A 72,089-nucleotide genomic window follows, 5' to 3' on the forward strand; every position below is an offset into this window, starting at 1 on the left:
CAATCTTTATATAGGTAAATATGTTGGTTCTTTGGCTAAAAATGCAGTGAAAGTCAGACAAAAGTAAAGAAATAATAAAGTTCAGTGGACTTACACCCAGGATGAATTTGCTCCGTATTTTGTATCATTGTTTCTTTTCAAAGATGCCAGTAAAGTTGACTTTATTTCAGATTTGGCTTCTATATTTGCTGTGGTTCAGTTTTCTTTGTAGAAAATACTGTAAGTGTGTGTGGGTTGCTGCCTCCCGATATAAAGCATCAAACCGGTATCCTGTCTTTCTTTTATTTTCCGAAGCATTTTTTAGCCTTTCTCCAACCATCAGTGGGATTAAACCTGGATGAGTTTGGGACATAGTGTTCCCTATGTTTTAGTGCAGCATTCAGTACAGATGGAAAATGTTAACTTCTTCAGTGTTTGCATAGAATCTTAGGGGCTGGGGACCCAACTTTCAGGGGTCTCCCAAAATGTACCCAAAATATTTACAAGTGCCTCCATATACATAAACCTAACTCCTTGTTTGCTTGGGTGGGAATTCTGTATAGTAGTGCCTAGGAGCCCAATCATGGACAAGATCCCTATTATCCTATGTGCTGTACAAGCCCAGAACAAAAAGATAGTCCCTGGGGAGAGAAAGAGCTTAGTGGTTTGAGCATTGGCCTGTTAAACCCAGGGTTGTGAGTTCAGTCCTTGAGGGGGCTACTTAGGGATCTGGGGCAAAATCAGTACTTAGTCCTGCTAGTGAAGGCAGGGGACTGGACTCAATGACACTTTAGGGTCCCTTCTAGCTCTATGAGATAGGTATCTCAAAATTAAAAAAGAACCCAAAGAGCCAGGTGACTGCTCACCTATTTGCATTTAAAACCCAGGTTTGAGGGGGTGGGGTTTCTATTTAGCCTTAAGGTTAAACTCAGTCATCATTAGGACATAAAGACAACGAGGAGTCCAGTGACACCTTAAAGACTAACAGATTTATTTGGGCATAAGCTCAAATAAATCTGTTAGTCTTTAAGGTGCCACCGGACTCTTTGTTGTTTTTGTGGCCATAGACTAACACAGGTACCTCCTGATACTTGACGTCATAGGACATAATGCACAGCCATGCTGGAAAAGTGTTCGGAAATAATTTAGTTAAATATGCGCTTTCTGGAGTACATTTTTTATTAATATTCACTCAGCTTGAGCAGATTCTGCAAATCATTGGTTCTTTTTGTGTTTTGCTTCCCAGTTAATTAATTGAACAACACCTTTTACAAGCAATAGGTAACGTTGTTGCCATTCTTTCCCACCTAAAAAGCACCATAGACTGACATTTAGAAGGTTTTATTCTAAAAGTCTTTCTTTCACAACTTGGGAAGATCCCGGTGTGTATCCAATCCATACTGAAGCTCAGTTCAACTGGAGTTCTTTTACTGTCTCAGATGCTTTCCAAAAACCATTTAGTCACTGCCCAAATTAACAGTAATGTACTCCATTCATTTATTTGTTAGAAACAAGCCTCTAGCGCTGTTGTCAACATACATTTATTCTACATTGACCATTTTGAACTAGAACATTTTTGATTATGATGTCATTCTGCAGATAAAAATACAGGCTACCTTTCACAACAGATGAAGAAAACACAATAATATATATAAACCCAGTTCTTTGATTAGCTTTTCTTCCTGTTGAAAAAAATGTGTTTTAAAATAGTTGTATGCCTTCCCATGGGTCATAACTGCTTCTGCTATGGTTACTGTAGGAATTGTTATTCTTCCTCTGCCTTTTTAGTATACCTCTATAATAATAACATACACATATACATTCATCTAGTTCTGGTTAGGAACAAAGCTGATTATCTGCAGCTAGGTAGGAGTGGAATGATGGGGAGAAATAGATTTTTCTCTCCACCCCAGGCAATAGGCTCATAGTCATTTAAATAATAAATTATTTATTATTTAAATGACTATGAGCCTATTGCCTGGGGTGGAGAGAAAAATCTATTTCTCCCCATCATTCCACTCCTACCTAGCTGCAGATATATATATATATATATATATATATATATATATATATATATATATATAATTTTTAATTGTTTCCCATGTCTTGGGACCTATTTCTTACAGAAGAAAGAACCTTTCACACCAGACGCACACAGAAGTATTAATTCCAAAGCAAAAGAACGTGGACCAGATTCTTCCTTTTTTCCATGTGTGTAAATGCAAAGCAAGACAACTGATGTCAGTGGTCACACTGGTATAAAGCCAGATGGGGTCAGAATCGGACTCCAGTTCTCTCAGATTATAAAATAACTCATCAGGGTGCAAATTACCCTAAAAAGAATTTGTCTCTGCCAGACAGGTAGCTGGTTGGGAAACCATCTTTCTATTTTAACAGCTCAGCAAAGAATATTTCAGACAATGACAAACCACCTATTTCTATAGACTGTGACAGGGTCAGGCCGGATGACTACAGAAGAGTGATAGAAAGTAGACATATTAGCCCCAGATTAAGCAGGTCCTTTTTCCCTGAGTAAGATAATGGGCTGTTCCAGAACAATCAAGAAGCTACTAGAATCAATTAAGACAGGCAAGCTCATCAGGGCACTTTGTTTAAAAAGGACCTCACTTCAGTTAGTGAGGGGCATGCGAGGAGCTGGGAGCAAGAGGCACACAAAGAGCTGAGAGTGGGAAGACGTACTGCTGGAGGACTGAGGAGTACAAGCATTACCAGGCAGCAGGAGGAAAGTTGTGCTGTGAGGATACAGAAAGTGTTTGGAGGAGGCCTTGGGGAAGTAGCCCAGGGAGTTGTAGCTGTCACGCAGCTGTTACAGGAGACACTATAGACAGCTGCGATCCACAGGGCCCTGGGCTGGAACCTGGAGCAGTGAGCAGGCCCAGAGTTTCTCCCAGCTTCCTATTTGATACAAAAGGAGTTGACCTTGACTGTGCGTCCCACCAGAGGGGAAATCTCTTGCCTGTCCCCTGACCCACTAGGTGGGACACAGAGGCTGCGGGGATTGTAATCCCTTTCCCCACGCTGGCCAGCGATGAGCTTAGCTGAGTGAATGGCAGGTTTGGGCCACTAGCAAAAGTGGCTGAAACTGAGACTACCATGAATCTGTGAGGTGAGCAAATCTGCCAATAAGTGCACAACTCACCAAGGCAGAGGAGGAGCTTTGTCACAAGACTTTAAAAAAACCCAACAACCTAGTTTTAAAGACAGTTTCTGTCTTGCTGTCAGTGGTCTAACCCAAACAGTGTTCACGAGGTCATTAGCAGTTCTGCAAGCAACTGAGCGTCTGCTGCAGTAACTTCCAGTTCGTCCTTGATTAAAGCTACCAGGCATTTGGGGACCCAGTCTGCTGTCCTTACGCTCTTCCTGATTGTCATGAGAATTTTGCTTCAGTAAGTACTGCAGGGTCAGTACCTTGGTATGAGATGAATGGTTATTGGGTGTGTTTGGTTCTAAGGGCACATTTTTGTGTATGTATTAGTAGTAAGAATTATTTACATAATGGCACCTTACAGAGATGTTTAAAAAGGCACTGCCTCCAGATTACGGAGACAAGCTCTTTGGAGGAGGGGCTGTCTCTTTGTTATGTACACTTCTACCTCCATATAATGCTGTCCTTGGGAGCCAAAATATCTTACTGCATTATAGGTGAAACCGTGTTATATTGAACTTGCTTTGATCCACCGGAGTGCACAGTCCCGCCCTCCTGGAGCACTGCTTCACTACGTTGTATACAAATTCATGTTATATTGGGTGGCATTATATTGAGGTAGCGGTGTATTTGCGTAATGGGGCTCTGATCTATGAATGGGGCTCCGAGGTGCCTCCAAACACAAATAGTAAGAAATAATAATGGACACGTTTGCAGAATCGCTTATAAAAATGAGTATGTTCATAGTATTGTACATACTGTGAATTGTTTTGAACCATCAAGACATATGCATATCCAGAGCTGAGTGACCACATATTCCTGAATCTGGTCCAGAATAGCCACTGTGCCATACCGGAGTGCCAGAGTAACCAGAGTCTCTTAAGCAAGCACCATCTTGCTGTGGCATTCACAGGGCCTTGGTCATAGCCATTCATTAGATGTGAAGGTCCATCAATCTTTTAAGTGTCTTTTATGAAGTGCATCATACACTTGCGGGTGCTATAAAAATGTAATACAATACTTCAAATGATTAATAAAATCGGCATGACTGGTATTTAATTTAAAAGAGTTTTTCAAAAACAGTTGGATAAAGTGCCCAGAAGGCCACCAAGGTAAATGATTAAGCAATGGGCACATTTCTTCTCTGCTGCTTGCTTAGAATTTCCCTTCGGAGGGGCAAGGAAAAAGGCTACAGTGATGATTATCATGGAAAGGCTTCTGAATAAACACAGACAGTTGTTGCCTGTTATTTATCTAGTGCTTTTGGGCTCCAGGATGCTCTCCGAACAAGGGGCTAGTTAGTGTCTTGGCGCTATGGAAGAGTGTGGGGAAGGAGATACGGTGGAGTGATAGATCGGGGGTCTGGGGTCGCTCTTTCCAAGAGGGATTTGCTGGGCTTTCCCTCTACACACAGGGAGCCGTGTGGGGGGCGCTATTTGGGGTGGGCTCGTTCTGGTTTGGCACAGTCTAGTTTGGCTGCTGGGATTGGGGTGCCGACTGAAACTGGAGTGGGTGGGTGGGAAGGGCTAGAAGGTGCTGGTTTGCCCCTCCATTTCTCTAGGGCTCCCAGTGAGGAATGAGGATCCGGGGACCAGGGTCTGGATGTCTGGTTTCAGCTCCCTGAAACCCCATGGGAGGAGGGAGAACCGGGGGGGGCAGCCCCTGCCAGCCGGGCTGGAGCGCTTCCCCCAGCGGTGGGGACTGGGGGCTCTGCCCCCGCACTCAGGGCTGGAGCCAGTGCGTAGCCGCCAGTGGGGCACCCTCCCACGGGTCCAGCGGGGCTGCTCCGGCCCGGCCAGAACGGACGGAAGGGGAGGAGACCAAGGCAGCCCAGAGTGAGGGGCTCGGCCGGCCGCCCGGCCAGACTAGGCTGGCGGGGGCCGAGGCAGCAGCTCCACTCGGCTCCTCCGGCTGGGTCCCGGCGATCAGCCGCGCCATGTGCTGGGCTCTGGCCGTCGCCTTGCTGGGGACCCTGCTACTGCTGCTGCTGCTGGCGCTGCGCTCCCGGCGGACGCGGTGAGTGACCAGCCTGCACCTGTGCCCAGAGACAGGGCAGCCGGGGAGCCTCGCCGGGGCAGCCTGCGGGTGCGGGGGGAGGGTGCCCCAGCCAGCGCCCGGCTCCGGTGATCGGGGTTCTCAGGCTCCGAGACTACGGTGAGGGGCGCAGTGTGGACCTAGGTAAACAGAGATCCTGCCTTGCCGGCTCTGATCCTGCCCATCGCTGAGCATCCGCAGCTGCAGGTGGTCCCGGCCCCACCGTCAGCCCGGGAGTGGGGTGGCCGCAGGCTGACGGATGTCTGGGGGGAGCCCCTTCCTTCCTCCATCTGTCTGCTGGTCAATGAGAGCTGCGCTCGCCCTGCCCTTCTTTAGCTGGCCCAGCAGTGGAATGGTTAACAAGAGGGAACTGTGTTCTCAGGTCTCTTCTCCAAACCCCATTGAACCATCATAGGCTAGGCCAGAACCCCAGTCATTGATGAGTTGCAGGATACAGCGTGTGTGGGGGGGGGGTTCTTTCTTTAATGCTGTATACCAAATGCTGCAACTTCCTCGCTCCATAAGTTCAGGCCCTGGCGCTGCAGTCCCTACTTATGTAAATCTCTAGCCCGGAACCAGTGGGTTCTGCTTAGGGGTCATTGTGAAAAGAGGAGCAGAAAGGAGGGAGAATGAATCCTGTGAAAAAATATGGATGAAGGGAAATGTGAATACAGAGAAACTGTGAACATAGGAGAAGGGGAGAAAGGAAAATAGAGACTGATGACTTAAAGGCAGTCCATATAGCATGTATATGGCATGCGCTTGGGCCAGCCTCCCTTTCAGAGAATGTTATTTTGTTCTTAATAGGTTGCACAGGATTCCCTGTAGATAGGAAAAACACAGCTTAAAAGCGCGCCTAAATTATTCTCGGGGGAGGAGTAAGACCCAAAGGTTTAAATGTCACGGAAAAAAACATTTGCAAACTCCAACTCCTTGGACAGAGCTATGAATTAACTCAAGTTTGCAAAATCTTGAGCTCTGTGATATTCACCCACTGCCAGTTATTGAACCAGGGACCACCAATTGACAATTTGAATCCGCTGATTAGGATGGATATGGTCGAAATCAGCGCAGATTCGCTGTTTAGTGGGGTTTGTGTAAAATCCTCTCACTCTGCAAGATCCCAGAGTGTGGTTTGAATTGCTAAAGACCCCAATCTCAAGTTTGTTTGGCTACACACAGGCCGTTCTTTACACCCCCTTGCCTTGTAACGAATACAGGGCATTTTGAAAATGATTCCTGGTAGTTATTTCACTGTCGTTGGGCCAGACTGTGCTCTTGGTTATACTGGTGGTGTGAATCTGGAGTAATTCCATTGACTTTACTTTTTCACACCAGTGATAATGAAATCGGAATGTGATCCCGACCCTTCAAAATGAAGGCTGTTAACAGTGTTCAAATCCCAGCTCCTCGAGTGGGTGACCCAACAACAAGTGGTAAGGGTACAGTACTGGATTTGCCTTGCTCAGGGAATGCATGGGTGAGTCATGCCATCACTGTTCCCTTTGAGCTGGCAGGGGAATGAAAAGGACGTGATTCCTATTTTCTTCCCAAAAGCTCACACCTCTTGACAACTGTCTGAAATGGGCCATCTTGATTATCACTGCAAAAGTGTTTTTTCTCCTGTGGATTATAACTCAATTAATTAGCCTCTTAGAGTTGGTATGGCTACTCCCACCTTTTCATGTTCTGTATGTGTGTATATATCTCCTTACTATATGTTCCATTTTATGCATCCAAAGAAGTGAGCTGTAGCCCACGAAAGCTTATGCTGAAATAAATTTGTTAGTCTCCAAGGTGCCACAAGTACTCCTGTTCTTTTTGCGGATACAGACTAACACGGCTGTTACTCTGAAACCTGCCAGTTTTCATTTACTCAGAGCAATGACACCTCAAGTGAGTTTGTGACAATGGAGCAATCTGAATGCCCAGATATTTTAACAGTACTGCAGTCCTCATTTTGGAATTGTGGATTGTTTTTCCACTATTGTAGGGATCTTTCAAGGTTGACGGTGCTCAGTTTACTGCATTCCATTGTGCCTTGGTATTGCATAGGATTGAGAATGTACCCTCTACGTGTTGCTGTAGAATTATGATTTATTATTTTTACAACACCCAAAAATGTGCACAGAGCATGTTTGCAGTGCTGTTGTAGCCGTGCTGTAGACCGGAAGAGGAGCTCTGTGTAGCTTGAATGCTTCCACCTTCCACCAACAGAAGTTGGTCCTGTACAAAATATTACCTTGCCCATCTTGTCTCTCTTAGAACGGAGTATGGCAGATTCCTGGTCTAAAGCACTTACAATCCAAAAACAAAAACTGCAGAAGTAAGGGGAAAGGATGTAACATTTGCCCTGGTATAGCTCTGTCTTGTCCTTAACATGCTTACCCTTTGCTGTAGACATACCCAAAGAAAAACCTGCGGCTCGCCCGTGCCAGCTGATTCAGGCTGGGGTCTTAGAACCCAGGCCAAGAAGTCTACACTGCAATAGCCCTGCAGCCCAAGCCCTGTGAGCCCACCGTGGGTTTTTCTTTGCTGTGTAGACATACCCTTTTTCATATATATGGTATTGACATACCTAACCTTAATATGGTGAGCTACAGATGCAATAACATGACAGCTTTTAATCTTAAAATGTCAGTCTTCTGCAGTTTGCAAGACCCATAGGATTATTTTAATGCACTTAGGTATGTCCATTTAATTTCTTCTTTTATATTAGCTGTATTAGAAAGAGAATAAACCCCCAATTTAATATCTTTTTGCCACTAACGCTTATGTACACTATTATACTGTTTAGCCAGCATAAATTTGAGACACTTTCACTGAATGAAAAAACAACAACAACCCACAAACACTTCTTTTGAATTGCTAATTAGTCTTTGCTCCTTTATGACTCAGGATAGTAATTACAAATCCTTTTTTGGGTTACGCCTGTGGAACCCTGGAGACTTTAAAAAATTCAGACTGGGGTAACCTGAATGCAGTTTGACTATATAATTTTGTTCATGTGATATTATAAAGCATGGTTGATCTATGAAACAAAGCAAGGTGCAGATGGTAATGTCGTTTCACACTGACACACCCATAACGTGCTGGAATGCTGGAGTTCAAGTGCCAATGGTTATTAAGCAACTGTAGGGCAATCCTTCCACAGGCTTTAAGAGCTTTTACCGATCTTTTTTCCAGGCTACCAAGTGAACCTCCACTTGACAGAGGTTTTGTTCCTTGGCTGGGACATGCTGTGGAATTTGGAAAAGATGCTGCCAGCTTCCTGTCTAAAATGAAGCAAAAACATGGCGATATTTTCACAGTAGGTGCCAGTTGTGAATTGCCTGTGCTGCTTGGGTTTAACCCCTACAGGGTGCACAGTTCAGCTGTTCAACCAAAAGTAGCCCAGAAAGCTTTGTAGAAACAGCTTTGATTGTATGTCACAGACAAGCATAGATATCAACAAATCTTTCCTCTTCTCTCCTGGCCACTCTGCCTCTTCCTTCCCCCACCTACAGTAAGCCAGCCTGGAGCTGCTTTTAAACTAAACAGTGCATGAGTGGCTTTATTTTAGAAGGCTTTAACATCACCTTTCAGATGTGCCACAGAGCAGCTTCGTTTTTCATAGCAACGTATTTTTTCCCGTACCTGGATTAGACAACAGATTGATGTCTTCAGTCCATTCTGCCTCCTGTAGGGGCCAAAACTTGATGCTTCAGAGGAAGGCGGATGCACTCAATGTTGTCCAGTGTTGTGGGGTGAGGGGAAATGACTCTAGCACTGTTAAAGTCAGTGGGAGTTTTGCCTGAGTGAGGAGTGCAAGTTGGGTCCCTTAACTTGTATAATTACAGGTGATGTTCAGAGTCATAACATTTTAGGTCCTAAGAATCCTGAGCCCAGATGTGTAACAGTGACCAGGTATGTTACTATCTTGATCAGTGACTTTGTGTGTTTTCGTGGGAGCATGGGAGTTTTTCAGACCATCAAATATGCTGTCAAAATAACATTTTGGAATGATTTTCAGACTATTGCACCTCAGCTGGTGTAAATCAGTGTGCCTCCATTGAGGTCAAAGGCCCTGCACTACTTTGCACCAGCTGAAGATATGTGCTCAGCTGGGGATAACAAAGGAAAAGGACTGTGTCTGAGTTAAAGGACTTATTACTACAGAGTTTGGCTTAGCATTTGTCCCACTGTTTGGTAATATTTCACATTTTTAACGTATTTTTGTGTTCATTAAGCTAATAGACCCATTAATTTTGTATTGTGGGTTGTTTTCCTTCTTTAGATCCAGGTTGCTGGGAAATTTATCACCATCTTGTTGGACCCTCACTCGTATGATTCGATGCTTTGGGAGTCAAGTTGTCAACTAGATTTCAGCAAATATGCACATCTTTTAATGGATCGAATGTTTGATGTCAAACTGCCTGACTATGACCCCAATAAGGAAAAGGTCATGCTGAGATCGTGAGTATGATACTAAAGAAAATTTGTGCCAGTGTCTCCAGTTTGTTTTGGGATATTATTTTCCAGTGAGAGCCAGGCAGTTCCTGGTATCCAGGACAGGGATATTAACTACAGCATAAGTACAAAGCAAAATGGAAGGGGATGAGACCTGAGGTTATCTAGATTTTCCCAGCGAGTCACTCAGTAAGGATGGAATGACAATGGGCTAACTATCCTAGGTGCCTGGCTTCTAAATACTAGAGATGGGTACACTAGGAAGATGGATAGATCATAATCTATCTTTGTTAACTTTAAAAAGAAATAGCCAATAATAGCCCTGGTGGGTTTAAAATGTAACATGGTGTGGCAGCAAAAAAAGGCTAACGTGGCTTGGGGTTGTACATACAGAGAGGGGGGTGATAATCCCTCTATGTATGGCTCTAGAGAGGCCATGCCTGGTGTACTGTGTTCAGGGCAGGGGACCTCAGGACTGACTAAAAGGTAGAGCCAATTGTTTGACTACACTTGTGGTCCATTCTTAACAGTGTTCAAGAGACCAAATTACCAAATGTAGCCAAATTTGCTGTCTAAAGGCACAGAGGTACAATGCAAAAAGGAGATATAAATTCCCCTCCTTCTGGGGAGCAAATTCTTTCAGTGTGTTCATCTTGCACAAAAGGTGTGCTTCACAGATACATCTTCAAACTTGATTGTGTTTATATTGTGGTTGTTTCCAAGCTGAAAGCCTCCTATATGTCAATTTAAAGTTTAAGTTTAACCCACTAGTTTGTGCCAGCTTTGTCCTGGGTACTTGAACATAAGAATGGCCATACTGGGTCAGACCAATGGTCCATCTAGCCAAGTATCCTGTCTTTTGATAGTAGCCAGTGCCAGCTGCTTCAGAGGGAATGAACAGAACAGGAAATCATTAAGTGATCCATCCCCTCTCGCCCATTCCCAGCTTCTGGCAAACAGAGGCTAGGGACACCATTCATGCCCATCCTGGCTAATAGCCATGGAGGGACCTATCCTCCATGAACTTATCTAGTTCTTTTTTGAACCCTGTTATAGTCTTGGCCTTCACAACATCCTCTGGCAAGGAATTCCACAGGTTGACTGTGTGTTATATGAAAAAATACTTCCTTTTGTTTGTTTTAAACATACTGCCTATTAATTTCATTTGGTGACCCCTAGTTCTTGAGTTATGAGAAATAACACATCCTTATTTACTTTCACCACACCGGTCATGATTTTATAGACCTCTATCATATCCTCCCTTAGTCATCTCTTTTCCAAGCTGAAAATTCCCAGTCTTATTAATCTCTCTTCATACAGCAGCTGTTCTATACCCCAAATCATTTTTGTTGCCCTTTTCAGAACCTTTTCCAATTCTAATATACCTGGCTATACTTTCCCATATCTCATTTTGAATACTACATTCCAAGCGTTGATGAGCCATGCAAGGACTCCCTAGCTGTACTTGGTACAAAGTATTCATGCATCTTTGCTGTGAAAAGTTTTCTATTTTCTAATGCCAAAGCTAATGTCAGCCTTGCAAAGTGCTGCGGGATGCTTGACATGGGTGAACAGAATTGTGGGTAGAGCGTAGTACATTCAGTTACCGTAATTTCCCAACAGCCATATATATATGTGTATATAAAACATATATTATATTAATACCACGCACATAATGCCTATTAATGTGGTATGTACTACACTCAAGAAGAGCAACAAAGGTTATAAGGGGCCTGGCTAGAGGGATTAGTTTATAAGGAAGAATTAACACCATGGGGGGGGAATATAGATAACCTGGCTAAGAGTCATCCAGGTTACGTCTGGGAACAAACCTTGCTTGTATATCAGTCTTGCTTTTCAGCCAGGCAGTAAATGTCATGTTGACCCTTGGTGCTGACTCTGGCTGGCACAGGGCACAGCGATGCACGACATGTGTGTGGAAGGAGAAGACATAGGGAGTTCCAGCATGTCTCTTGCACAAGCAACAGCACAGGGTCTCTTTCTCTTCATAGCACTAAGGAGAGCTCTCGGTGCAATGGCCAGCAGATGTGCGTGCGCTGATGGGGACCAGTGGGAATGCGTCAGTCAGCTGGAAGCTCTAGCCAGCAGCAGATGGGCTGCACTTTAATGCTGCGCAGAGTAGCAGCAAAGCGGGCTCCACAATGCAGTGCCCCCAACCCTCCCCATAGTGTCCTGCCTTGGATATCAAGATTCACATGGTAGAGCCAACATCAGGAAAAGTTTCTTGTCTCTCCTGCCAGTTAGGGCAGGATTTAGACCTTACGAATTAGCAATGCCTGTCTCACACTGTCTGGACATCACAACGCTTGTACACCAGAAAATGCTGTCCCAGCCCTGAAAGCAGTAAAAATTGTGCTGAAGCAATTGCAGTTATTTGGCAGGAGACAACAATAAGCAGCAGAGCCCTAGGGCTGTCATTATTTTACTCTCTCTGGGATCAATATTTACATCTAATATTTTAGGATAGTAGAGAGATGTAATGACTTCTTGCTGGGTGATAGCAGCGAGACATGTTTAAACCCTTTAAATAAAAGCAGGGGAAGCAACCTGACTAGAGATAAATATGCCAACCACATAGTTTACAGTGGTAAACAAAGCCCACGGGAGAGTGTACATCTGATGGAGCATCGGCAGCGTGACTGAAAGCATTGAACCATCATGTTTATACTCTAGTGTCATAAAAATGGGACAGTCTGTGGTCTGAACTTCTGGGAACATCTCTGCTTCACCAATAGATACATCCCACCGAGACATGAATGGCTAAAAATCGCTTTTAGGCGCACTCCCCTCTTCAGATTATTTGTTTGCCAGTGGAAGTTTTAAGGCCTGGAAGATGTTGATGTGAATCATTCAGATGTGTGACTCTTAGTCAGACATCACCTTCCAATCTATAGGTTTAAAAATTGCTGGACTTTCAATTGCTAGGAGGGAGTGGCTTGACCTTATTGTGCTGATGCTATTTATAAGGAAATGAGGTTTGCATAAAACCAGGCTGGTTTCAGATGATTTATTCTGCAATATTGCATTTGCACATTGGCTGAGGGCACTGATCTTTTATGGTATACTCTTTCTTTATTGTGCTCTCGTGGGAATGTTAACATTATGTTACACTATGTTAGTGCTCTGGTGATCACCCCGAGATTGGAAGGTTGGCAGGTTCATTTGTCAATGCGCGTCAGGTAAATTGGTCTGAGCAGTGTAGTGTTCTGAATCAGCCAGTGTAAATGAGCACAGCTTCTTCCCCTGAAAGGATTGCTGCCTCAGTGCTGTGCAAGCCCCCCTGAGAGTCCTACATGGGAAACCCCAGGCTGACAGTAAGCTAAGGAGAATGGCCCATAATCAGTCCCTTGGAAATCATTTGAGTAGCAGGAAAAGAGCAGTGGCTCCAATGTGGTTAGTGAAGTCACAGAATGGCTGCTCATTTTAAGAACCACGCTCCGTGTACTAGCAAGTTCCAGTGGAAGTACAGCATAAGAAAGCCAGTAACCTCCATGCAAAAACGTCGTACTGTTGCAATCAAACCTCTCATCTGACCAGTGGCTACCAGTAGAGGCAAATCCCTGCTAGATGTCATAGCAAACTGGCCTTTCTTTTGTTAAGTCTATAACAGCCGCTTTTCCACACAGGAGTACAAAACACTTAAGGCACTTAAAATAAATCTGCGTAGATGGCATCTCCACGTTCACCACTTATTCCCTCTCGGTGGCTTCTATCCCAGAACATGGGTCCAAAGCAAAAATCCAAGTCCAACCTTTAGCGTCACCCCCCGATGTTGGGGCGTGTCCAGTGTATCTTAGAACTGTGCAGCTGGTTTCACTCTCCATAATGGGTAGCAACAGAATCCAGATTAGGCCACTTTATGGTGCCTTAGTGCAGCATGGAGAACTCTGCCCATTACTTTCCCCTTTGCACAGAACACAGGGACTTGGGCTGTGCAAGTGACTAGGTTCAGATACCCAGGGATCTGTGTAATATAAATAGGTGAGGCCTGTCCCTAGCTAAACACTGATTATAGAACAGTAAGACTTATGCATGAAGGTGTTTCACAAAGTAACTTCTGCTTCTGCAGGGCTCTGCAAAACAAGAACCTTCTATCCCTCACCAAGGCAATGTTCTTCAACCTTCAGACCCTTCTGCTTTCCGACCCAAGCAATTTGAGCCGGCAGTGGACAGACAAAGGCTTGTTTAATCTCTCCTATGGTATAATGCTCAGGTAAGTGCTGCACTATAAAACTTCGGCCCTTGGGACTGGAAGGGTAATGATATCACAGTCAGCTCTACCCCATTTTTTAACAATTGTGACTCATTTAAAAAAGAATGGATGTTTGCACCAAGCTTTAAAGATGCAGGGCCTGCTGTGGCTCTCACACTGGTGTCAATAAGAAGCAATGGCACTGGAGCCAGTGAGGATACACTGGTGTGAAATTGGTGTACAGCAAGAACAGAATCAGGCCTGGAACGTGCTATGAAAGTGCAGGTATTGTTATTTTATCACTATGAACACTCATTTTTTTTGAGAATATCTAATATTTTAAAACTTTAGTCACTGCTGCCTCGTTTTGCGCTTTCTTCTTTCCACAAGCCTGTTTTAGGGGCAAATGGAGAGATGTTTTTTGTTCATGAAGGGATGAGGAAGAAGCAGAGTGACAAGTAGTTAAAACTCTGGCCTAGAAGTCAAGAAAACTTAAGTTTGTTTTTCCAGTTCTGCCTCTGACTTGCAGCATGACCTGGGACAGGTCACTGCGGGCCCAGAATTAGGAGCCTAAATATGTGGCTTGATTTTCAGAGCTGCTGAGCACTCACAGCTCTACCTGCCTTTGGGTAGTCAAGTTTGGAAATCTTGGTCTTACCTGTGTTTCTCTTTGCCCATGTGTTGATTGGGGGTAAGGACTCTTACCTGCCCGACAGAAGTGTTGTTCATTGACATATAGAAAACAAATGGCAGGGCTTGCATGGAAAGTTCTACAGAAGTGCAAAACCAGGGTCTGCTTCTGCCAGCCTTACTCCTAATAGCATCTTAGTCCAGGAGTTAGTGTCATTAACATTAAAACCGAGAGGAGTTAGTGTCATTAACATTAAAACTGAGAGGGCTCCAAACGGAGAAATGAAACTGCGAAGTTTTCTTTTTACCGAAACTCCAAGAAAAGAGACATTATAGAAAAGGAATATTTGGCTCATGAAATTTTTTTTAAAGCAGTTTAATTAGGGTTGATTTTGCAAACCTAGCATTAAATTAACCCCCTGGGTGCCACAGGATATGCAAAATCCATCCAGTGGTCTATGGAACTGACCTGCAGTATGGACATTCGTTGTACCAGACATCCTACACTGCCAGAAAGCATAGCTAAGGCGTTGGTGCTGCATTAAACATTTCAGTGGCACTTACAAGTTTACAGCCCGGCAACGTTCGGATTGTAAACTGTGGAGGGAAATATTTATTTGTTTAAAAATAATTATATCCAATAGAATACACACCCACACACACACACAATGCCACCTGATAGAATTTCTGTTTGCTTTTTAAAAAACCTAGGAGATTACACACAAAATAACTACATGAAGAGAATTTTAAGGTTGCAAAGTCAAGCATTCAAAAGTTAGGAACTAGCAGAATGAAGGTTTCCTGTGCAATGCTAATTTGGCCCCTTTGTGTGTATGAATAATTATTATACTGCCATTGGTTACATGATCGCACACTATTTTTTCCATGGGATCCCTGCCTCATTCAGTAAATAAGTTGGACCTGGTGTGAGGATGAATTAGGGTTGTGTATTGAGCAGGCTGTTATCTAGGACCCCTGCCTCACTTGTTGCAGAAGTTGGAAGGTGTATAATTAATGAGATGGGATTTCAGGAAGAGAAAGGACAGTCTCATGGTTAAGATGGTGGAATGCTGCTCTGAAGAACTGGATTCTGTCCCTGCCTCTGCCAAAGATTTCCTGTGCAATCCTAGGCAAGTCACTTCAACTCAGATGTTCATAGGTGGTCACTAGTGATATGTTCTTCTCTTTCTGAGGCTCCATCTTGATACCTGGGGTTTTACTTGCAGAAGAGCTGAGCACACACAATTGATCTGTGCTTTGAACATATAAAGTGCTATGTGATGCTAAGTACTCTGAAAAATCATCACAGACTGGGAACCCAAAATTACTAGAAACTTTTGACCTTAATCTCTGTGCCTCAGCTCCCAGTCTATAAAATGGGGGATAAGAGCGTCTTCCCCATTCTCCTCACTGGGCAATGGTGAAGATAAGTTAATTAACGTTTGTGAAGGACTCCAATACTAGCATAGCAAAGCCTAGGAGGAGATTAAGAATTCTACCTCCACAGCAGGGGTTGAATAGTATGCAGCAAATAAGGCCTGGGGCTACACACTGAACAATGAGGAAAAAACAAAATGTTGAATAGCTGATCTTTAAGTGAGGGCCACCCCTCTTGTGCACTGAATGAGGCAGGGAGTCTGTGGAAAAAATAAATGTGATCGTGTAATTAAACGCAGTATAATAAGGCATACGCACAAGGGTGTGTATGTGCAAATTAAGGTTGCAGAGGCAACCCTATATCTGATGTTTCCTAACTTTTGAGTGTGTGACTTTACAACCTTTTGTGTGGATGTAATATATAAAAACCAGGGGACTTCACTGTGAGCTGGATTAGACTCTAGTAAGAATATGCAAACAGGCATAATCACATACATCAAATCCTATATAACGTTGGACTTTCTAAGGGCAAATCTTTCCATGGAAAGCAAAGGGAAACGGATACAAGTTAAAATATCAAAACTCTATTTTTGCCATTATCCTATGTCTTAAGAAGTAACTGTTGTTTAATATGTCATCTAAAAAGGTTTCACTATACATTGCACAGAGCCTTTTAATTATATGTTATATTAAGATTAAAATACGAAAAATATTGGGTGAAATCCTGGCCCCTGTTCAGCTCAACGAGAGTTTTGCCCTTGACTTCAGTGGAGCCAGGGTTTCACCCATTATATTTTAAATACAAATGTATTTGACCTCTTTGTTCCTAACAGAGCTGGATACCTGACCCTGTATGGAAATGAAGAAGAAAACTACAACGATCCTTCTTGCCAAGATAAAGACCGGGCCCATTCTGCTGAGGTCTACAATGCATTTTATAAATTGGACCAGCTGTTGATGAGAGCGGCCCGCTCCATGCTAACTGCAGGTGAGTGCCTGTGGGCCAGACAGAACCATCCACTAGGGTGACCAGACAGCAAATGTGAAAAATCAGGACAGGTGATGAGGGGTAATAGGAGCCTATATAGAAAAAGACCCAAAAATCAGGACTGTCCCTATAAAATCGGGACATCTGGTTCCCCTACCATCCACATAGACATAGGGCCACATATTCAGGCATGTTAGGCATGCAATTATACACCCAATTTGTAGATACAGTTCATGTAATTGCACATGTAAATCAAATCATATAATATGCCATTTGCGTGCATCTCAGACACTTTGGCCAGTTCCAAGCGCAGCTGGCCATTTGTACTATGCCTGTACTCCCTGATCTGCACAGGCTTCCAGGTCATTTCCAGGTGCAATTTAAAATGCTGGCTTTAACCAATAAAGTCCTGAATGGTTAAGACCCCCAGCACCCCAGGAACCTGCCCCTCTTTCCCAGGGGATTCGAAGGCGCCTGAGGTATTCTGAGGCCTTCCCTGCATTACAAGAATGGGACCAGGCCATTGTGTTTCCTTTGTGTGACACTTGGAGAAGTCTGCATTGTCCCTGCATAGTCTGGTGTGGAAAGCGGTGATGGCGCAGGACAGCAAAAGAGCCTCCAGATCCACATAACACTCCATGACGTGGCAGGAGTAGCAGCCAGATGGGGCTGTACTGCAGCTCTGCCCCTGCAATAGGGCTTAGGTTAAACTTCCCCAGCTCACGTGGAACCTAGTTACCTTGGCTTTCTGCTGAGAAAGAGAACGCCAGCCTCACTGGAATATCAGCACGTCCACATGCAGTAGTCTGGAGAATAAGGGTTTGTCTAGCAATGTGTTAGCTGTGTGTGCTCAATCCCAAGCTTCTAAGTAGCTACTGTGTTTTTAAATAATGACTATCTACAGCCGGGGCTAAATGGGGTTCAACAGCATGCTAATCAACACATTTTCTAACACAACTCAGTTCCCAGTGTAGACAAGGCATGGGAGGAGCATTTCTGGCAGGGAGCTGTTGAACACCTCACCATGGAGAGATCTAACTGTTCCTCATTCCCAGCCTTCTTATGGATTTGCTTTTGACCTCCCCTTCCAAGGTCCAGCATACGTAATTAGAGTCTCACTGTTGGGGATTACTGAGAGCACACAGGAAAGGACCATTGTTCTGGAAACCACCTGGAAATTAAGCCATTTAGGTTGGAAATGATTTCTGAGCAAGGGCCTGCTTTTACATAGGAGCTATTCTAGAAGAGCAAGTATGGGCAGTAGATGGCACCATTGTGAATGTTTTAAGTTCCTTCTATCTGTGTCACTTACACTTTAGACCAGGAGTCACTAGAACTGGTCAGCTGCAGTGTCTCTTAATGTTTGTATTAATAATGAAATTTCTGCCTTTGTTTATGTGCAGCAGAAAAGAAGGAAGCTGCCAGCCTCAAGGGACATCTCTGGAAGCTACTGTCTGTAAAAAGACTGAATTCCAAAGCCAACAAAAGCCTTTGGCTAGAGAGCTACAAGCAGCACCTAGAGGAACTGGGAGTGGATGAGGATATGCAACCCAGAGCCATGCTGATGCAGCTTTGGGCCACACAGGTAAAACCATCTCAGCTCTTTCAGGGAGATAACAAGATGGAGAGAAAGCTAGAAATTGCCTTAGGACTAACAGTAATGATACTGATTCCACTAGAGAGGTTGTGATGCTCCTGGAAAATACCAATGAAATTCTAACCACATGGGGAAAACATCAAAGAAAAAAAAACACCCACATTGATGTAAAGTAATATTGCGGCAAAGACAGGGCCAAGCTGGAAACTTCCTCGTGGTTGTTCTGAACTGCAAGACAACAGTGGGGACAGAATATTGAGCTTCCTTCTCCAAAAGCACAGGTCTACACCACTTGAGAGAAAGGAGAATCATAGGATTGTTAGCAGTGAAGGATCTGTGACACATAGTGGAGCCCCTCTGATTCCCTCCAGTTGAGGGCAGTGGTGAACATATGCACCAGGTCAAGTCTGTTCATTACAAAATTTAGTAGGGCATAAACACATGTCCCACTCCTGCAGTGCAAGGACTTGGCTCTGTCTTTAATGTACCCAGCGTGGCAAATTTCACGCGCAGATTGTATGGTTCTTCAGCAGAGTGTTTCAGGATAGTGAGTGATCATGAATCCAGCACTGTATCAACTGCAAAGCTGACATGCCATCTTTCATTCACTGTGTGTGTGTGTGTGTGTGTGTGTGTGTGTGTGTGATCATTCATTGTTCTGAATCCCTTTTACCGAGGGCCATATGAGCTGCAATACCCAGCTCCAATACAGTGAATGATAGTTGCCATGAAACTTTAACCGTGATTTTTACAGATTTATGCCTGAGGCGTTTGGATATTATCACTTGTGTGCACTGAGACAAGTCATGCGAATTAAGCCTAAATCGGTTCTGTGCATGTAAATTCTATGGGGCAAATCCTCAACTGCTATAAATTGTCATAATGCCATTGATATCTGTGGAGTTGTGATCATTTATACCAGCTAAGAAACTGCTTCTATCTGTGTGTAAGTGCTAGCGTGCAAAGACTGTGTGTGTTAACTCATTACACATACAAGTAGGAGTTCACAATTTGCCCCTCTAGGTGCACATATCCTCACACACCTGCTGGACAGGTACATAACATAAATCACCACTAGGGGGTGGTGTATGCCTGATTTTAAGACGTGTTAGTGTCCTTGGCCAAGGTGCCGCTTTCCCAGGAGAAGTAATGCATACTGTCTGGTGCAGATAGCAGATGACAGTCTATCCCCAGGCATTTCCAGTTTACATTTGATCACATCTGACTTTCTGAGCAAGGACCTTTCTAAGCAGCTGTAGTGTCAGACCTTTCTTAAAAAAATACTTTCTCCTGTGTGTGATCTATCAGTTGAGGGAACATTTTCACATCCCAAATCCTGAGATTTTACTGGAGACGCTCAAACAGGCAACACTTCAGATCACTGTGCCGCTAGTGAAAACCACTGCATAACATCTATAGAATCCTAACCAGGATAGGGAGAAGATATCCATATGTAGGGGGTCTTGTTTCTTCATGACTAAGGCTATGATTTTGTTAGTCATGGACAGGTCATGGGCAATGACCAAAAATTATGGAAGCCATGACCTGTCCCTGACTTTTACTAAAAGCATCCCTGACAAAATGGGGAATGAGGAGGGTCCAGCATCCTGCCCCACTGCATGCAGTGGCAGGGAGCTGCGGCCCCTCACCCCTTCCCACTGGCTGGGGAGTTGGGGGGGTATTCTCCCCACCTCCCTTGGTGGCTGGAGAGCTGAGGGCATCCCCCATCAGCAGCGGCAGGGGCTGGGTAGCTTTGGGGATCCTCTGCCATCTGCAGGGGGCTGGGGAGTTTCGGGGAATCCCCTGCCACCCTGCAAGGCCAGAAGCTGAGGGGGGAGTCTGGGAACTGGAAGGGAGTCCTCTGCTGCCACGGCTGTGACTGCTGTGCCTCCATGACTACTCGTAGCCTTATTCATGACACAAGGGAGCGTTATAGAGCAAACTTTCTATTGGTAAGAGAGACAAACTTTCGAGTTTACACTGACCTGAAGAAGAGTTCTGTGTAAACTCGGTACTTTGTCTCTCTTACCAACAGAAGTTAGTCCAGTAAAAATATTACCTAACCCACCTTGTGTCTCTAATATCCTGGGACCAACACGGCTACAATAACACTGCGAACTAGGAAGAGAAGTGTTACTTCTCCAATCTCTTTGAAGTATTTGAGCTCCTGTTATCTGCCTCAGTAATGTACGTAATTGCTCGTAAGGCATTTGCTTTAAAACAGTTACTGAAATAAATTCAGCATTGACTTGACTTTTCAGTGCTTTGTTCTTTTTTTGGTTTGATCTCAGCAAACAACTCTTTCTCCAATGACATTGCACTGTGCAGTGCGCCAAAACTCTCTTTAATCACAAGGAGAATTTACTCAGCTCACGTAGTTTTCTGGAATATAATCTCTAGGAAGAGAAAAGATCCTTTATTCTTTCTAATGCATGACTACGTCTGTTCCCTTGCAACACGAATAATTAAATGGTCATATGCATTTATAAATGCCTCTATTTTAATTAAAAAGTAAACTGCCTTACTTGAAAATTAGGCAGGATAAAATATCATTGCACTTACCAAAACAGAATGAATTATTAAATTGTATACTCTTCTCTTTAAATTACTTAGATTTAATGTACTGTATATGCACTTTATATTGACAGCGATGCTACTGTGCTTTTCACTTAATCATCACAATTGTTTTAAAAACAAGAATGAATATATACAGCGCTGGCCCATCAAGTTCTTCTCTTTGCTGGTTTGATATGGGGGTATATTTCCTCTTGCACTCTGGAACAGCTATGGCACTCTAGCTGAGCTCTCACTTCATAGTGGCTTTTATGATGATGATGATGATGATGATTTGTATTGTGGTAACACTTACGGACCCTGGTCAAGGACCAGAACTCCAGTTTACTAGATGTTGTATAAACACAGAACAAAAAGATGGCCCCTGTCCTGAGGATCTTACAATCAACACATTAGGAGGCCAAAAGACAGTATCACCAAGCCCAAGTATTTAACACTTATGAATCAAAGTTAGAGAGACAAAGTGGGTGAGGTAATATATTTTATTGGACAAACTTCTGTTGGTGAGAGAGACAAGTTTTTAAGCTTTCGCAGAGCTCTTCTTCAGGTCCTGGGATAGATTTATACACAATATAACTTAGTGAGAGATGCTGACTGCAGATGAAATGGAACCAAACCCACTAAAATAGGCTTATGTGGGACTTAATTGCTGCATAAGCTTTGTGCAGGCTCTCTGAAATCACTCTGTGTATATGATATTCCACTCACCACAATATAAGAGGTGGGACATAATCCCTCACTGAATGCAAAGAAGAGTGAGTGAACTTATCTCCTGGGCATATAAATACTTTTCTATACAGTAGCTGAAACACTGATAGGTAAATCCTTGCCTATTATTGTCTTTGTAAACTTCTCCTGTTGCCTTCAGAGAATCTTATTGAAATGAGTACAGTTTTCCTACAGTGGGTTACATTTTATGCCTTCACTGTCTGCTACTGCCATATACTAAGCTGCCTCGCTGACTGTAGGATACTTGACCCAGCAAATTCTGCTGTCCACATTTTTAATGGCAGAATTGGGAGATCTTTCACATTTCTGAGGCAGCCATTTCGTTCTGGGATGCTCTCATTTAATAGTATACAAGAGCTTGAAGGATACTTATCATCCTTTAAAATCAGTCCTTCAAGAATTGTTTTATGTTAAGTTTCAAGTGTTGCCACTACATTCCTTTCACTTATTGACTAAAAAGATTTTGCTTGTAATGAAAATTGAATTGACATTGACTTATGTTTTCCTTTTGTGATGTAATGGAAATTCTGTTTGTTTCAGTTCATCTGCTCACAATTGGGATAACTCTGATTCCTTCTGGGTGTTTTTATTTTTAGGGTAATGCAGGTCCTGCAGTTTTTTGGCTTCTCCTGTTTCTTCTAAAACATCCTGCAGCCATGGCAGCAGTTCAAAGTGAATTAGAAAAAGTAATTCGAGACAGAGGACAAACAATGAAACAGATGCAAGGCATTAGCCAAGAGATGCTGGACAGCACTCCTGTTTTTGGTTAGTACATCTCTTTTGGGGACATCCGTGTACCATTTGACTCAAATTCTCTTTGGTAGTTTAGGAAATTTTCAAGGCATTTAGGCCAAAATTGCAGGCGCAAAATGTGTGTGCAATCATGGCCCTAATTTTCACATGCAGTTAATGTGCTTGCTCATGCAAATCAGAGAAAATCTGCATACAGCTGTGTCTAGCTGTTGTAGAAGAAATCCCCAGTAAATGAATGTCAAAATGTAGGCATGCAACTGGCATTCTCACTTTGCTCTCACAATTGTGCCCCTTAAAGATTTAAAAACCTGGCCTACAGCCTGCTAGGTACTATTCAAGGTTTTACAAGTGTTAAATTAACTAGACTCATGTTAACTGCAAAGTAAAACGGTTTAATTATATACCATTCTTCAGTGACAAAGCTAAACATAATATTTAAGCCATAGAAGCTGGTTTTTAAACAGTGTTTGGGAAATGTAAATCTTATTTTCTCCATACTTTGGGGAACACCTCTTCACCTTGGTTATGTTTTCTATTATCTAGCATGTGCATTGCTCACCTCTTTTCTGTTTTTCTATTCAACAAAATGTATCTACATGATACATTCTGATCTTTAACCTGCTCTCTGCATTGTGAGAGTAAGTAATGCTGTTGTGAGCAGTCAACCCAGTTTTAATAGCCAGACTGAACAGATTTAGTGATAACTTCTTTCAAAAACTGTTATTAGAGAGGTGGAAGTCACTGTGTTAGTGTATGAAGCATAATCTTTTACATTGGGTTAATGACTTGAAATAATGGCTGCAATGAAAAGAAATCTGAATCTATTTTAACATTCAATTGTGGTTTTGATGAAAGCAGAACAATCTTAGTAGAGATGAGAAGGAAACGATTTTCTTGAATTTTCAAGATTTTGAAACATTTTCCTGTCCTGAATTGGGGCAAAAAGTTGAAATTTTGAAAATTTCCACAGACACAAAATCCAACTAGTTTTTTAACTGGATCAATTGAAATGTTGCATTTTTAAGATTTTAAAACACTTCATTTTGATTTTGACCTTCTTTATTTTTTTCTACATATTTTTACTATAAATTAACTTAAATTTCTAAACAAAAAATCCTTTTGTACTGAAGAAACAAGCGTTTTTATTAAACAAGAATGAAACAAGGCAGTTTCACAATTTCAAAACTTTTTTTTTCAAAACCTTTCAAAACAGGAAATTTGTTCAATTTCAACAAAATCAGGATTTTCCAATAAATAAATTATTTTGTGAAAAATTTCTGACAGTTCTAATTCTTAGTATTAATAACAAAGACACAAGGTGGGTGAGGTAATATCTTTTATTGGACCAATTTCTGTTGGTGAGAGGGACAAGCTTTCGAGTCACACAGAGCTCTTCTTCAGGTCTGAGAAAGGAACTCCCAGCATCACAGCAAAATGCAAGGTGGAACAGATTGTTTAGCATAACTAGTGCTAAAGGACCATTCAAGGTAGAGTGTCCCGTTAACACCTCTGCAGTCATAGGACAAAAAGAGGGAGGTTCGTGGATTACAGATTGTTGAAATAAGCCATAAATCCAATGTCTCTGTTCTGTCCATGATTTTTTGGTGTCTAGCAGAGTAATGTTAACAGGCGGCTCTACCTTGAATTTGTATAGGCTGAGCAACCTACATAGTCAAACATGGATTTTAAATGAGAGAGGGATTTCTCCTTAGTTTTGACCATATATATGTTAACTGCACAGGCCACTCTGTAATCAGAAAGCTGCACACATTATTCAGTAACAAAGCAGTTAGCTCCTGAGTGACTGAGATGCAGGAAATAGTTGGATTCACATTTTTTGCAGGAGAATTGCAGAGAAAGTCCTTGAAGACATGGGTAGTGTTTCTGTGGGCTCTCCTTTATGTCTAGTTCAGTTTCCCAGGGAAGGCAGGAGATATAAACCCTGTAAGTCTAAAGTATATCTGCCATTTGGTAGTATATGATGTGGTAGAACTTCATTACGCAATTTATTTTTTGCAGGTATGCAATTCCATTCATTATGCATAAATGTAAAGCAAGCAGCCTGCAGTTAGCTCAGTCTCGTTTAGTGCATGCAGTAATTCTCTCTTTGCTTTTCCTCTTGTGCAGACAGTGTACTGAATGAAACACTGCGTTTGACAGCAGCCCCTTTTATCAGCAGAGAAGTACTTGCAGACATGCAACTGAAACTGGCAGATGGCAGGAAGTTCAGCCTGAGAAAAGAAGACAGACTCTGTCTTTTTCCATATTTAAGCCCACAGATGGACTCCGAAATCTATGAGGAGCCAGAGGTAACTTGTGTCATTTTGAATCTTAATTCTTGTGACAATGTTCTGTACTGCTCCCTCTCAGTGTCCCAGCTTTAGTGTTTTATCTAAAACGATTGAGTTGAGCATATAATACAGTAGGCTGCATTACTGAACCTGAACTTGGCATCTTTAACATGCCAGTTTGAGTAGATGCCTTTTTAGGTTAATTAAATTGTAAAAATAAGGACTAGATTTTCAAAGAGTTTAAGTGGACATTTGTGTGCCTAATTTGCATCAGGGCTGGCTCCAGGGCTTTTGCCACCCCAAGCAGCAAAAAAAGTAAAGCTGCGATCGTGATCTGCAGCTCTGCCGCTGCCGCTTCAGCGGCAATTTGGCGGCAGGTCCTTCGCTCCGAGAGGGAGAGAGGGACCCGCCGCCAAAGACTCGGATGTGCTGCCCCTCACTGTTGGCCACCCCAAGCACCTGCTTGCTGGGCTGGTGCCTGGAGCTGGCTGTGATTTGCATGCACACCTATTGTGATATGCTGGCTTAGTGAACTTGCTCAAGCTTCCCTCTAGTGGCAAGACCAAGCAAAGAGCTTGCAACCTTTTGACAGCTAGCAAGGTTGCTCTTTTAGCTGAAGTAGTGGGGTCTTGTGCATTTGGTGTCTCAGGTTTGATCCTCACGTTGGCTGTGGCCAACTAGTACACAGGCAAATAAGGCAACAGCATGTGAGAGGGACCAATTCTGGTCATTTGTGCATGCAGTTATCTGAGCTGTGCATGCAATTCTGAACCTGAATTCTGGAAATGTAGTCTGAAATGGCTAGTATTTATATATCCTGGACTTTATTTTGCCCTGATTGAAATTAAATTTCAGAAAAGTTCCATCTACTTAGTGTTGCTGCAATCCAGTATTTGAGAGCTGGATCTCAGTGCAGTTCCTATGGTTGTTTGTGTACTGGTTGCATACTTGTCTAGTGGTAAGTTGTCCTCTCCCCTTTCTGAAAAGCTAGACTGCTTATCCTCCTCATCTAGGGCTGCCCAGAGGGGGCGGGGCAAGTGGGGCAATTTGCCTCAGGCCCCGGACCCCGCAGGGGCTCCCATGAGAATATAGTATTCTATAATATTGCAACTTGTTTTTATGGAAGGGGCTCCCAAAATTGCTTTGCCTCAGGGCCCCTGAGTCCTCTGGGAAGCCCTGTCCTCATCTATAGCTTGTGCAGTCAAATGCTGGTGAAGTACTTGAATTCCTTTAACACTGAATGTACAGTACTGTACATTGCAATTACTGTGAGCAGAAAGGGCTGAGTTATTGTAGCTCTGTTATATGTAACCAGATCTAGAGAAGAGTTTTAATATAATCCCATTACATAGGACTGCACAGAGGGATCTCTTTCCCTGTCATCTGTGGGATGCAAAGGGGTCCTCACAGTGGTTAGCACTGCATGGGAGAGGGAAAGGGCTCTTCTACCATTCAATCTCAGTAATTACTACAGGCTATATGGACCATTTCCCATTCCCATCCTCCTGTCCCTTTAGCCCTAACCCCCTCACCTTCCCTGCCGACTGTGTAGAGATTGGATACATCACAAAGGAATATTAGCACAGTTCAGACATTCCCGTTTTGGGCGATGCCCCAGATGGGCTTCTGGCTTCTTTAGAAACTGCTGGCACTGTAACTACTGCTGGCTATTTTCTCTCCGATTTGGGTGAATCCCATTTAGTGCTTTCCAGCGCAGACAAATGACTTCCCCCTCCCATAACAACCACCTGCTGCTTTAGTGCCAGGTTGCAAAGGATCCGATGGCTGCTGTTCCAATTGTAGTGCTTCACGCGCTGTCACTTTGATCTTGAAAATCTATCACTCGGTTACTCTGGGTTGACTGTCAGAGTAGTTGAGTATCAGAATCACTATTCCAATAGTAATACTAGAATACCTCTTATCGGGGCCGGCTCTACCTTTTTTACCACCCCAAGCGGTGAAGCAAAGAAAAAACCCCCCAAAAACGGCCACAGCGGTGCCGCCGAAGAAGAAAAAATGAAAAAGTTGCTTCCAAACTGCCGCCAAGGAAGGAAAAAAGAAAAAGCTACTGCCAAAGCGCCGCTGAAGAAGAGTGGGGGAGTTGAAGTGCTGCCCCAAGAACTGATGGAGTGCCGCCCCTTCAGATTTGCCACCCCATGCACCTGCTTTCTTAGCTGGTGTCTAGACCCAGCCCTGCCTGTTATTATTTATGTATTGTTTTGGCAGTCATCACCAGGTGGTGCTGTAACCCATAGTCTTCCAAAGTGTGTGTTTGGGCTTGTGAGCAATTGGGAAGACAGGTTGTGGTATTGTTAGCTTAGGGTTATATGAGGTTTTCTGTAAAGTCAGCCTGGGGAGAGGACACTTTGCGAGCAGCAGGAGTGATTGCTCTCAGGCTGGGGCTCTGAGTAGAGTTAAGCACTGAAGCAGAGTCGCTCCTGTAAACCAGGACTTAAGAGTCCTGAAGGAAGGGATTGGATTGCCCTGCATGCTGTTTGGGTGATCTCATTTCAGGACTGGCGTGTCTGTGTAAATAAAGCACATTACACTTCGAACATGCCAGACTCTGTGTGACTAGACTCCTTTACTGGGAAGCTGCCTAGAAGGTCCTGGACGTCCGCTGCAACTCAGCAGAGCAGGGACACTGGTGTCAGAAGAAGGGGTAGCACTATGTATAGCATGCCTAGCGGGTCCGGCCCTTTTGAGAGCTGAAACCAAGAATTCAGCAGGAATTAACGGCAAGACTCTGGTTGATTGGGTGAAGAGTCCCATTAACTTACAACTGTAAATCGGAGACTTGGACATATGATGCGGTTTCTACAGCACAAAGTGTAGTTAGACGCCAAACTGGAATGAGGTTTCTTTCAGCAGGGATAGTAGCCAGCATCTGAATGAGGGCAGCACAACTGTGATGTTTCTTTAAGGTGTCTTGTTGTGCTTTATAGGTATTGTAAGAACAGTGTGAATATTCAATGCTCAGGTGAGATTTGACCTGACACCCCTAGAGATTCGGATACTACGGAGATGAAGACCATAAAAGTACACAGCTAGATATAGAGACCAAAGTCTTCTCTCCTTTGGCCAAACAGAACAGGTACAGCATTGGGCCACAGCAGTGCTGACTTCTCTTACCACGCTGTAAGAGTGCCTCAGGCATGACCTGATGGGAGTGACGAGAGGGCATGAAAGAGTTCATTCCACATGGGCGGTTCAGGCAGTACATTCTCTGCTATTCCTGCCAATGGGTACCAACTACCATAGTGGTCCTGTTTGCTGCTGGAACCAAGCTGGAATGGCCCATTCAAGAATGACCACCAGAAGCTAACAACATTTGGTTGCTACCAACTGGATCTGGATCCTGGCACTCCGAGGGTTCCGAGGATTTCTGCAATTGGCTTTTGTTTTGATAAATGCTGTTTAGGTTTAAGAGCACATTCTATCATGTTCCTTTAATCTGCTTCTCATTTTAAGTGGAAAAGCTTGCTTTGAAAAAAAGATCAAATGAGTTACTTTACTTTTCTCCTTCAGATTCAGGGTTAGGGAAAGGTTGGTAAGTTATGTAAACTTGAGCTCTAAAAATGAAATTGTGGAAACAATGGTACGTGAGGACAGCGCTGACTTGTTATGATGACTGGAATTCCACTATCCAGTTGCCATAACAACTTGATGCAATCTTTAAATATAGAAACATGTGTTACCCCTTAAGCCCCCTTCTAATTGCTATTTGGTAACAAAGAAACAAGCTGTTTTTGCTTCCTTTACGTAGTCTACCATGGACCAAAATGTCAGAAATGATGTCAGCATTACAGCAATGTAAATGCTATTAGATACAGTTTGCAAGGTCAAAAGACCTCTTATAACTGGTTAAGTTACTGTGCTCCATTCAGAGACAGAGTGTTCTGATTCCAAATATTAGTTTAACACAACAAAACCCTATGACAGGTTGATTTAAAAGTTGAAAGATTATCAGGCAAGACTGGAGAAAATTTGACTCATTTTCCCCCTTGAGTCACCGCTCCTTTCTCAATAGCAATAGCATCTCAGCGCCATATGTCACATCTGGCCCTTTGACGGGTTGTGTTGTTTTTAATGCTCTCGTGATACTGCTGGAAGAGAGTCAAAGTTGGGATGCTCAGGGAGCAAATCTTGGCAGCTCGGTTATCATTTGAAGTTGAGCTTATTCCATGCAAAGGTATACAGGGACCTGATGCCATTTTTCCACTGAAGGTTCGTTGAAAAAAAACAAGGGAACTGGTTGGTTTGTGTGGTAAAGTGACCTGCTCCCAAATCCTGCAGCTGAATCGCATGTAAGGGCTCCAGTGAACTAAGTCTGTCTCCCTAGAGGCAGGTCCTATAGCTTAGAGTTGAGGTGCATCGACAGGACAGGGTGAGGAAAACTTGCACATGCAGCTCCTGATTTTGTGGATAAACTCAGGACTTCAGTCTCCAGGATTGTCAATTCATCGCTTTCCACCAGCACTAAATTCAAGCTGTTAGTGGATTTCTGTCTATGCCCATTAATCTGGGGGAATTTATAGCTTCTCCTAGCATGAAATGTGTTTCTCCATTTATGATGTTGGGTTGCAGAGACACTTCCCAGGCTACAAAAATCTTTGTGTTCCTTTATGCTTCTCAAGGACATGACCAGGACATGGGCAGTTGGGCCTAATGGACAGAGCCATAGGGGTCGCCAGGCCTGGAGGTTAGAATAGAGCTGAACTGAAGTCAAGGTTCAGGGCCACAGAATACCTGGAGCTATAATTAAGAACAGAGCTGAGGGTCAGGGCCAGGGATCAGAAGCTGAATACCAGAACCAATGGGTGAGCCAGAGAGTTGGTCAGAAAGCAGAGCTGTGGTGTCAAGGATGGAGAGGGGTATGGGTTGAAGAGGGCACAGGGGCAGGCAGAGAAGTAGTAAGTGCAGGAAGCAGGACCAAGCCAGCTCTGGGTAGGGAACATGTTGAGCAGCCAGCCAGCACTGGCTGTTGCTGGATTAAGTAGTAGCTAGCTCCACCCCTCCATCAATCAGGAAGTGAAGTCAATCAGGCAGCCCCCATTAGGATCCCTGTGTCCAGGGTGTTGCCAGGAGACTGGCCCTGCTGCAGCTGGCTCCCTGACAATATTTGATCACAGTCTATAAGTACCTACACGGGAAAGAGATTTCTGACCACAAACAGCTATGTCATTAATTGAGCAGAAAAAGGCATAATTAGATGAAGCATAACAAGATCATGCTGAAGACCTAGGGGTGTGGTGGATCCTCCATCATTCAAAGTCTTTAACAATCCACACTGGACATTTTGCTGACAGACATGCTATAGCTCATCCACAAACTGTGCACACAGATCTTTTGCTGATGTAAATTAACATAGCCCCATAACTTTACTGCAGCTCTGACAACTTACAGCTGAGGATCTGCTTCACGGGCTTACGCAAGAATTACGGGGGGCAGGGAGAGTGTCCTATGGCCTGTGTTATGCAGGACATCTTGATAGATTATCATAATGGCCCCCTCTGACCTTGAAATCTAGGAATCAGTGTTTGCTGGGATTATATAATAGTCCTGTCGAAGAATGTGCCAGAGAAAACATTCAACCGGTTGAGATGCTAGCCAAGAGTACTGCAAGGGAAAACTGAACCAAAAAGAGCCATTACTGACTCTACCATTGGCTGTCATAGGGAGAGGGGGCAACAAAGCTTGGAGGAGTGAAAGAGCCTGGACCAGCCTAGCTTACTTAGTGTTGCAAACACTTCTGTTGCAGAGACACAGCTCCTGTAATTGCTGGAAAATGAAGTGAGAGAAAGGTCTGATTCCAGAGGCATTGCTGCACACTGTGAAAGCCTAGAGACCAAACATGGGAAAGGATCACAGCATGTTTGGCACTTTCTGTAATGGTGTCCCCCACTTCAGGTGTCAAGGCATTGATTCTACATGACAATTCCTGGCTCCAGCTGGATAACTCATCTAGGCTGGGTCCTGTCAGCTGGATAAGTCATCTTGGCTGGGTTCTGTCAGCTCCCTATTGCTTCTTCTTGTGGACCAATATTTTCCCATTTGAACTCCCAGAACATGGCCTCAGAATATTGGCGCTGCCTCTGCAGATACAAGGAGGCCAAGACCATGCGTCTCAATAGACTGGCCTTGCTAGGGAAGTAAGCAGCTGTCACCTGCAACTATTTTCTGGCTGAAGTGCACTTATCTCCAAGATAAGTCTGACCCCTGCAGGCTACCAAAATGAAAGATACGAGCTGATGTCACAGTCCAGCACATAGCTCTGCCATGGAGCCAGACTGAAAAACACCATTCACGTTGCTGATGCACACTGCAGAGCTCTGAGTGTCCTTAGGAATCTCACAGAGTAGTTCAGCAGCTAAGTATGTACACCAGAGAGGTGTTATGTCCAGTACAGTTTGTTTGCTTGCTCTGTGGATAGTTAGCACTAATTAAACTTCCCATGTGCAACTAAACGAATCACTTAGGAACCTATACTTGAACTAGGCTCTCTGGAATCCCAGGTTTGATTCCCAGCAGGGCTGCCTCAAGCCCTTCATTCTGCGGAGGTAGATATGTATTAATAGGCACATCAGTGTAAGCAAGTATCACTATCGCCATGTTATAAATGGGGAAAGGAGATGGAGAGAGATCAAGTGACCTGCCTGAGATCACATAGTCAGTCACTGGTAGAGCGAGAAGTAGAACTCACATCTCCTGATTCCTAATTTGGTGCCCTTGACACTGGACCAAGCTGCCTCTCCTAATGATTTTTCAGAATTTGTCAACACAAGTTCACAAATGTAACATACTCAGACTATTCCATACTCCTCTGTCCTTCAGTGTATTTGTTAGTCAGGGCTAATTCCCACAGTGTTTATTCAGGGGAAACTCCCTTTTAAGGAAATAGGTTTTGGTCCACATGAGCAATGCTAGGACAATCAGCTGATGCCCTAATAGGTGAGAAAGATCAGCCTCAATGGTGGATTTTCCTGTTAGTTGATTATAGGCCCTTTAACCCAGGGCTTCTCAAACAGAGGTTGCTGCTTGTGTAGGGAAAGCCCCTGGCAGGCTGGACTGGTTTGTTTACCTGCCCCGTCTGCAGGTCCGGCCAATCGTGGCTCCCAACTGGCCGCGAATCACTGCCCCTGTTTGAGAAACCCTGCTTTAACCATTCCATTAGAATAGGTGAAAAAGCAGAATTCCAAGCGGGAATGGTAGACCAGTGAACTATGTGTTTGCATTACTTTGCATGACTAAAGGATTCAGCATATGAGTCACCAAGCTGAAAATACGCAGTCTTCATGGTTGTGTGTGTTCTGCAGGCAGGCAAGGTTTAGAGCCGAACAGATGTTTGCATGATTTCAAAGGTGAGCATTGGGGAATGATGGGGTTTGTTTCCAGCTGGATGAGATCATTGAAGACTCTCCATTTCACAGCTCTTTGCCAGTGTGGAAGAAACTCTTGATTGTGTCCATTATGGTGGATCGTCATACACCTATGGCTCAGGGTCTCCACATATGCCAGCATGAGCCTTTGTACCTTTCTCTTTAGGGAGAGAAACTCGGGCCCTTTCCAAGCCTCAGTTTGGGCCATCCCCAGTGGAGCTTGGCACTGCAGGGTTAGTGGACTCGCACTCGGAAGGTAGAGGCTCCCCCAGCTCCCTAGGACAGTCAACAATGGTTCTCTTTCACATTAACAATCGCATCCAAGTTACAGTTGAAGATAAAGATTGTATAACTTATTTAAGAGAGAAAATAGATTAAAAATGAATAAAACCATTTCTTCCTATGCTCATACATACCCAATGGCTGCATGCTGCATGACTGCAGGGTAGGAAACACACATTTGGAAGGTCAGAGGTTGGGGTAATCTCTCATCTCAGAACCCATGCTGGTGCGCTTTGCTGTGCTCTCTCTCTCCCAGTCTGTACCAGGGTTCCCTGGAAAGTCTTCTCATGTCTCTAAAACCTAGTTAGGTTGCCCTAGATAGGGAAGTCCATATCTGTGCTTTCCCCAGCACACTGCTCTTTTGACCTATATTCTCCAATTTTTGTTTGGAAAACATGGAATCATAGGACTGGAAGTGACCTCAAGAGGTCATCTAGTCCAGTCCCCTGCACTCATGGCAGGATTAAGTATTATCTAGACCACTCCTGACAGCTGTTTCATCGTAGGCTTCCCTACTTCTCAGAGTGTCTTCCAATCAGTGATTAGAAAGCCTCTACAACAGCATTTCAGGGGATATCACAATACAAATATACAGCAAATGATTGCCTCGGTGTTCAGAAATAGCCATCTGCTCTCCTGGGACAGAGAATAACTGGGTGAGAGAAATGCCTTCTTATTTTTCAGAAATTTAAATACGACAGATTCCTGAATGCAGACAACACGGAGAGAAGAGATTTCTATAAAGGAGGGGAAAGGCTCAAATATTACAACATGCCATGGGGAGCAGGAATTAACACATGTATTGGAAAGTTCCATGCAGTCAATAGCATCAAACAGTAAGTAAATGCAGAGAGTCTATGAAACTGAGTTATTCTGGCCACTTGTAATTTTAATATCCAGCATAAGAACCCTCTTGTTCTATAAAATTTGGACCTCTGTTAAAAAAAAATAGCAAAACAGATAATATTTATCTACTCCCTCTGGCATCTACTTTGTATAAACACAGGCTGAGACCATTTGTAAACTCTGTATGTGCTCCTCAATAACCCATTTAAACTCTTTTGGAAAACATTTTATTTATTTTTTAAATAAGTATTTTTTTAACACCATAGATCACAAAATCTCCAAATGACTTGTGAATTAGTTAGTTATGCTACGTACTATACTGTGATGGTAGAGAGAAAATGCTCGCAGGCCTCCCGTTCTACTGCAGCTTCATACTTATACTGCATACACAAAACTACATCAAAAGAACATGAAGATTGTAAAGTCAAAGTTATATTAAGGATGCAAAACTTACGAAAGTCCAGAATTAAGTTGTCCTGTGCAACCTGCATTGGGCCCCGTTGCATGCAGTATGATACAATCTTTAATGATATGATCACATACTATTTTGTCAATAGCACTTCTTCACTTTGTACAATGTATTTTACCATAATATCATTCTTGGAAATGGCTAAACCATTTTTTCTGAAATTTTCCAAAATAATTCAGCTTGTGGCAGGCACCTGCCATGGAAAAGTTCCATCCGAATGGTTAAAGTTTGGCAAAGTCGTAAGCAACTGAAAACTGGGTGTTAAAAATTGAAAGTATCAGGCAACCTTAACTATAGGCAGAACCACCAGTTCCTTCTATATTTGTCTTCTAAGCATAGAAAAACTAGTAGATTGTCAATATCATATACTTTACTGACCTGGTCATTTTATCATTTTAGGTTTGTTTTCATCTTGTTAACCAATTTTGACTTGGAATTGAAAGATCCTGAGGCAAGAATCCCAGGGTTTGACAAGGGAAGATACGGCTTCGGAATGTTACAGCCAGAGAATGACATCATGATTCAATATAAATTGAAAGATTAGTAAAATAGCAATGGCTTCCCTTCCATCATCCAGCTGGTTTCTCTTTGGGTTCCTCTGGTTTTTCTGAGAACTGTCATCGAACTGGTTCTAGATCCAACTAGTGTATTTTGGTTTTATTAATTAATCCATTGGTGTGGGGTAATGGTAGCAGTTAGAAAGAACATTAGAAGAAAGAAGTCACTATTACGTTGGCTTTGTACCTTCTAGATTAAGCTTTAATGCTAAATGACTCTAGTTAATAGGGGAGCTTCAACATACCATGCAGTCATGTTTAGTAACTGATCACTAGATATAGTCAAAGCTAGCTTTACATCACGGAAGCATGTTTCAAGGGAGATTATAGCTGTCATAAGCTATTATGTGTAACTCTCAACCAATTTTGCACATTCATGGAATTTCTTGCAAATCCTCAGGTACGACTAAATATATCTAGCAGAGTCATGACACAGAAAGCTGAGTTTTTATTTCTGAGTAGCTGGGCCTTGGCGTCCATACAGAGAGTTGGTCTTCCTGCACCCCAGCATGAGAGAGAACTTTGGGGAAGGAAGATACACTTGAGTGGGTCAGCATCATTAAGCATATTGTGTCTTAGTGGAATTATCTGATCATTTTGATTGCTGAAGGTAAGGGGCCATTCCAGATCATAGGTTTACAGGTTTACAGCCCAGATTATGGGCTGGCCGGACAAACTGCACACAGCACAGGTAGGTAGGAGGAGTGTGTGGTGTGGGAGAGAGTGTTGGAAAGTGACATAATGTTCACCATTTACACTTTCCTAATCTTGAAGCTCTTGAATGCAGGCTGGTCCCTTCAGGCTGCTCTAAGTTATGGAAGATGTTGATGGCTCCAAAGAGATGCTGCCCTGTGCCCCCTTTCCTCCAGCCACGCCAACTGCATTGGTAGCAGGGAGAAGCAACAAGAAGGAGAGTTGACACTGAAGCCACTGCACTGACTTGATGCCACTGAAGGATTCCCATTATATGAGGCTGACCCTTCTGAGTCTGTTTATGCTTCATTTGTGTCCAGAATCCCCTGATAGTGCAGTGCAAAGCCATTGCATCTGTTCCTGGGATCATTTCTGAACAAGAGCTGCTTAATTTGCATGTTCGCCTCTCAATTTATTTTTGTAAAGAACGTATCTTGGAATCCTTTATTTTTTAATTCAATTTCCTGTGGCAAATTATTAATCTTTTTGTTTACTAACTACAAATATCTGGAAATCTTTCATCTATTCCTGGGTGCTTTGAGAAAGACATAAGCAGCTCTATACCATTTAAGGTCTATGAACTGAGAAATGTTATGCTCTTTTGTTTATTTTAGCAGAAAGAAGATATATGCATACACATCTACCCAAGAATCTCCCCACTCCCCACACAAACACATATGCATATAAATAAAGTTATTCTTTTAGTTAAACAAAATGCTACATTAAAAGAATGGTAAAGTTGCAAAATCAGACACAAAGTTTGGAAATGCTAGAATGGAAGTTATCTGCGCAACTTTAATTCAGCCCCCTTGGGCAAATGAATTAAAATACAATATGTACTGACATGATCAGACACTTTAATATTCAGTTTTCATGGGCAATACCATCCTGACAGTCACAAGTCAGCCATATACAGGAAAGAACTGATAACATTTGACACTGCGGCGCTGTAAGAACCGTTTTACCTCAAAACTTTGTGAGTGAAGTTTTAACAAAATGTAGTTTACATTACACAAGACAGCACTTGTCTTTATGACCCTGAAAGCAATATACAGCCTAAAAATCTTGCTATTACAATAGAGGTTTATTTAAACCTTTCTTCTGCAGTGTAGCTGGGGCTATCAACCCACCTTAACTCAGATAACACATTATTGTAGCTTGGCTATTTCCTTTAGCATTATATACATTTCCAATGCTCATTATATTCATTCTGGTAATAGCCCTGTTAGCTGCTGCCCTTTGCCTTCCTAAAGCAATCTCTCTAAAAATCTACATTTTAAACATAGCAGCTGCTGGCTGGAGAAATGAGACTAAATTACAGCTGGGAAAAGCACTTTAATGAAGCTGATCATCTCTCTCTTCAGTTGTTAGCACATCCAAATTTCTTTAGAAGAATAAGGTTTATGGTGATCTCATGAATCCCAGAACTAGCAGCTCTTAGTCACCACAGTCTGGTAAGGCGGAGCTCTGCCACATCTGGTACCATAGATCCAGAAAGGACCATGTCTGGCCTATAAGCTCCTAAGTAGTTTAGGGCCTGATACCTAACAGGTTATCTTTGTCCACCATGATACCACAGTAGCTATAGTCAGCTCTGTACTTTCTGCAGGGAGATCAAGAAGACCGTAAACACTGGCTTCCCTTCTTTAAGGCAATGTCCTGTCTCATTGGTGCAAGGGCACAGAAGGGGATTGTAGCGGTTTCTGGGCACACTGGTGCTCCATTAGCCATTGTGGTCACACAGGCAGGATGGCTAAGGGTGGCTGGCTGTGCTGGCTGGGAATGGGGAGAGGGGTTGGGTGTACTTTACTACTGCTCCATAAAGAATGGGGCATAGGAAGACTGGGGCCAGGACATGCACCCAAACAATTAGACTGTTCCATTTGCGCCATGGTGTGTCACTGAGCAAGCTGTCTAGATCTCCTCCCTAGCTGTCAGGAAGCTGCTAGGTCTGCCTGCTACTCTACTGCTGTATCTTCCTGGTGTACTGAGGGGAGGCTCCACTCCAACGTAGCTGCGCAACACAGACCGTGATCTGGCCCTGGGACTTAGGGCATGGCTACACTTGCAGATGTAGAGCGCTTTGAGTTAAACCAGCCTTCGGAGAGTGCACTAGGGAAAGCGCTGCAGTCTGTCCACACTGACAGCTTCAAGCGCACTTACGTGGCCACATTTGCACCACTTGCAGCGGCACTGGGAGCGGTGCATTATGGGCAGCTATCCCAGCATGCAAGTGACTGCAACGTGCTTTTCAAGTGGCGGGGCGGGATGGAGTGTGACAGGGAGTGTGTTGTGTGTATGTGGGGGGAGAGAGAGTGGGTTTGGGGGGGGGCTGAGAGCACGTCAGCATGCTGTCTTGTAAGTTCAGACAGCAGCGGCCCCCGCCGCCCTGTCTCTCTCTCGCTCACTCACAACATTCCACACTGTTTGCTTTGTCTTGGGGCAGATAAGGAGCCGGCTGTCACAAACAGCATTCCTGCTGCGATTCAAAACAAAAACAAGAGTGGCCACTTGACTTAAGGGGATTATGGGACATTTCCGGAGGCTGATCAGAGCTCAGTAATGCAACACCTCGTTCACGCTGACGCTGTGGCACTCCAGCGGGGGCGCATCAAACATTATTCTACTTGCCACAATAGAGTACCAGAAGTGCTGTAGCCACAGAGTCAGAGGACTCTACGTGCCTTGCCAGTGTGGATGGGGAGTGAGCTAGGGCGCCCGGGGCTCCTTTACTGTGCTGTAACTTGCAAGTGTAGCCAAGCTCTCACTCCTGCCAAACAGTTTAATGTAATGAAGTATAATACATCAGTGACTTAAAACAGGGTGAGAACAAGGGGACCGAAGAGAAAATTATTCCATTCCATAATGGATGGTGAACCAAGAGGGTGAGAGTCACATAAGCTGCTGAGCTGACACAAATTTCTGATCCAGATCAGGCTGCAACTCTAGGACCTTATATGTTCCTCATCATGGTAATATCTAAGCATGGGTGTTAATGGATTTAGCCTCATACCGCCCCCTACTGAGTAAAGAAGTGTCATTATCCCCATTTTACCAGTGGGGAGCTGAGGCAGAGAAAGCTTAGGTGACCACAAGGAATCTGTGTCAGCATCAGGAGCTGTGTAGATCTTGAGTCCCAGTCCACTGCCTTAACTGTAAGGCATTCCTTTAGTCAAGGATGCTTGAAACCAGCCTTTTGGCTTGGCCTAATCACTCTACATGCTGTATCCATGGTACAGCACAGCACTGCCTACAGTATGAGGGGTTGGAAATGGAAAAGTACTATTAACTGATCTAGGCCATGCCCTGTCAATTCAGGAATGTTCCCGACAGGACATTAACTATGGTACATAACATCTTACCGTAATCCCTCTAAAAAACAAATTATACAATTAACTTGTATATAAATGTATCTGACCTTTGCAAAAACGGAGACAAGCCTGACACTGTAGCAAAAGGAGAAAGGTGTTTAACTTTTGTTAGTATGAGCAGTGCTATTTTAAGTTAATGGAATGATCCTGTTGAAAAAGCTCAGATTTTGAAAAGGAAATGAATCATGAGCATTGGAAGAAAACAAGGCATTTTTTTTCAAGGAAAACTATTGTTTAGAACCTTGCAAATTAAATTCACAGTACTGAAAGACACTGAGTGATTTCTGCAAGGTGTTCAGTGCCCATAACTCGGGAACAATGCAATGAAGTAACAGAACTGCAGTACTCGGCATATCACAGGGTCAAGCAAGTGTCTTCAGTATAGTTTTTTTTGTGACTTTAGCTAGAAAGTTAAGATTCTGTTTGCTTCTTGCCCCACAGGTAAAAGCTCACATTCTAAAATAATCAAGAGGTGATAAAAGGTAAATCGAGATTGCACAGTGACACAATCCTCTGAATTTCTGAAAACTTTTCTTTTGTATTTGGATGAAAAGATAACCCAGTAATTTTTCATAATGTTATAGGTGTGATATGGCAAAGAACTGTCATTAGGAATAAACCTGCATCTGTATGTGATACTCCAAAAATAATTAGCATTGTACAATGCACATTTCTGGCAAAAAAGCACACAAGTCAGTTAATCAGGTAGATTATAAATAAATGATAACTGTATTATGAAGCTTAAAATATTACATTGAAAGGATACTTCTGTTGCAGCCAGGTTCTAAAAAGGATTACAGCTGTTAGGCTTTTCTAAATCTTTCTATGAACAAATTATATTTAACAGGCCTTACCCTGCATCTCACCTGGTGTTCGTATTTTGTGTGAACTGATCAAGATAGACTTTACGTGGCATGGGGCTGAGACATGCAGAATTCCTCTTAGCTGACGTGATCCTACGATGAACATTAGCCATTGATTCTGGCACTCAGGAGACACCTTTGTTTATAGATAGATAGATAGATAGATATAGATAGATGATAATGAGCTAAATGGCTATAATTTGCAGAATGGGCAAGCTGGCATGTGTCAAAGTTAGATTCAGGACTCACAATTTGTCAGACCACTCTGTTTATTAGCGCAGCGCTCCGCCAATAACATTCAGAATATGTGAGCACCATACAAGACACAAACTATCTTATTTATACAGATAAAAGGGCAGGAGTTTAGACAAAGGGACAAAGAAAGCAACAGACAGGAAAAACCACCTGCTACACAGCATGCATATTCCACGTCCTTACTGATTGGTATCGATCTAAGGCTAATACTTTTCCAATTGCCCTTAAACGGTGCAATTGTTCTATGCTAATGTCTGTGTTCCTGACACCTGGATTGCAACATTCCAACAATTATACTTAAAGGTGCAGACAACATTTCTTTAATCCACTCTTATTTTTACAATATAATTAATTCTACTTTCACACGTGTATCAAATTAGAATCAAACCTCAGACTGAAATGTATGAGGTTCGCTCATTGCTAGTTATTAAGGGCCAAATTGTGACCTGCACTTTGTGGCTGTGCTAGGACATAGTGGAATGTAAGGAGACCTCTTACTTTTCTGGGAAGCCTCCCCAGTGTGCATGGGCATGTGTGTATGAGGGCAGGACAGGGCAGGGCAGGACGGGGGGTGTGTGTGTAAATGGAGGAGAATGGATTTAACAAAGCCACTACCCCCTTCATCTCTACATAGATAGAGGGTGGGGGGAAGGAATGGAGCCTGGGTTCTTCCCACTCTTACAAATAAACTAATCAGTATAGCTGAGCTGGTATGGAAGGAGAAGTAATATGCTACTAGTATGGGTTGGTAGCAGCTCCAGGGACCCAAGGAAAGAATAATGATGCTAAGTTTCTTTCTGTGACATGAAAGATTATGTTAAGGGTCTCAGTTGCAGTGATCCTTTACTAGGAGAAAGTACGAAAGCTTGACTTCTTAGTTACCAAAAAAGTCACCCAAATATCAAGAGCCAGATGGCTCATGTGGTTTGTGGCCAAAGTATGTATTGAAACGGCCTGCTATAGTGCAGATTCCATTAGAGATACAGTGGCTAAACTATGAGCAAAAGTCTACAGTATTTCATTTAGAGGATAATTATAGATTGTCCAAATTGCCTCCTAATTAGGCATACAAAATGCACTATTAGGAGCTTCTAAGTTTGTTAGAGACAATCTACCCATTCTACTGTAATATTTCAATTTAGAGCCACCTACATTAGGCTCTCCCTTTGCATCAATCTGCTCAATTGTCAATATTTAATGCACAGTGAAAGACAAAAGCAGAAAGATGCCAGTTTTTGAAAAATAATCCGTAACAACTTTTCCCTATGGCTTTTCTTAAGAAACATGCATTACCGTTTTTATTTTGCTTGCTGCGGTGCCTCAGGTAGGATGGGAGCCCCTTTGTGGTACGCACTGTAAAAGTAATAGGAAGAGATCATCACTGCCCAGAAGAGTTTGCAGCCTTCAGAAGATGAAGCCTGGGGGGAAGCTAGAAAACAATACAAGAGTGATCTGTGTGATGCCTGTTTGCAGTGTTGTTGTAGCCATATTGGTCCCAGGATAATAGAGATCCGAGGAAGGTGAGCTAATATCTTTTACTAGACGAACTTCTGTTGGTGAGGGAGACAAGCTTTCAAGCTACACAGAACCCACCTTAGCTGTGTGGTGACTGGCATATGTTTTGTTAGTCCCAATTAATAAATCGTGACCTGTTTTTCAGGCTTCACTTTTGGTTACTAAAGTCTATAGCTAATCACCACTGACTTGATTTGTGTTGTTTGGCCTGGTGCTGTTAGCCCTGGCCTAAAGCCTGATCCCCTTACTCCTGATAGATAGCACCTTACTCCTCCAGCGGTCCTGTTGGCATCAATGAAGTGCAGTGATGCACTACACAAGTAAGGCTTTCAGAATCTGGCCTGTCATGTTGCTTTTCTTGGTGTTTTTCCTTTTGCCTTTTATCCCATTTCACTTTATTGGGAGCCAATTTGCACCCCTCTTACTCACACTGATAAGCAGTTATTCCCAATACAGGGCCATCTGGGGGGGAGGGGCAAGTGGGGCAATTTGCCCCAGGCCCCGCAGGGGCCCCCACAAGAGTTTTTTGGGGCCCCTGGAGTGGAGTTCTTCACTAGCTCTGGGGACCCCGGAAAACTCTTGCAGTGCCCGGGCCCCCAGAGCTTCTTCTGCTCCGGGTCTTCGGCGGTAATTCGGCGGTGGGGGGTCCTTCTGCCCCGGGACCCGCCGCTGAAGTGCCCTGAAGACCCATGGCAGGGGGTCCTTCCATCTCGGGACCCGCTGCCAAAGTTCCGGGTCTTCAGCGGCAGGGGGCCCCCACCACAGGTCTTCGGGGCACTTCTGCGGCCGGTCCCAGAGCAGAAGGACCCCCCGCTGCTGGATTACTGCCAAAGTGGGGGGCTCCCACCACCAAAGATCCTAGGCTCCCTGAATCCTCTGGGCAGCCCTGTCCCAATAGTAATTAATGGAACTAGTTGTGTGAGTAGGCACTCAATAGCTTGAGTAAGGAGCTCAGAATCAGACGCTTAATTGATATTATTTAACCCTGGCCTCATTTTTTAAAAATTGTTTAATGACAGCTTGAATTGTTTAATGATGTATATTGTTCGAGCCAAGAATGGGAACACCATCATCAGCTACCTTGTGCATGCTACAAAAATGGGCACATTTAAAAGAGATCATTCGAATTCATGGGGAATGGTGGTGTCCCATGCAAAGTAATCCCAGTCAACCTTCAGCGACAGTTTATTTTAGTCTTTTACATCACACAATGAAGGGGGCACCTTGTGGGGGGAGGGAATAGTGTTAGATGAGTTGTTTTTAAAATGATCTTCTTGCTCCAATTAATTAAAATGTGATTAACAAATGGAAAACAGTGCAAAGTCTACCCAGAAAACAGCGCACTCAGTTCTGGTAGAACTGAGTTTCTTTATATTGTCAACAGTGACCCCTCTGTCTGATTAAAGGATAGCGGTGACTGGCTCCAAGAGAGGCAGGTGAAAGAATGAAGAGCACATGGAGGGGAAAGTGGGGCATAGTCAGGGCCAGCTCCAGGCATAAGCGAAGGAAGCAGGTGCCTGGGGCGGCCAATAGAAAGAGGCAGCAATCTGTCCGTTGTTGGGGCGGTGGCAGTTCAATTGGTCTGCTTCAGTCTTTGGCAGCAATTCGGCGGCAGGTCCTTCACTCTTTGGAGGCAGCGCAATCAGGTTTTTCTTTTTCTTTTTTATCCCACCACTTGGGGTGGCAAAAAAGTTGGAGCCAGCCCTGTGTATAGCAGAACAGAACAGGGATAACTTTCAGCAAAAATAAGGTTAAAGAGTGATATAAATTATCCTTGCATTGGATGACCACAGGGCTTTTTTAATAGGCTACAATGGGGAGGACTTGACCTCCAAATCACAAATTCAAATCCAGCCCTGGTTAGTGACTGGAAGTCATTACCGTCTGATGGCTGGCTAGTGGTGTCCAGGAAACAATCTGATGGTGTTGGTCCATTTCAGCTTCTACATGGAAACTGAAAAAAAGAGAAGCTAGTTGGTAATTGCATCTTCTAGGGATTGTTACAACAATGGATTTAAATCTGAAGGTAAAGTACTATATTTTCTGTTTAGCAAAGCAAACAGCAGACTACAATGGTAATAGATGTATGTATGTGTGAGAGAGAAAGGAAGACACCAAAGCAGCTGTGATTTTTATTATTGTAGTTACATTACAGGATGGGAAAATTAATAGTGACATTTATTAAAATTGGAGGGCAAAGTTCTGCCCTCAATTGCCACTCTATGGGGGTAACATGGAGGCATAGGTAAAGGCAGAATTTGTACACTAGGCTGTCCTAATTTGCCAAATCCTGCTATTTAACTGCAAAATACTCTTATACCTAAGTAAAACTTGAAAATGCATGAAAATAATATCAGATTTATTCTTACTAAAGTACGTGCATTAGTAACCAATCCCCTAAGGGCTTCCCTCACTTTTACTGTTGACACCTGAAAAATGCAGTTTTCAGTTAGCTGGAAGAAGCTATGACGTTAGAGAATAACGTTAAGGGTTAAGGTCCTGAGTCTGACTGCACCATAAGCAACATGTTGGCATTCTACACCCTCTGTGCAGGTGTGAGAGCCTCTTGCATGTTAACTTAGCTCTGCATGGCTGCCATGGTTCATCCATATAGAGCTCATTGCATGGGCAGAGCCTACTCATTTTGTCTCCTGATTCTGTGACAAGCTTGGTTACATATTTCCTGTGCAATCTTGAGTAGATCATTTCACCTTTCTTTGCCTCGGTTTCTCCATCTGTAAAAGGGACATAATAGTATCTCCCTCCCAAGGATGCTTTAAAAATGAAGTAGTGTTTGCCAAGCCCTTGGAAATCCTCTGGGGACAGTTCATAGTATTATTTTCATCAATAGCTTGAAAGGAACATCTAGGCCTGGCTGGTTGGTGTAATGCAGTTTTCCAGGATTGCCTCGTGCTCTAGGATTTATCTGGTCAGTTTACCAGTTGGGCTCGTTATATGCACTATATGTATCTTATGACTTTAAAAACAAACTTTGTATTTGTGGATAATCTAAGCACTATTCCCAGATGACAGACACTCTTTTCTCAGCCTGTGTATTATAAAATTTTAACATTAGCTTTAATAAAATGTTTAAATTTGTCTTTTAGGATGTGTTTTCTTCTCATTTCGATTAAAAGGGATGGGAGTTAGTGGGGCTGGGAAGCCTCAGATCTGGGGAGGAGCAAATGGAAGTCAAGAAGTGGGAAGCATGGGCAGGACCGGCGCCAATGTTTTTGGCGCCCTAGGCGCATGGCCATTTCACCGCCCCACGCACTGCTCCCGTGGCTCCGTTGGACCTCCCACAGGCGTGCCTGCGGGAGGTCCACCGGAGCCGCAGGACCAGCGGACTGTCTGCAGGAACGCCTGCGGCAGATCTACCAGAGCCGCGGGACCAGTGGACCCTCCACAGGCACGCCTGTGGCAGGTCAACTGGAGCCACCTGCCCCCCCCGGCAAAATGCCGCCCCCCAATAATACTGGCGCCCTAGGCGATTGCCTAGGTCACCTAAATGGAAGCGCTGGCCCTGAGTAAGGGAGGGAAAGAAGGGTCCCAGCTGAGAAGTAAGGTCTATCAAGGCAGGGGCATATGACTAGTCTGTGCTGGGGTAGGGAGAGTGTGCTGACTGCACCCCAGTCTGCCCAAACTACCTCCTGCTAATGCTATGTACAAAGCTGGAACTGCGACAAATAATGAGTCCTCTTTTATCTCTGCCTGTCTGACAAGATTAAGAATCAGGTAGGGAGCTGGTCAGTGCCTATCTGGGTCTAGCAGAGGACACATAGGGCTGCTGGACTTCAGGATAATAAAGAATTACAATGCAAAACAGAGAGGATTCATTTTTTAAACCTCAGCTCCCTGCGGAATCTAGCTAATAAAACTCTTGCATAGCAGTGAGTGGTGCTATGAAAACTGACAAATATTATTGGAGCTGCACTGGTTAATGCAGCTTTTCTTCAACGTGTGAACTTTAATACATACATGTTGGTCACTCTGTTCTTGTCCTTTTATTTTTGAGCTGTTGTGAATGTATCAGACCTAATAGCACAACTTTAATTTTAGCCTGAACCAGTTCCCTGGTGGCTGAGGGCAATCGTAGGATTTTCGCCTCATTTAATCTGTATACTACCTTTATACTGCGTAGTATGCGTCTGACGAAGTGGGTATTCACCCATGAAAACTTATGCTCCAATACGTCTGTTAGTCTATAAGGTGCCACAGGACTCTTGGTTGCTTTTTACAGATCCACACTAACATGGCTACCCCTCTGATACCTTTATATTGAAACCTCTAATTAATTTTCCTCCCTCTATTTGGAGTTATGTATAGTGATGCGTAAGGACAACTATGTATTTGTTTCAAGGGGAATAAAGACAGGAATGGCAGTAGACCTGGCACCTCAGGCCTAATCTTGGTAGAATCTGAGGCTCACCTCCTCCAAGGTATTTAAGCACCTAACTCCCATTGAAATCAGCAGCTGAATGGCAAAACTCTGGATGTGCAGGGCCGGTGCAACCTTTAGGTGAACTAGGCGGCTGCCTAGGGCGGCTAGTGATTGAGGGCGCCTAAAAGCCTGCTCAGGCGAGGAGGTGGAGTGGAGGTGAGCTGGGGCGGGGGAATGTGGGGAGGGCCACCCGTAGTAACGTGGGGGGCGCACAGAGGAACCGCTCCCCGCCCCAGCTCACCTCCACTCTGCCGCCTCTGCTGAGCACACAGCCCCCACTCTAAGTCTTCTCCCATCCCAGGTTTGTGGCGCCGATTCCCCCACTCTAATTCTCCTCCAATCGGTGCTGCAAGCCTGAGAAGGGAGGAAACTTAGAGTGGTGACAGCATGCTCAGCGGAGGAGGTGGAGCCGAAGTGAGCTGGGGTGGGCTCCCCGGGCGCGGTTAGCTGCTGTGGGGGGGGCTGGGTTAGCTTCCACGGCAGACGGGTTCCTCTGGTGGGAGGGGCGAGTGGATGTGTTTAGCTGCAAGGGGGGTGGCGCAAGGTGGAATTTTCACCCAGGGCACGAAACTTCCTTGCACAAGCTCTGTGGACGTGAGTGCCCTCAATACTGCTTGATGTCAGTGGGACCTGAGGGTTCTCTGTATTATACTGTATTCTATCTATTGTAATGAACTGGCTGGTGTGCCTACGCGTGCCTACTCTGTGCTGGATGGAACCAGAACCATGCTTCTGTGTGTCATAGATCCTATACTGTTAACCACTAATAGAGTTTCTTCTTTAGTTCAAGGGTAAGATCCTGTCCTTCTGTGGGTGGCAAATTTAAGTTTGATTTCCTGCTGTCACAAAGAAGCTCTGAGTATCTATGTTTTACAGCACATCCTTTAAAGATCCTTTAAATCAACAAAAGCAGCAAAGAGTCCTGTGGCACCTTATAGACTAACAGAAGTTTTGGAGTATGAGCTTTTGTGGGTGAATACCCACTTCGTCGGATGCATGTAATGTGCCACAGGACTCTTTGCTGCTTTTACAGATCCAGACTAACACGGCTACCCCTCTGATACTATAAATCAACAGATATGTTGCAACATAATACGGAGTATGTGCAGGTAAATCAGCTCTTTACCAACCTGATTCCTAGCTATGCCTTTGGCAGGCTTTGCTGCCTAAGCTTTTCCAAAAAAGATCCTGTCCTAGAACTTTCAAGTGAACCATAATCTCTGTCATCTGATACTGAAGAGTTTATTCCCCACTGCTTGGTTGCAATGATTTGCTCTTACTCAGCAATACCCTAATCACTAACCAGAAGTGGTTTTTACACCACCTGTTATAGGGCTAGAAGAGGAGGTGGCTTTCCAAATGCTGCTAGGGCTTTCTCCCACTCAGATAGAGAGATCACTCACAGCCTGTGAATCAGATACAATTACACATAATGCTCAGTGCTTACTACAATTGTAATAGGGTCAATAATATTTATCTTGTTCTAACTACATCTGTATTTATATCCTGTTGCACTCAACTGAAGGTTTCTAGGTCTGCCTAAAATCAGCAGCTACCCACTACTTTAGGTGTGAATTTCCACTATCAGCTGGAGATGTTTTCTTATAAACAGCTGCTATTAACCTAATCATGGGCATATTCCAGTCATTCTGAAGGTAACGTTGTAGGAAGCATCAGAGCTCAGTTTCTTATTTATTTTTTAAGGGGAGGAAAAAAGGTTGTGCAGCCCCAGAGAGAAGTGTCAGTTATTCAAGCCAAGCAGGAAAGAAACAGGATCCTTGATGGTGAATTTCTACAAATTAGTCCAATGGAAAATCCTACAAGAATGTTAGTGTTATGTTTTTCCATGTAGGGGCTAGAAAAGATTCTACAATGATGGATGCATTCAAAATGCCTGAGACTGACAGATCACAGGTTAATGGGCTCAGTATTTTTAATTTACATGCTATAATTTTAAATATAATGATTTTATTGATGATGCATTTGAAAATAGAACAATTCCACTTTTCAGAGAGAGAAATCTCTCTTTAGGTAGCTAGCCATGTCCTCATCACATCAAAGGCAAATAAAAGGTAGCATTTTCAAAAGCCTCTCAGTTACTTAGGAGCATAACTGCTGTGATTTTTACATTACGGCTCAGATTTTCAGAAATGTTTTAGCTATGGTCTAACTCTGACCCTCTGAATAATCTCACCCTTAAGATTAACTATAATACCAAATCATAATCACCTGAATACTAAATGCCTTGCCCCCACTTAGCATTTTTCATTTGAGATAAATCTCAAAGCACTTTACAAAGGAGGTCAATATCATTATTCCTATTTTACAGATGGGGAAAGTGAGGCACAGGGAGGGCAGTGACTGGTCCAAGGTCACCCAGGAGGCCAGTAACAGATCTGAGAATAGAACCCAGGTCTCCTGAGTCCAGTGCTCTATCCATTGGGCCTTCTTTTTCTGAGTTTGACCTTATTAAGATTTGAGATTAGCAAATATATTTACACTGTACCCAAATTGTTAACATTAATGTTAATCTAATATATCCCATACAAGGCTGGTGCTAGGGGTAGACTACATAAACATCCATCCAAGATGCCTCATTTTTAGGGGCTTCTACTTCTGCACCCTTCCTCACCACCTGGGACAGCTTTGAGAGGAGCCTACTGCTTTAAGCATGTTCCTCCCTTCCCAATGCAGCAGCAGCAGTTGAAGCCTGCAAGTAGGCTGGTGCAGTGTCCCCTCCTCACCAGCCGGGATTTGTTTTGAGGTATGTGCTTTCCCTTCTAGCAGCACCCCCCAACTCCATACCACTGGGTAGCGTCAGTTTAGTGTGCTGTTAGTGCTGACCATGACCATCTTCACATGCACATTGATCCTAAAAGGCCACTAACCTTCATTATTAGAGTCATACCTCATAATTAATATAACTTTTCCCTTGACTAAGTGGGGCCATGTGATCATGATAGAGGTTCAGTTTGCTTTGCCTGCTGCATGAGTCAGCAAGTGCCACAACTAATGGCGGTGTGAAAGCTCTCATTTTCCCACTAAGCCTAGCTGACTTCCCCCTACCCCGCCCCACCCCACCCAACTAAGGCAAAGACCAAAAGCCTGGCCCAGCCCTGCTGATTAGCTGCCGCCATGCAGAATAAGCCATGCATTTGGATGCACTCTCAGAACATCTGTTCCCCAAGCCAGTAGAGACCAGGCAGTTATGGAGATGACACAGTTGGTCCTTGGGAGAAAGGAATCACTTCCTTTTTCTTCTTCTCGTAACACCTGCCCTAGTGGGGCACAAATTTGGATCCCAGTCCTGCACAACAGCTTGCATGGAATTCCTTGTGCTAGCAGGATCTTACTGAAAAGCTAGAGAAGAAAGGGTTCTCATAGGATTGAAAGAAAGGCTGGAATTCACTTCCACGGAGAGCTGTAGAGTGAAAGGCATTAGCTGGGTTATAAAGAGGACTGGACAATGGAAAGCTTTAATGGGCCTGATTGTGATGGATGATGCGGAGCAACTGATATCTTGATGCTAATGAGAGTTGTGGTTCCTCAATGGCATTCAAGGTAAGGTTTAATACTTGTAAGCTTGCTTGCTAAAATAAGAGGGAATCAGTCTCATATTTCAGGCATAAATTGGTCAGGAAATACGGTTTTTCCCAAGGACACAGTTATGCATATTTGGCAGGGTGCTTTGCTGGGAGCAGGCATGATAGATTTTTGTCTTCCTTTGAAAAACCAGGTACTGGCTTTGTGTCAGGAAGGGAAGAGAGGAACTGCAGATCCATGGTTAGGTAACAACAGCCTGGTTTAGTTAGATATACCTCAAGAGAGGAGAGAGATTCCCAGTCTGGCTCATGACTGTCTATACAATCACAGAACCAGAGCGGCACACAGAATGGTCACAGAGGGTTCTAGCTCCAAGAGATACAGACAATCCAAACAGTATAAAATGATAGATGAGTACTTGCAGGCCTCAGCTGAAGGAAAGATACTGATCAATGCTTTGATCCAATATAGTGAATACTGCATGGCAGTTACTGGACTCATTTACACTGAAGTAAGTATGGAGTAACTTCTTTTATTCCGATAGCGTTATTCCTGATTTACACCAGTGTGACTAATAGTAGAATTTAACCCTATAGGCCTAAAAACCCCTGGCCTAGGCATCTGCAGTCACTACATAATATAAAAATAAAATTCCTTTGGCAAATTCAGAGCTTCAAGATAAATGTTAGATGGCAAATCTCATAGGATGAAAGTTCTTCCTCAGAGCAAAGTCTGAGCTAACAGCAGAGGTAGGGAGAATCAAATTTTCCTGTCAGATGTGGAGTCAAGCAGTGGGACAAATACACCCTCTGGTTTTGGCCAGTGCGGAATGTAGCCCCACTGGCTACATGCTCATCATGTGCCCTATGCTACCCCACTACCTCTCCCTGTGGGTCACCAGGGCATCCTGCCTGGCAACCCACTCCACAGCATGTGAGGGATGTTGGATATGGAGTTGTTGTGGAGCCTGTCATGAGGAAACCATGCAGTTGCTGCTGCAATTCCAGCCTTGTGCACCCTTGAGGAGGGATAGGGAGAAGGATCAGGACTATAATGTTTACAAACAGGGCTAAATAAATATCCTGGGTAGTTTCATTGAAATCATTGCATTACACCAGGGATGCATTTGGTCCATTGTGGAGGGTTTTAAACTCACACAGAAGAAACATTTACGGTTTTTTTTCTCCTTCCCTTCATGTGTTTATGTGCTGTCTCAAATTCAGTATGTTCAGGATGTGACCAAGACAAATGTGGCTGTGGGCAATGTAGATTTACATGTGCAACCACCTTAGGGAATACACTAGTGTTTCTGCAACACTTAGGAGCTATTAGTTCTCCAGATCCATCTTCATTAACAACCCTGAGAACAGTAGGTCTTACTGAATCCCTCTGAGGAAGTGAGGCAGCAATGTGTGTGTGCCCATTGTCAGTAAGGGCTGAAATACTATTTTATGTATGCAAGGGAGGACTCCTCCACAGAAATGTTTAAGGCTGGAGTCAAGTGGGATGGCTTTTAATGTGCTTTCTGGTGAATTAAACTAGAGCTTCTTTAAGAACCAAATCAGAATGGAATTTCTTTATGGCCTAGCCTCACAGACCAAAGGAGCCTGGCCCTGATTAAGAACCAATAAGTCTGATAAACAGCTTTATAGAGTGAATGCAGACACTAGGCTGGCTGGCTTCTTACCCTATCAGCCTTCCCATCTTGCTTCCAAATAGCCCATAGCAGGCATATTTTACTATATTGCCTGGGACTGAGAGTTACAGTGTAAAACTAAAGCCTGAAAGGACCCTTACAGCCAGTGACAATGCTGGTAGCTTGGGGGGGTGCGAGGGCGGGGAATTCACAAAGTTTCTGAAAAGTTCAGGTAAGCCTAAAACTTCAAAACCGTATCCAGACTCACTGGACTCTGAATCTTTTCAGGGATTTTTCTGTCGCTCTGCACCCTGAATGGTGTGTCCAGTCCTGATAGGACAAGTGTTCTCTCTGCACTACTTTTGATTCCATTCCCCAAAGCAACTTGTACTCACTTTGCACTCCTCTCACATCCAACTAGCCTTGCTACTCCACTTACAAAATCCTCTTCCAGGGACAAGTAAAATTGCCCCATGACTCGATCCTTCTCCTATCCCTTGCCTTTTGTTTCCTTCCCAGAGCAGAGGCCCTCCCTTGCTCTTTGCCCTTAATGAAAATGCCAAGCACAGCAGCTGAGCTCTCCCATGTTCTTCATTACTTCCCTGAGGAGCCTCAAAGGCAAATCTGAGGGCTTGGGATCAGTTGTCTTCCAGGCTGGGTCAAACCCATACTCATGTGGTTAGACTTTCGTTGAAGGCAACTGTAAGGATGGACAGGTCAACGGAGTGGGGAGCAAAGGAGGATCAAGTTGGCATTGATGTTTTTGCTGGAGATGGGCCCAGTAGTGTACAGGTTTGTTTTTAATTGTATCTCAGCAGGGGAAGAATTCTAGAGGTGTGGGCCTTCTGCCACCAGCCTTTTCCCCTGGTATTTTAGTATCTTGAAGTAGTTGGGCTGTGACTAGCACAAGCCATTGTTTGACTCTCAAAGTCTGTGTATCTCAAGTCTTTCATTTTGAACATACATTGGGGACTCCTGGGGAGAAACTTGATTTTTTTTTTTAACTCTTTCCCCATTTAAGAGAAGGTGCACTGGGCTTCCAAACAAGAAGTTTGGAAATCCCTTTTATACCTTGATATTTCATTGGCCTGACTGAAAAGGCCTTAAAACAAAAGGAATGACTAAGGGGGCAAGGGTTGCCAATATTTACATAATGAGAAACGCATTTTAACAGAAGGACAGTGCCCTGTGGGTGACTTCCTCTCCCATTCACAAGTGCATGACATCTCTGGGACAACTACAGCAATGCCAGAGAAGTGTTTGGTGTGTGATGTCTTTTAATACGTTTGAATGTTAGTATCGTGTGAGCAGACAGTACCTCATGGTCTACCCAGAGTTCTTCCGCAGACCAGTCTGAGAACCATCATTCATTGTCATGAGAGACCTTGGAGTTGCCTTATATTAAGGAGTCCTTTTTTTCCTCACAGCTGTATTGTTTGTTAAGTCCAGCAAAGCCGTGTAAATCAACCTTTTCCTCAACCCCACAGAAATGGGCTAGGAGATGCTGGAAATGTTTTTAAACTGGGAAGCCATTTCACATTGACAGGTGTGGAACCCCTATGGGAGTCAGTGGCATTTAGGGGGCTTACCAGTGGCAGGATATTTCTACAGGTAGCCTCAGAATATCCCACTAAGGTGCTGAAGCCATGGATAAATGCTGAAGAGGCTGGTTTACCCTTCTTGGCATTTACCAGGTAAAATCTGGGTATGTAGATAGGTAATTTCAGTTAATGGTAAACCCAGGGGAATGCATTTGAACCATACACTGGACATGTTCTCTGAAGTATTTGAGGTTTACGGAATCTCCTGGTTAATAACTAGAAATGCCTGGCAATGAACAGGATTTGCCAATGATTCAAGTGTGTGGCTGGCTCCAGGGGCCTTGAAAGAATAAACCACAAATTAAGATTTGAGATGTTTTGGGTATAAAAAATATTAACTGAGAGAGGTTATCCAGATAGACTATGTTTTTTCGGGTTAGAGAACTTTGCCAGAAGATGTGGCATGTATTATATTATTTCATCCCTAAGCTGCCCCCTGCTGGCAAACTGCCTGAGCTGACCCAGTGAGCAGTTTCTGGGAGGATGCAATTCGACAGAAATAGAAATTCTGTCTGAATAGATTCTTTTAGGTGTAATCAGTTTGGCAATCCTTCTTCCTTATTTAGGGCCTGATCCTAGAGCTTTTATGTGAGAAGTTACTTTGACTCCAGTGTGAGACTGTTCATTTGAGCAGTAAGGGGCCCGAAGTCTAATGTGAACAACCAACAATGGTGTTGCCAGCTTGGTCCCAGGCTATTTTGTTGTGGATTCTTTTTCCCCTTCTTACAATGATCTGTTCAGCTAGTACTTCATAGTTTCTACAGTAACATGTGAATGATATTAACAGTGTCATCAGAGTGGTGTAAAAGGTTATAAATGCTCTGGTGATAAAAGTAAGGGTTGCCTCTCTCCTAAAGATTTATCTGCATTGAATCTGATTTGTTGTCTTATATATTATTTGTCATTTTCCTACTCCCCCCTTAAACAGGCAGAGGTTAGTTCTCATGCTGTTGCTTGGACAGCATAGAGGTCACCAAATGTTTTATGCACCTCCATGATCTGTTCTAAGCCAAATTTAGTGCATTTCAGGATAGGATGCCTGTGAAAAACCAGTATCTGTTGATGCTGTCCAGCCATCATGTTTTATGTCTCCCAAGGGTGGGCTTTTCCATCCTACTTTCATTGGGTCAAAGTTGAAAATAATTCTCACAGGGAAATTGGTAGTCATTTGGAACATATAACCATGCTACTTTAGCATTAGGCTACCATTTGAGAGAGTGGGGCCTGTTTAGTTAGAAAAAGGATATCTCTGTTTGATTTGAATTTGTACCATTTAATGCTCACGACCCTTCAGAGATGCTTCATCTTATGCAAACAGAGGCCTGACTTTATTATAATGTAAGATCATGTGCCTCAGACATCATAGATTGTACCACAAGCAAATAACCTGTTCTCATAGTACCTTCCAACTGAAGATTTCAAAGCACTTTACAAACTTTAATAATTTAGCCTGACCATCCTATGCATGACAGCTTATTATTATTATCCTCATTTTACAGATAGGTAAACTGAGCCCTAAAGTTGATATGACTTGCCCCAGGTCTCACATACAGCCTGTGGTAGAAGCAAGAACAGAACCCAACCTTCTGACTGAAGATCATGTGCTTTAATGACAGTAATAGCCTTCTCTGAGGCAGTGTGGCCTAGTGAATAGAGCGCTGGACTGGGACTTAGGAGGGGTTTATCCCCAGCTCTGCCAGTGGCTGCAGGGTGATCTTGGACAAGTCACTTCACTTCTCTATTCCTCAGTTTCCCCATCTGTAAAATGTAGATAATGATGCTTACTTCCTTTGTAACATGCTTTGAGCGGTACTAATGAAAAGTGTTGTGTAAGAGTTAAGTATTATTCCTTTAGAGAAAAGTCCTGACCCTACAAGCCCTGTGTGTATGGCACTATCTTGATTTTCAGTGGCATTTACATGTGAAGATGATTTGAAGGACCCAGTCATAAGGATAATAGGTTAACATGTAGGTATTAATTAGATGATAGTAGCAGGGTGAGAGACTGCATGGTGAGAGAAGCATAGTAGTAAGTGGAGAACGCTATTAGCAAGAGGATTAATCTCTTAATTATTATTCATGTACATAGCACCCAATGCAAGTGCTTTACAGACTGAGTAATTCACAGTCTAAATTGACATTATACAGACGAGTGAGGAAGGAGGCAAACAGGCGAAGGGGAAGGATACAGAGAATAGGTTGTAGGGCTGCTTGGTAGTGCCACATGCTTCAGAGTTGTTTCTTCAGTATTACCCCTGACCAAGAAATTTTCCTTCTTGCTTTATTTAGTGGAGTTCATAAACCAGACCAACATCTGAGATCTGCTTCTTCTCTCCCTTCCATGTTTCAGTATCAATTTACGCCTGCAACAATTAAGATCTAGTAGAATAAAGGCTGGGATATAGAGCCCATGGAGGAAATCAGTCAGTCTTCACTCAGACCAAACTCCTGCTGAAGTCAGAGTAACAACACCTTACACAGTTGCAAAGGGCTAGATGACAGACAAGGAGAAAACCTCACCAGGTGCACATCTAACAGCTCAACTCCCAGTAGGTTCTAGCTCAACAAGCCAGGGCAACAGGAAAGGCCATGATACCTTTATCAATATAGCTTTGCTTTCAGCTCCTAACAGTTACTATTCTGACACAAATCCTTGTTGGCTTTTTGTGGTATCATTTTATCTGGGAACAGAGGGATTGTGTGTGTGATTGGGTTTGTATGTGAATAAAAAATCTGAGATGCAGCTTCTCTTAAGGAGAAATGCTCAGGAATCTCTCTCTTACCCACACCCTTCCTAAACTCCTGTAATAAAAGTTCCTCCAGGCTCCTCCTTCCTTGTAAATCATCCCCAGCCTGGTGCAGCCAGGCCAGGCAAGTGTTAACTTCCCCTGCAATGCTGCATCCCAGCTCATGGTGGCGCTGCCCTCCTCATCAACCTCCACCTTCCCATTCACTCTAAACGCGGCTGGGCCAGAATTGCAGGGAAAAGCTGGAGGTTCAGACCAGACTTGTTGATCTCCATTAAGAGACAGCACAAGGAAAGAGAGGCGCTTTCCTTTGTATCTTTAAAACGAGAAAATGTGGCTCCATCTTGGAATGTAAACGGGGGCGGAGGGAGAGAGCCTCATCCAAGTGCAGGCCTTGGGAAGCTGCTTGCAAAAGGATCCTGGGAATAATCTGCAGCTTTCCGGCGTCTGTGGACCCATTTGCCTTGCTTCCCTTCCCCAGCCCTCCCAGCACTGGGGTTCTTGGACATACTGGAATATTACTGTGATCTCTCTGCCCAAGGCTTCCAGGGAGCCAGTGCAAACGGCCTCAGCTTGCTGATCGCTTTCTGGCTGATGCAGGATGTAGCCACCCGTTAGGTTCCCTGTTGGCCGTCGACTGCCCGGCTTTGATCCTTGGCGAAGAAGGTAGGTAGCCTAGCTCGCCTGGGAAAAGGGGGAAGCAGGTTGAGGAGCGTTTGCCGGAGTTTATGGCTCTAGCCAGGGTCACGGTCAAGGAGCAGACCCGGCTGCTGTTTAAAGACACGGTCGATCTTTGATTGATTGCCAGGATCCCTGCACTGGCTATGAGAGGTGAAAGAGCGCGCCCGTGACCCCTTGAAATCCTTATAGGGCTGGAAGGCTGGGCATGGAGGACAGTGTGAACTGCTTCCCATCTGTACTGGATTTATTTTAATGCTGTCTGGTGTAAGCAACAGTGCCAGGGGACGTTGCAAGGCAGCTGCTTTCGTAATAAGCGTGTGCTGGGTTTATTACTGTTTACTGACCCTCCGTTGATTTATGTTGGACAGAAGGGAGGGAATGGGGGAGAGTCCCTGGGAGAGTCTCCCAAATGTGAAATGCGTTGTTCAAAGTGACTGGCAATCAATCCATCTCTCCCCCACCCCCTTTCCCCCATCCAATCTCCTCCGGGAGATTCACAAGCGGAGAGTTATAAAAAGCATCTGCAGCTGAGCAAGAGGACGAGGCACGCAGGCAGCCCGTAGCTGGGAACAGTGTCCCCCCTTGACCCTACGTGCATAATCTACTCCCTACATCTTGGGGGGCGTGGGAGGAGAGCGCCCCCCCTTTATGGCAAGAAGCCCTGTCTCCTCCAGAGCCGCTCCCCTCGTTTGGAAGAGCTCTCAGCACCCGCTATACAATGCATGCTCCGATCTACCGTAGCTGCTCCTGTCCCCAGACTTTCTTCATGCGAGGACTGTGTATTTCAGGCAGGATACGTAATTACGTGTCATCACGTAAATCCTTAGCGGCAGCCTATATCCCTGACGCCTTTGGGCTAAATTTATAACCAGGTAACAGATGAGGAGTACAGGAGCGGACTGGAGGCTTGCAGGCTTCTGCGAACAGTCCGGGAGGATTTGGGCTGAGCGCCACACAAGGTTGTGGATTTTTTTTTTTTTAAGTTCACGGTTCCTTAACCTGGGTTTAACAAAAGAAATCTGGAGGATCTGGGGGGAGGGGGAGAAGCAATCGGAAAGCAGAGAAGCAATCGGAAAGCAGAGAAAAAAACATAGATCCTGCCATGACTTTAGAGCTGAGTAAACATCCCTCGCTTCCGGCGTGGCTGTCCCGGGGCCATGTCACTCCAGGAGTGCGTGCTGGGTGCACGGTGCGGGGGAACTGTGTGTGTCCCCCCAGGGGTTAGTGTCTGTGTGGCCAGAACTCTCCTACAGCCTAGAATAATGGTCCTGGCTTCCGCAAGTCCGGCTAAAGCCCCGGGGAGCTGGGGGGGGGGGAGATTGCCCCGATCTGTGTTTCTCATTCCTCGCAGCCCTGCATAAACCAAGGCAGAGCCACGTTCAGCGCCTTCCCTTCGCCTGGAGCCCTTGGAAAGGCGCGTGTTACCCCGCGAGTCTCGCCCCGGGGCGGGCCCCAGCTCCTGGTACCCCCTGCCCCTGGGGCCGCCTCCCCCGGGTGCACGGCGGCTTTCCCCCGGCCTCCCCCGAGCGGGCCGGTTTCAGCACCACGAGGCCGAACAGCGGCCAGCGCTTGCCCACAGCCGCGGCCCCTGGAGCTCCTGGCCGCTCCGATTGACGCCCGGAGCCGGCGGGCAGGGGGAATGACCCGTGCGGCTTTGGCTTCTCTCTTGCAGCTCTTTGGCATGGAGGGGAAGGAGAACAGGTGAAGCCCGCCGGCTAGGAAGCGTGAGCGCCCGGCCCCGCGGAGCCTTCCCGAGGCAGCGATGCCCGCGGGCATGAACAAGCATGGATCTCGGTCGTCTACTTCTTTGCCTCCCGACCCCATGGAGATCGTTCGGAGCAAGGCCTGCTCCCGGAGGGTCAAACTCAACGTGGGGGGGCTGGCGCATGAAGTTCTCTGGCGAACCCTGGACAGGCTGCCCCGGACCAGGCTGGGCAAACTGAGAGACTGCAACACGCACGAGTCCCTCATGGAGATATGTGACGACTATAACCTGGAGGAGAACGAGTATTTCTTTGACCGGCACCCGGGGGCATTCACGTCCATCTTGAACTTCTACCGCACGGCCAAGCTGCACATGATGGAGGAGATGTGCGCCTTGTCCTTCAGCCAAGAACTGGACTACTGGGGCATCGACGAGATCTACCTGGAGTCCTGCTGCCAGGCCAGGTACCACCAGAAGAAGGAGCAGATGAACGAGGAGCTGAAGAGAGAAGCCGAGACGCTGAGGGAAAGGGAAGGGGAGGAATTTGATAACACCTGCTGCGCCGACAAGAGGAAAAAACTCTGGGATCTTCTAGAGAAACCCAACTCTTCAGTAGCTGCCAAGGTAACTCTCAAATCCCTGCTCACTATTGCCCGTGGGGGGCTGAAACGGGTTCCTGACAGTCAACTGTCATAAGCAAACCGAGGGGACACAGCTTAGATGTATGTGCCTTTAAACATTTGTACTGGTGCCCTCACACCAAGTTTGAGCGTCTTCCATGTAACATTCATTAACAATAGCCAAGTCCCTAGTGGACTTCATGGAATCTCTGGCTCTTCTGCTTTTCTGGATATAGTGTTTGGTTTTTTGTGTGTGGGGGGAGAGTCTGGGAGAGTGGGAGGGCCTCCCACACAATTCTACCCTGCTCATGCAAAACAGGGCAAGATTTTCTATTAATTATCATCATCTGTGGGTAGAGGAAAGAGTTGAGGAAAGAAAAATAAACATCAGAAGTCATCCAGTCCTCAGAGGCCAGTTGGTCCAGCTGCACAATTACAGTGAGAAGTGTAACCTCATTAGTTTATCTAAAGCATGGGCTGCTTTACTGTAGGTTTGGCAAGGTCTCTGAGGAGCAGTTAGGGTTTATTCACTGCTTGTCCTGTGTCTTGTTTTGATGCACTGTCACAGTAAATGTCCAATCTTGGTCCAAAACTGTAATGATCTATATAGAGTTTCCTATGAGTTTTACTAGCTTGAATTGAACTAGTAAAAATCTAATAGTATGTATCACTCAGTATAGGGTTATTCAGAATCATTTCTAACAAGCTAGTGTTAAGCAACCATGGCTGCACTAATACATGCTGCCTTTCAAGGCTTATCTTAACTTTTCAGAGTAAAATGCAAATGCCCCAAGGAAGCACCAGGCACTTTTAGTCCTCAGTTTTACTGAGGACAGTGTTTTAAATCTTTTTCTTACCAGCTTCTAGCAGATTTTAATTTTCCCCCTCTATACAATGCTGTTGAAATTCCTTGGCTGTTAATAAATGATTGATGTGTTGCTTGGTTTGAAGTTGTTACACTTTGATCTTGCAGTTCTATTTTAATATAATTTTAAAAGAACATCATAGTTCTGAGAAATTAGTGTCATAGTTGACAGCTAATTAGCTGCTCTGTATTAGAGAATGTCCTGGCAGCTGCACATTTTCATTAGTGATGAAGCATCTGCAAACAAACATGACTATTCTGTAACTGTGGAGATAAAAAATAAAGGTTAAAAGAGGTGGAAATGCAGTATTAAGAACTGGAAAGTACAAGAGACTGAACATTAAAGGATTGAAAACTTGACATTTCTGGGACCAGTGCTCCTGCAATACTGCTGCATACCAAAATGAAAGGAGAGCTATTTTTCTCAGTGTTATCTGCTTAATTTACATTTCTACATGCAAATTGGATCTTTGTCCCTGTAGCAGGTGGATTATGTTTTGTTTGTTTTTGATTTTGAAAAATGGGTTTGTTTCTATTGCAGCATTGCCAATATGAACAAAAGTGTCTTTAAAGTTCTGAGAAGATAGTTTGAAGAGAGTGTGTGTGGGATAATGATTTATTCTAGCAGGGAAAAGGAAAGGTGTGTTGCTTTGATGAATTGGTTATTGCTTTTTTAATGACAGACGGAGACACAGAATGTCTTTTTTATTTCAAACGGCACAGATGACTCTGCTGAAGATGTTAATAATTTATAGGCATATTTTGGCACAGCTATGGAATCCTGAAACACAGGCCCTGGGCTTAGCTGTTTGTGGCACTGACTCAAAATCCATTAGGGACTGTTGAAGTTCCCGATTTATTGTATATGAGCAGGGGGTCACTCTTGCCAAATGAGTGTCTTTTATGATTTATAAGTGAAATACACTCTAGGTTTATCTCTGAGAAAATTCTCAGAGTAAGTGCATTCAGCACTGCAGGCTTTGGACTAATCTAGAGTGAATTGCAAATGCATTATTGCCCTTCCCATGTTAAGCTATCCCTCTGATGTTTCACGCTTATAATTGACGTGGTGCTGTAATTTGTCCGGGAACTGCTGGAATATTTGAAGACAAATGATTAGAATCTGTATTTTAACTGTAGCAAGGAAAAGAGGTATGATTAATGATTCGATTAGGCAGAAAAAGGCCACTAGGCCTAGTGAAACTTTTGCCTCCTTGCTTGTGGATACTTCTCCCCTCACTCCCACTCGCTACTCTTGGGTTTGTACACCGTGGACTCTTTGCTTGGATAACCTTCCTTGAGAGCTCATCCACCTATTGTATTTATTGGGCCCGATCCTGACACAGGCTTGAGGCCTGACTGAAGTCACTGGGAAGCTGGCCACGGAAAGGACAGAGTAAGGATTTGGGGGTCTGACCCATTATTATCAGAATCAAACAGTTGTGCCCAGTTATCATGACTTTAAGACTGAATTCTCTGAATCTGGACTCCCTGCTTCACCTCATCTAGCTATTGCATACATGTAAGTCCTTCTAACAGAAGTAGGCGACCTCCAAGTAATTCTTCTGCTAGCTTAACCCTCCTTCACATTGCTTCGTAAAATGAGACTATTTCTGCTTTTGCCAACATAGTACCTTCTCCACGATATTCAAACCTTTCCCAAGGAAAGGGAACCTAGTAATCTGTTCCAGTAGTTGTCACCAAAGTGTCCTTCAGCTGGTGCAAAGCAGCATTTCCTGTCTCATCCCTCTTCCCCACACCCCTCCCCAGTTTACAGTTGGGCTAGGCTGAAATACTTCGACAACCTCTTTCTACTTCTCCCCTCTCAACCCCGAATCTCCTCCTGAGTCAGTAGAATTCTCATCTGTGCTATTTGCTCTTTCCTGTCTCTGGATTTGTTGCTCCCCAGAAGAAGATTTTTTCCAGTTAAATATGTCACATATATAAGGTGGTTGCAGTTTCCTGCTTAAGCAATTTTAAAATAATTCAACAAACTATTGTACTTTCTGCACCCGAGCCTTTGTATAAGCCAGTGCTGGACTTCAACAAAGCATTAACCTTCCTCCTCCCCTCTGCATGCTTTTCCTTTGTCAGCTCTGCCCCATCTCTCAGTTAGATGATAAGGAACAAGTCCTAATTGGATTAAGTTTTTCAAGGTGGGCTCCCTAACTAAATCTCTCCTCATTGTTTCTATTCTAATACTTTCTCTACAACACGTAACCTAACAAATCCAGAATAACTTTCTGCAGTATATCTGATAAACATGTTGGGCCCAATTTTGCTCTAGTCCCAACACCATTAAAGGAAGAGGTAGGTATATCAGGGCAGAAGTGGCTCTTTAATTTATTTATTTAAAAAAAAAAAGAGAGACTGCATGAATGAACTAAAAATAAACATATTAAATTAACATTTCCTCTGGGTTTCTCCATACATCTTGTTGAATCTTTGATTGGCTTTTATGCTGTAACCTCCTCAGGGCAAGGAATGTCTTATTTGTCTTCTACAGTGCTGAGCATATTAGTGCCTAAATAAAATAGGAATAATATTGTTAGATTTGCTAATATCCTGACCCCTGAGAGCCTCCAAATATCGGAGCTGGTATCAGAGAACTTCTCAAAACAGCAGTTTATGTCTCATTAATTGTTGATGCCATTTTCCTTAAGACTTGAGAAATGTGTATTACCTTTTCTTAACACGTTGTTTGCCTCATGAAGGGCCGTTCCACTCAACCCCTATCCGCCAAGCACCCAGGCCCAATAAAGATGGGTGCTAAAGAGATATATATTATAAATACTATCCATTTCCACTCTTCCATTCACATTACACTCCTCCCCACAATACCGTAATACAGTTGCAGCATTGGGCCCCAGTCCTACAAAGAACTACGCAGGTATTTAACTTTATATGCATGAGTAGTTTTACTGAGCTCTGTTTAGTCCAGCTGTGTTCAAAGCGACTATTCACATGCATAAAGTTAAGCCTGTTCATAAGCGTTTGCAGGGTCAGAGCCTTAGACTACTCTCCATTCCTGTAACAAACCTGTCTAACAAAGTCTTCTATTTTTTCTTTATCTCTTGCCCCTAATTCCTATTGGTTCCTTTAATGGATCAGTTTCTCCGGACTGTTGTGACTATACTTGCAGAATCCTTTACTGTTAGCTGAAATATTCACTGTAATTTTAGTCAATGTTTCCTTCTGCTCCTCTGCTTATCCTTGTAACTTACATCAGTTTATTTTTATGGATCTCTCAATGCTCCTTACCAGTTTGTCTATATTTTTTAAAAGCCTTCTACTTACAGTGGACCGCCCATTATATCCCTACTTAACCACATTGGCCTCTGTTGCCCTTGCTTCTGTTTTGGATTTAACCTGGATGAAACTGAGTTGCAGATTCTTTTTTAAATAGCTCTTTTTCTAACGGGGCTAAAGGTTGATTTCACTTGCAATTCCCTAAAAGTGGCCTTCCAATAGTCAGATGGGAATATTGCTTTTCCAGGACTTGAACCTCATGAATATGTCAGATATTGGCATTCTTCGAGTCTGGCAGTTCCCTGGTCCCTGGGATTAAACCTCAGCCGATCCATTCACTCGCTCAGTGACCTCTGCCCAATATTCATTCTCTTGGGGTCTTAGTCTGCCAAGCCATAAAACCATCTAGATACTAGGACTTCCCTGGAAACCAGAGACTGCATTTGGTCCAAGCTTGACTGTATAAATAAATTACAAAACAAACCAGCTAAAGTTTAAGTAGCATGCGTGGCTCGTTTTACTAGTGATCGCTACCTGAAATCCTCTAACCATCTAGACTTCTCAAACAACTCTATAAGAAACAGTCTTCCTGCCTCTTAAGAAAAAAGTTCTTCTTTTAGTTTTCATAAATTCATACCATGATCAATATCAGAACAATTAGTGTTCCACTGGAAAAAAATATAAACCTCTGATCTTCTTACAGACTTTCCTGCATGACCTGATTTTATTTTATTTTATTTTTTTTAATTGCCCTGCAGGCCTAGAGCACCATGTCAAAATCACCCACATCCCCCTGCCTGTAAAGCTGCTCTGCATATTGTCATATTAATTCTTCTCCTATGCTGCCCTCTCCTTTTGCTTTATTAGGAGTATAAATCTCTCCATTCTGGCGTGCTAAATTTCCATGTATTTCCCTGTTTCAAACATATTTCTGCTGTTGCAATAATATCAAATTTATCCTTGAAAACATGCAGCTCCAATTCAGTAATCATATTATGTCTGCCTCTAGAATTTGTACAGCAGCTTTTTCCTCTCAGCTGCCCATTTCTCTATGCTGTTAATCTCAGGATGCCTTACGTTGGGATTAATGAGATTCCTCCATAAATTCTCTTCTTTCCTTATGACTATTATAACAAAAATAAAAAAATCCATCTGAGATGCTACTTCTGTAAGATTCTGCTTTTACACATAACAGGTTATAAATGTCTTCAAATTCCCATACGACATCCATTTCTCATTCATCTCTAAAAAACAACAAAGAGTCCTGTGGCACCTTATAAACTAACAGAAGTATTGGAGCATAAGCTTTTGTGGGTGAATACCCACTTGACGAAGCAGCTAGCAGTATATCAGACTCTCCCCTTCCCACTGCCATCATTTATCTCCTATCTCTTAGCCAGGTTGCCAGGTGATATGTTTGCTTCCATTAAAGGGGGACTGTCTACGTTTTGCTCAGCTGTAGGCTCGTAGGTGTGGTTTACCTTCTTCGTTTGTCCAACACAGCTACTGCTTTGGTTCCCCTCCTCTATGTCGGTTAATTTAGCTCTTTATCAAACCCAAGTAAACTCCTGCCCTTCCAAGGTAAACAGAAATCTAATATCAGTCCAAAGCCTCCACCCCTTGGTGCATGGATTCACCTCCTTTTTGGACCATTGACAGTCTTGCCTATTGGGCTTCTTCCACTGCAGTTTGATGGAGATGCACAAGCAGCTGCCACTCTCTCCATGTCTCCTCCCAGTTGCTCGTTATTCTAGCCCCAAACATCACTCCTTCCTCGGGTACATTTGCAAGTCCTTCAGTTGTATCTCTGGGTCTCTTCCCAGGTTCTTCCTAAACCCCACTTAGATCCTTTCCCTGGGGAGAGCCAACAATATGCGCTGTTCCCTTCAGTGTTCTCTGCTACTTATATTCCACCTTCCCAGAATGCCTTACTGTGCTTACAGTTCCCAGAGTTCCTCTGAACTACAATCCCCAGAATTGAGCTGGTCGGGTTCTTTTCCATTAAACTTTTTGGGTTGAAAACTGCTGATTTTTTGAAAAACAAAAGTGTTTATGAAACAAGGTCGGTGAATCTCCCAACTCAAAAACAAAAAGTTAGAAAAAAATGTAGTGGTCAAAATGTTTTTTGTTTTGACATTTTTTATTTGTAATAAAACATTCTGGGTTTTCCATTTGAAACATGTTTTTGGTTTGAAATCTAAGCAAATTAGATGAAGGGGGAAAAAAAAGAAATGTTGAAATCCAAATGAAATGTTTCAGTTGATGCACACCAAAGATATTCTCTATCGCCTCACTAGCACCCTCTGTCTGGTCATGCATGCTATTAACTCAGTCTCTTTTCACATTATAAGCCACATTTTTTTTTTCCTCACGATAAGTGTGCAAATGCCTGTCTAGTTTGGTTGTGAAATGACTGCAGTTGCACATGAAAATACATCTGATTAGTTATTTGTACGTGAAACTACCTGATGTGTATATGTAACTGTAACTGCAGATGAGATGTGCTGCTAGCTGCATTTCTCTTCTGCTTTTGCTCCATAGCTTCCTCACTAGTGTTCGTCAGTGCAATCTAAATCCTACATGTTTGCAGCCAACACTCACCTTGTTCCCAAGGAGCGTGGTTAGCTGTTAGAGCAGGGGAAAGGAAAACAAGACTCCCTGGTTCTACTGCTTGCTGAACAAGTCACTTCTGGGTTCACATCTGGGATTGTGAAGCTTATTTGCTAATGCCAAGTTTCTAGATAACAGGTGCTACAGAAATGCAAAATATTCAGGGGTGAAAATTTCAAATCATGAAGGGCTGTTAGGCACCAGCTCCCATTTGTGCCTTTGAAAATCTCTCCCATAAATGTTTCATTCTCCACTGCACTAGGCTTTCTCCCTTCCTTATCCTCCTTCTCATTTGCCAAGTCACTGTTTGCTATATTTTATTCTGTCTCCCATGCTTTCAACAGCCCCATTTAGAAACTCACTCAGCTGGTTCTCAGACTGTGGTTTCATTCCTTCAGCAGCAGGGAACCTCTCTAATTCATTGATCTTCCTGGAAATCTCCTGCCTGACCTTATTGCCAGAGCCAGGTAGCCATGTTTTTAAAAATAGTGTCTTTATTTAAATGTACTTATTGTTATAAGCCAGTAATGTACTCAGTGCTGTACAAGACACACATGCACCAAAGGTCTGTTTCCTGCTGTGAGGAGTTTACAGTCTCCTGTGGCAAGCCTGTCTTACACTCGGTGAACCAAATTCAACCTTAGTGCAACTTTGGTGATTTCGGGGGGACTATGTCCCTTCCATCAGGGCTGTATTTGAACAAATAATTTGCATTTTGGCATATGTGAAAATGACTGCAGATTGAGCCAATCAGGAATTTTCCATTAGGATTATTTTCTGGCAGAAAATGCAGTTTCTGTTAAATAAACATTTTCTGTGAGAGAACCTCAATTTTGCAGATTTTTTTTAATATATATTTTCCATGAGGAAAATGAAAGTTAAATATTTTGTTTTGGGTCAATTTGATTTGAATTAGAACGTTTTGTTTTGTTGAACAGATTTGAAATGTTCCATATAGGATAAGATACAGAAATGCTGGTTAATGTTTTACTTATCAGTGCATTGCCTTATGGGAGTTACATTCTGTCCTATGGGCTGAGCACCCGATCCCAGAGGACGCTGAACTCCCTGCATTCCCATGAGGTAATGCAGATTTCCTGCTAACCAAATTCTGTGTGGTGCATCACTGAGTCATATGACACTCCAGCAAAGGAGTATGGCCCACAGAGAAGAATGGAGGTCTCCAGTTCCTGAGCTACAGCTCCCACAAGGCAATGCACTGCCATGGAAAAATGCAGTTTAACATTGAACTGACTCGAACTAACCCCAAATGCTTCATTTTAACAAATGAAAACATTTTGATTTTGGGAATGTCAAAATATTTTCATCAAAAATGGCAACATGAAAACTTTTGACACTTCCAACTCAGAATTTATCAGAATTTCCATTCCATGAAAAATTTCAATTTTTAATCCCAATTTGGGATAAAAATCTGTTAATGTCAAAATTTCCTGGGGCATAGAAATTCCAAATTTTGCTCAGCTCTAACTGCAGGTGTTTATTACTGATTGTTGTTCATGGGAAGAATTCTGGGCTAGATTTTTCAAAGAATTTAGGTGTGCAGTTATATTCATAGTTATGTGCATGCAATTAGAGCAAATATGAGTGCAAACCAAATAATCGCATGCAGTGATTGCCAGTTCTGATCAACAGACCATGTGATTACTTGATTTGCGCAGGCTCGTATTTGTAGCTGCATGCTAAATGGTGTTTGCAATTGTACCCTTAAACTGTGTGGAAATCAGTTCCTTCCCATTAAAAACACCAACTTTAATTCATTTTATTTGCTGGGATAAATGTCCCCACCATTGGTTTTTAGGAATAAAACTTGGCACCTAATTATCAGCTCCTTCTATTGTCCATTCCTTTGATTCAGGGTTGCCTTTAGGTTTCTCCTAACTTGTAAAGCAGAATAATCCAGTGCTACTTTCACAATTACAAGAGTATGCTATTTGTTATTACTAATGGCAAAATATTTATGTCAGTGAAAGTTCACAGCTGATCATTTAGTTCTCATAATAAACACAGTCAATACGATTTACTCTATGGAGGTACCTGGCAGTAGCAGAAGAGGCAAGTGTGGCCAATCAGTATGGTTAACATGTTAATATTAGTCCTGTCTAAAGAAGCTGGTATCTCTTGCTCCCACTAAATTTAATGGATAAAAATTGTATTCTGACGAAGGGAGACAGGAAACATACTTCTTTTAGCACAGGCAGACTACGTGATCTAACAGGTCATTTCTATTTCCAGTGTCTAGGTTTCTGGTATCTCTTAACTTTTCTACCCTGCACACAGCTCTGAGGTAGTGTCCAAACTCCCTCCTTCCCTGGGATTTCCCTTTATTGGTAATTCAGTACAACAACACAAACCTCAGCCTAATCTTCTTCCCCCAAGCTTGGCTGTTCCCATGGTTTCCCACCAGGTTCTCCTGTGTCTTAATTTTCTCTGTCCCCTTTGAAACTTGCTGGAGCTTAGTTGGATATATCTACCAGCATGACTCAGCAGTGCTCATCCTGAATCTTGAGGCAGGGATTTAGCTCTGGAGCCTAGAGAAACCCTACATAAGAGCCAGACATTCCTGTGCAGGGCCTTTGAATTTTCTTCCCTAATACTTACACACACACACACAATTCACATAGCTGGAGTAATGTAACTTAGGTTGACTTACCACGGTAGTGTAGACATAGCCATAGTAAATGCTAATATAGAAATAGTCAAAGCATGGTAGTTGCTTATCTCTCATGATATCAGCCAAGGGTCCAAATGGTAAAACTTCCATTGAGTTTCTTTTTACTATAACAACAGTTCCTTTTTACTATAATAATGTCTGTATTTATCAAGCAAAGCTCTGAAAGTGCTTTGAAAAGATTGAATGCTTATGCCTTGTAACACAGATGTGGCATGCAATTATCTCATTTTATACATTTGTAAAGTGAAGCAAAAGATTAGGTGGCTTTCCAAAGGTCATATGACAAATCAGTGGCAGAGTCAGGACAAGAAGCCAGGAATTCTGCCACACAGTGCCTTGTTGTAACTACTAGACCACATTGCCCATGACATGATTTTGTTGTTAGTACAGACAAGTGTTCCAGGTACCAAATGTTACCTAATCTGTGTTCTGCAGTAGTAAAACATTAGTTGATCTACCAAAGATGAGATTATAGTTTGCTGCCGTTTCAATGTCCTTACTCTAGGGAGGCAGTTTAAGCCCATCTTTGTCTTCATGTAGCTATACCTAGTTTAAGGATTCCAGCCCTTATGGAGAAGTCTTGTAGAACTTAATAGGGAATGAAAGGTTGTATAGAAATTTAATAGCGTTGTACAGAAGTTACTCTAAAAGCCTATGACATTTAATATAGAGCCAAATCCTTTCTATGCTGATAGATTTTAAGAACCATCCTATGGAATTCTATGATAGGGATACAATTATTGATTAAATCCTGTAGAATAGTTCAAAAACTTGGTGGAAATATTCTTATGTTCCATTAATTTCTACAAGATTTTTTTCCTGTAGCTCTTATCAAACACTGAAATCATTAACTTGTTCAAGGAAGGTGTTACATAGTTAAGGGAATTACACTTAACTAAGAACATTTTTATAACAGTAGCAAGCTGCTTTCCTCCCCTCCCCCTCTCCCATTCCTTTCTCCCAATACAGTAAAAAATTCAAGGCCACAGCTTTGTTTTATAATATAATCAATATATTTCCATATTATTTGACATTCAGATTCTACAGATAAAGCCTACCTATGATACTGTTGTTATCAAAAGACCTTTCCATTGAGTTGGTCTGTTCTAAGTGGGAATAACGTCCACCTGTGTATGAGAGCATTTATTTTGATAAAACATCCTTCATATGAATTAGAAGGTTGCTCAACAGTTGCAGTGTGTGTGCTTGATAATCTGGTCATCCTGTATGCAGCTGATTTCATTCAGCAGTCTCTGAAGCTGCATCCAGTCACACACAGGTTGACATTGATTCCTCATCCCAGCCAGAACTGATACAGAGAGTGTAGGAAAATTAATATTATCATTGGAGATGTAAGAGCTGGTTGGTTGATTCATTGTGACTAATATTTGTTGTAAATTAACTCTTTTTTTCCCATTCACAAACTGTCACTATTTTCTCTGCCATCCCTCATCTTCTAATAAATTGGATTTCTAAGTGTCATTTGTGTTATGTAAATAGAATAAATACCAAAAATACCTTCTGACTGGCGATGATTAGTGAAACCATTTCAAAGGCACAACACTAAAATAAATATAGGTGTCTATAATTAAGAAACCTTGAGGATACATTTTTTTAAACTAATCATTCTGCTAAAAGAGTAAGTTGAATAATTTATCAAAGATTTACCTGTCTAAGCCTTTCTACAAAGGCTTTTGAAGTACAGGCATTAGATTATAGGACTAGCTTCAGAACTTCCACTGGAAATTTCATGACATGCGAAGTCTCATATACGTGCTTGACTTTACTGACGACTGATTACAAAACTTCCAAACTTTATCATGGCTCTGCCCTGAGCACAGTAGAGTCTAGGTTTCTGTGATGGCCAAACTGGATTCCGGACATGTTCTCTCATTTCTTTGACATTGTTTTTTCAAGACTTATCATCATCTTAAGATCAAGGGAGCAATAGCAATAAGCAAAAATCGAAGCAAGAACTTAACAAATCTTCTACGTTTCTGGGGATTGTTTTGTTTCTTGTAAATACAGTAGGCTAGGTCTTCAGTTGGTGTAAATCAACATAGCTCCACTGAAGTAACTGATTCACTAACATTTTTTTTTAAATCAGTAATGGAAACATGGAGAAGTGGGTAATATTTGGGTTTAAAACGACCATTTAACAATGGCAGTATATGTCCTGATCCAATGACATGTGAAGTCAATGGCAATCTATTATATGGCCCCCATCACCATATAATCGCCTAAATCCCTACCTAGCACCCTAGTCACTGGAACATCTTTCCTCTCCAATGATGCAGGATCCTACCCATGCGCACTCAAGAGGTAGGTTTGCCAGAAAAGAGAGCTCAGCATTTCTATAAAATTGCATGAGAATCCACTACAGACTGTGTATCTTCAGACCTCTCAAAATATCTAGATCCTACTGGGCATGCATGGGGTTTAAACGCAGCGACTCATGCTTTCTTTGTAATGTGCCTGTTTTGTATCAAAGCATCCAGCGATTGCTTTGAGCACTTTGACTCTGTATGGTTTTTAATCTTACTGATGATTGTGCATTTAATAGGCTCTGTTTACAACTTTGCAGAGTAGTTATATTCACTCGCCCCAATGACAGAGAGCAAAATAACTCCCCTTGTATCTTGTCATATTCCATTCTTTGTATTCCTCAAAAACATGAGAGAAAAGTAGCATGATAATTTGCCTTACACGGTGATGGTTCTACATTCTATTATCAGAAGAACCTGCAGCCTACTGTGGAATAAAGAGCTCCACATTTTTGTTTGCTTGCTTTTTAAATTTTGTCTTACTTTTGGTATGAAAGACAGAATTAAGAACTTTTGGATGACAAAAGTCTCTCTTCTCCTATCAGTGTGCTGGAGGTTTATTAATAATACATACTAATTATACTGTGCACTTCTTAGCTTCTTTCATCAAAGGATCTTAAAGTGCTTTAAATATATTAATTAAGTAAGCCTCACAACTGCCTGCTGATTTAGGTATCTGTTGTTATCTGTCTACATTTAAAAATGGCAATTCAGAGTGTCATGGTATAATTCCCCACTCTGAACCTTAGCGTCCAAAAGATGGGGTACCAGCATGAATTCCTCTAAGCTCAATTACTAGCTTAGAACCTGTAGCGCTGCCACCAGCAGAATTCCAGTGCTTGTACGACTCTGGTCCCTAAAACTTGCTGTGGCCCAAGAGCCAGACCTCTGGATCTTTCACCGAGGAAGTAACCCTTATCCACGTTGCCTCTCCCGGCTTCCCCTCCTGCGTTCCCGGAAGTCCTAGTGATTTCACTCCTTGATCTTTAACAGGGGAAAATCACCTCCCCCCTCCTTCTCTTTCCCCTCCGCAGACTCTCTGAGAGAGAAAGTCTCCTGACACAGAGAGAAATAAGCCTTTCTCTCCCCATTCCTCCTTTCTCCCACCATTCCTGGTGATCCAGACTCCGTCCTCTGGGTCTCACCAAGAATAAAAAAAAATCAGGTTCTTAACAAGAACTTTTAATTAAAGAAGAAAAACAGTAAAAATATTTATCTTTGTTAAATTGTAAGAGGGAATAGGTAAAGGTCTTTTCGCTATGGAATGGAATTACCCTCCCAGCCTAAGTATCAAGTACATAATTAAATCTTTTCAGAAAATCAATTTAACTCCTTAAGGCAAATGCACATTTGGGCAATAAAGAAACAAACATAGCCTAACTCGCTTATCTACTAGTACCAACTATGGCTGAACTTATAGAGCCTTGTTGGAGAGTTTGAGAGAAACCTGGTTGCAATCTGGTCACTCTCAGAACCCAGAGAGAACAACAACCAAAAACTAACAGCACACACACAAACTTCCCTCCCTCCAGATTTGAAAGTATCCTGTCCCCTGATTGGTCCTCTGGTCAGGTGACAGCCAGGCTTACTGAACTTGTTAACCCTTTACAGTCAAAAGAGATATAAAGTACTTCTGTTCTGTTAACTCCTACTATCTGTTTATGACACAGAGGAAATAGTAACTAGAAAAATCCTCTTCAGGATTCAGACAAACAATAGCAAACCTGGCCTAAAAAAATCTAGTTGATCCAGAATATTTTCTCCTATAATTTTGCAGTTATATTTCATTTAAAATTTGTCTGTCTAATCAGCCTATCACTGTACTCTCTAGGGGCCAATATGCTGGGATATGACTAAATTCAGACCCAAGCCCAAGATGGACTCTGTGTTTATATATTTTTCTAGACCTAGGGAATATTATCATTGCTGGCATGAGGAACATTGCAATTGGCAGCAGAACTGAATCTAGCAGCTCCTTGATTTAAAAGGAAGGAGGCTGGCAGCAGGGGGCTGGTGGTATTGTTTTTTGTTAAGGATGTTCAACTCTGGAATTTACGATCCTTGCTCTGAAAGATTTGTTATCCTTTAGGGCGCACTGCAAAGCTCGTGTATGTGGGTTGGATGGATGGGTATAGGGTTGTTATTATCTTCACCAAGTATCATTTCGGGGTGGGCTAGTTCTTGAATAGACATTTTCTCCTGTATAATTTAGATTTTCATGCTATTTTTAAATCAGAAAACAGAATTAAAGAAACAAAAAATACCAAATACCAAATTGTCAGCAAGTATCCTCAAATACCTTTCCCCTCACACACATTGCCAGCAAACAGAATTAAATTTAGGCCATTCATATGGCATATGGCTT

General features: G+C 43.2%; 2 protein-coding genes across 5 annotated transcripts in view; both read left to right on the plus strand.

The window, feature by feature from the left end:
- Positions 1–3,238: 3,238 nt before the first annotated feature.
- Positions 3,239–35,510, plus strand: PTGIS (prostaglandin I2 synthase). Of its 4 annotated transcripts, none has more exons than XM_032764619.1 (10): positions 3,239–3,386; positions 8,366–8,489; positions 9,456–9,634; positions 13,719–13,862; positions 16,682–16,836; positions 18,240–18,421; positions 22,333–22,501; positions 24,617–24,798; positions 33,126–33,277; positions 34,156–35,510. In XM_032764619.1, exons 1-10 carry the CDS (start codon positions 3,370–3,372, stop codon positions 34,298–34,300), a joined length of 1,449 nt encoding a protein of 482 aa, XP_032620510.1. In that variant the 5' UTR covers positions 3,239–3,369; the 3' UTR covers positions 34,301–35,510. The 4 variants fall into 4 exon arrangements, with proteins under 4 accessions (XP_032620510.1, XP_032620512.1, XP_032620509.1 ...); XM_032764618.2 differs by lacking the exon at positions 3,239–3,386 and adding an exon at positions 5,029–5,161; XM_032764621.2 differs by lacking the exons at positions 3,239–3,386; positions 33,126–33,277; positions 34,156–35,510 and adding exons at positions 5,026–5,161; positions 30,542–33,107.
- Positions 35,511–55,227: 19,717 nt separating this feature from the next.
- KCNB1 (potassium voltage-gated channel subfamily B member 1) overlaps positions 55,228–72,089 on the plus strand; it is a 210,040-nt gene continuing 193,178 nt past the window's right edge. Inside the window, exons 1-2 of the mRNA XM_075072259.1 lie at positions 55,228–55,644; positions 57,332–57,988. Of these exons, the coding sequence (XP_074928360.1) occupies positions 57,422–57,988 (567 nt within the window). The 5' untranslated portion in view covers positions 55,228–55,644; positions 57,332–57,421. The remainder of the gene's footprint in view (positions 55,645–57,331; positions 57,989–72,089) is intronic.

The sequence above is a fragment of the Chelonoidis abingdonii genome, chromosome 14 (genome assembly GCF_003597395.2).
Source record: "Chelonoidis abingdonii isolate Lonesome George chromosome 14, CheloAbing_2.0, whole genome shotgun sequence".
NCBI lineage: Eukaryota > Metazoa > Chordata > Testudines > Testudinidae > Chelonoidis > Chelonoidis abingdonii.

What these genes read in the sequence shown, in the direction of transcription:
- PTGIS (XM_032764618.2), top strand. Translation starts at nt 5,082, where the DNA reads ATGTGCTGGGCTCTGGCCGTCGCCTTGCTGGGGACCCTGCTACTGCTG. An exon ending in TGCAGCTTTGGGCCACACAG is followed by an intron (nt 18,422 to 22,332) that starts GTAAAACCATCT and finishes TTTTATTTTTAG; the next exon opens with GGTAATGCAGGTCCTGCAGT. An exon ending in GGACAGCACTCCTGTTTTTG is followed by an intron (nt 22,502 to 24,616) that starts GTTAGTACATCT and finishes CCTCTTGTGCAG; the next exon opens with ACAGTGTACTGAATGAAACA.